This window comes from Zingiber officinale, chromosome 11A (assembly GCF_018446385.1).
Source record: "Zingiber officinale cultivar Zhangliang chromosome 11A, Zo_v1.1, whole genome shotgun sequence".
Classification (NCBI taxonomy): Eukaryota; Viridiplantae; Streptophyta; class Magnoliopsida; order Zingiberales; family Zingiberaceae; genus Zingiber; species Zingiber officinale.
In genome coordinates, this window is record NC_056006.1 from 77,045,378 (window position 1) to 77,117,466 (window position 72,089).

Below are 72,089 nucleotides of genomic sequence, written 5' to 3' on the forward strand. Positions count from 1 at the left end.
CGTAGTGTAATTAGGTATTAGTTTATCTTAACTATATAATTACACTAGTACACTTAGAGTGTATTGAGTAGAACCATCAGAGGTCGTTTCTTGTATACTGACTTTATAAATGAACAAGACCTCAGTTATTATGGAAGTGTGTGCTCTTAATCATAATATACTAACAAGCACATATATTTGATATTTATTTCTTTAATTTATCAATGGGTGAGATTTAGTTCGATAAATCAATAAGCCCGATAAGTTGGGAAATGATAGCACTTATAGTGTGTGTTGTTGATTATAGAAGGAAACTGTGTCCTAGTGATCTAGGTTGATAATGTCCCCAAGAGGAGCTCATAAGGATTGTCATGTTAAACCCTGCAGGTGGACTTAGTCCGACATGACGATAAGGTTGAGTGGTACTACTCTTGGACTAAGATATTAATTAAATGAGTTGTCAGTAACTCACTTAATTAGTGGACATTCGACATCTTAAAAACAGGGAGACTAACACACTCATAATAAGAAGGAGCCCAAAAATGTAATTTGGGATTGGTGCGGTAGTTCAATAATAATTCTTTAGTGGAATGAATTATTATTGATAAAATTAAGTTGTGTGTTCGGGGCGAACACGGGATGCTTAATTTTATCGGGAGACCAAAACCAATTCCTCCTCTCGGTCCCTATCATAGCCTCTTAGTTATAGAGTACTATACCCACCTATACCCACCTTCATACCCATGGTGTAGGGGCCGGCCAAACCTTGGTCCACGGGTGGCCAGCCCTAGCTTGAACCCAAGCTTAGGTGCCCGGCCCTATTAAATTAGAAAAGAATTTTAATTTTAAATTTTTCTTATGTGGAAGATATAATTTATTGGAGAGATTAAAAATTAAAATATCTCTTTTATAAGTTTCTACAAAAGATTAAAGAAAGAGATTAAATCTCTTTCCTTATTTGTAGATTGGTAGGATATTTTATTTTTCTTCTTTGTAAATTATTCACATGTTGAAAAATTAAAATTATAGAAATTTCTTTTTATCAACCATGAAGGGATTTTAAAAGGAAATTTTATTTTTAAAATTTCCGAAGACAAATAAGGAATTTTTAATTGGTTGATTGAAAATTGTCTTATTTGTTCTTCCATGAGGTGGTCGGCCATGACATGGGTAATTAGGAAATTTTATTTAATTTTTATTAATTAATTCATGTCAAGGAAAGTTAAGGAAATTCTATTGTAATTAAATTTCCTTATTTGCCAAAGCTAAGGATTATAAAAGAGGGGATTTTGGGTGTCTTCAAGGTGAACAACCTCTATTATTTTTCTCCCTCTCTGTTGGATTTTTCGAGCCGCGAAAACCTCTTTTTCGCGTCGCGGAAACCCCGAAACTCCCTAGACAACGGATCCATGCAAAGAAAAAAATTTTGAAAAACTACGAGTACGAGTTTACCTAGATCTACACTTAGATCTACATGGAGAAAATCTTATACCTTCGATGCGTGCCCTTCGCGAGTCCCGCTTGTCCGAGGAGATGCCGGATCTCTAGTTGTCAAAGTAGACAACTCTCTAGAAGTATCCACACGAACAAGATGTGTTCTCTAACACACAAGGATGGAGAAGAGAACACCACAAGTGTGCTAGCACTTCTTGATGCTCTCGGATGGGATTGGAAGAAGAAGAAAAGAAAAGAAGAGAACACACTCCTCTAAAATCTCTATGTGACTTTCACTAACCTTTCTTCTTGGATTAGATTCACTCTCCTTTCTTCTCCCTTGCTTGAAACCCACGACCAAGAGAAGAGAAGAAGCAAGAAGAGAGCTTAGGAGGAGGAAGATGACTTGAATGAGAGTTACTCACCAAAAGAAATTTTCTCTTTTTCCATCAAGTGGCCGGCCACTACAAGTGGTGTAACCCCCTTCACATTAATCACAATTAATGTGGAGGCCATTAAAGAGAATAGTTGTAACCTCCATGAGGTGGCACATGTGATGATGTGGCACATCATCATTAGTTCTCCTAATGCCAAGTCACAAATGATGTGACATAAAGTCAAGTCAAACTTGACTCTTCCTCTTCCTCTCAAGTCAAGTCAAACTTGACTTAATCTCTTTCATGGTTTATCTAATCCAATCATTTAATTCAAGTCAATTTAATATAATGAATCTAATTCATTTAATTAAATTGATTCAATGAGTCATAATCTAAATTAGACTCATTGAACACATGAATCAACTTGAGTCCAACTCAATTAGCCCAATTAGGATTACTCTTAATCCAATTTGATTCATCACATGAATCTAATCCTCTTGGTTCATCATATGAACCTAATCTCCATCCACTTGTTCTTTGTGTGTGACCCAATAGGTTCTTGTAACGTTGGCAATGCCCCTAAACTCATTTAGAAGCATAAGTAATGAGCGGTATCTAGCAATACATCATTACTACCCAAGTTACAAGAATGTTGAGATCCAACATCACCTTGTGACTACTAATTGTGACTCCTCACAATATATGACAAGTGTCCTTCTATCGTAGACATCTAGATTGATCAATGTGAGACATAGACCGTGTCATCCTCTGACCAATCTAAATCTTGAACTCCAAGTAGACTCACTCAATCAAATGAGTTCAATATCTCATATTGACTCATTTAGGCATGGTCATGCACTTCGTGGTCTCACTCTATCAAGAATATCGATGTCACTCCCGTCATATAGGAGGGATAGATCCCATCTACATCACTCACATCCCTCCGCATAATTTGTTACATACCCAGTAATCGCCTTTATAGTCCACCAGACGTTTGACGAAATTAAAGTACATAACTCCTTATGTAGGGATCCATGGTGACTTCAGGTCTAAGGACTAGTAGTCATACTAATAGCCACATGAGAAAGTATATAACACTCATATAACGATCCATGATACTTTCTCATGGCGGGTCATTCAGTATACATTCTCCAATGCATACCCATGTGTCAACTTGATATCTCTATATCCATGACTTGTGAGATCAAATCATCGAGTTGACCTACATGCTAGTCTTATTGCATTAACATTGTCCCTGAATATTAATACTCGACTAGGAATGATTAAGAGTAGTGTTCCCTATATCATCTCACTATCGATTCAACCAATTGATTGATATAGGTAAGAACCTTCTACTCAAGGACGTTATTATACTTAGTTTATTTGGCATCAATACAAGTATAATAACCAAAAACCAAATGCCTTTATTTATATAGAATATGATACAACAAGTCCAAAATACAATCATCAAATAATTGGCTCTAGGGCTCTAGCTAACAATCTCCCACTAGCACTAGTGTCAATCAGTGTAGGCTCTAAGCCCCAATAACCTAGTGTGACCATCATGCTTCCTCTGTGCCAAAACCTTGGTCAAGGGATCTGCGATGTTAGCCTCTGCAAATCTTCACATCTTCTCTCTCGATGATCTCTCGAATGAGATGGAAGCGTCGTAGTATGTGTTTGGTCCGCTGGTGTGAGCTTCGCCTGTGCGATAACTCCATTGTTGTCACAATAGAGCTCAATAGGGTGATGCTAAGAACCACCCCAAGTTCGTTGATGAACTTGCGAGATCCAAATCCCGCCTCGATACAATGTACTCGGTTTGTTGTAGAATCTCGTGTCTCAAACTCTTCTAGCTCACGGTACCACCATTAATGCAAAACACGAAGCCCGATCCTGGTCGGTCTGGAAGCTAGCATTACTGTAACCCTTTACAGCTAGCTCATCATCGCCTCCATATATCAAGAAATATTCTTTAGTCCTTCTTAAGTACTTAAGAATATTCTTGACCGTTATCCAGTGACTTTCACCTGGATCTGACTGGTATCTGCTCATCATGCTCAAAGCATACGAGACATCAGGTCGAGTACATAGCATGGCGTACATGATCGACCCTATGGCTGAGGCATAAGGGATCTGATCCATGCGGTCTCTCTCCTCTCTAGAAGAGGGACCTTGAGTCTTCGTAAGACTCACGCCATGTGATATCGGCAGAAATCCCTTCTTTGAGTTTTGCATGGCAAACCGAATGAGTACCTTGTCAATGTATATACTCTGACTTAGGCCAAGCAATCTCTTAGATCTATCTCTATAGATCTGTATCCCTAGAATGCGGGATGCTTCACCTAAGTCCTTCATTGAGAAACAAGTCCCTAGCCAAGTCTTGACAGACTGTAACAAAGGGATGTCTTTCCTAATGAGCAGTATGTCATCCACATACAATATGAGGAAGACAATTTTGTCCCCTACAACCTTCTTGTAGACACAAGGTTCATCTTCGTTCTTGATGAAACCAAACTGTTTGATTGCATCATCGAATCAAAGATTCCAGCTCCGAGAAGCTTGCTTTAGTCCATAAATGGACCTATGCATCTTGCATAGCTGTGGATCTACAAAACCCTCGGGTTGTGTCATGTACACATCCTTGAGTAGGTTTCAATTGAAACGTGGTTTTGACGTCCATCTGCCGGATCTCGTAATCGTGGTAAGTCGCAATAGCAAGCATGATCCGAATGGACTTAAACATCGCCATAATGTTTCATCATAATCAATACCATGAATTTGCTTGAAACCTTTAGCTACCAAGAGACCCTTATAGATAAGTCCATCCATGTCAGTCTTTCTCTTAATGGGTTTTACCCTTCGTGGATCAACCAAAGTCCATACTTGGTTGGTGTACATAGATTCCATCTCGGATCTCATGGCCTCTAGCCATTTCTCGAAATTTGGTCTTATCACAGCTTCCTGATAGGTGGTAGGCTCATCCTCTATGAGCACTGAGTATCTCTCAGGCTGACGACGTACCCTATCGGACCTACGAAGAGGTATGTCTACTTGAACTGGTTGTTGTTCCTCAACTCCTTGTAGAACAACATCATCCACAACACTTTGTGGTTCAACTTCCATCGAGGCTTCATGCTAGGATCCGCATCTTGAACTTCTTCAAGATCGAATGTACTCCCACTAGTCTTTCTAGAAACAAAGTCCCTTTCTAGAAAGACTCCAGTCTTTGCCACACTGGGAATGTAGAAGTAATATCCCTTAGTTTCCTTGGGATATCCTATAAAGTAGCACTTGTCAGATTTGGGTCCTAATTTATCTGAGACTTGACGTCTAACGTAGGCCTCACATCCCCAAATCCTCATGAAAGACACTTGGGCATCTCTCCCAGTCCATATCCTATATGGTGTCTTTATCACAGCCTTGGATGGAACTCGGTTGAGTATAAAAGCTGTCGTGTCTAGAGCATAGCCCCAAAGGTATGTCGGAAGATTTATGTGACTCATCATAGATCGTACCATATCTAATAGGGTACGATTCCTCCTTTCGGATACACCATTCCACTGTGGTGTTCCAGGAGGAGTGAGTTGGGATAGAATCCCACACTCAACTAGATAGTCACGAAACTCATGGCTAAGGTATTCTCCACCTCGATCTGATCAAAGTATCTTAATACTCTTGCCAAGCTGGTTCTGTACTTCATTCTTGAATTCTTTGAACTTTTTAAAGGATTCAGATTTATGTGTCATCAAGTACATATAACCATATCTACTAAAGTCATCAGTAAATGTGATGAAGTATCTATAACCGCCTCTAGCAGCGACATTGAAAGGGCCACATACATCACTATGTATGAGTCCTAACAAATCAGTCGCTCTTTCGCTGTGCCTACTAAAGGGAGTCTTGGTCAACTTTCCTAGTAGTCATGACTCGCACGTCTCATAAGATTCAAAATTAAATGAGTCCAGCAAACCATCCTTGTCATTTATATGACCTAAGCGACAGTGCCAGAGATAGGTTTGGCTCAAGTCATTTGACTTGAACCTCTTGGTATTTATGTTATAGATAGGGCTTTCAAGATCTAGAATGTAGAGTCCGTTCATCAGAGGTGCACTACAATAGAACATATCGTTTAAATAGACGGAACAACATTTGTTCTTTATTGTAAACGAAAATACTTTCTTGTCCAAACAAAAAACTGAAATTATGTTCTTAGTCAAGGCAGGCACATAACAACAATCATCGAATTCTAGTACAAGCCGGTAGAGATAGATAGTAAGTTCCCAAGAATAGCGACCCATGCTCCATTGCCTACCAGGTCTACCTCATCAATACCCACTACTGCTATTTCTATACATTAGTACAAATGTGTGAAGCACATCCGTATCTAATACCCACGATGAAGAAATAGAGAGGTTGACTTCTATAACATGAAGTAGAAATCTTATTTCTCTTCTTAAGATCTTCCAGTATTCTTTGGAGTTCCTCTTCGGCCTTGCTTGTCCTTGATACAGTTGACGAAGATATTCAACCATATCGTAAGCGCCCATCAACTCGTGTTGCTTCTGAAGCTCAGAGTTCATGGTCGTGAGTATTAGACAGGACACATCTAATGCGTCATCTTGATGCTTCTTAAAAGCATCTTTGTCAGCTCGCGGGGCATTGGTAGGAGGAGCCTCCGGAATGGGCTGCTCCAGAACGTACAGTTTACGTTCCTTGTCCTTCTCAAGAACTGAACGTAGGGAGAAGGAGTTCGTATTCGACGTCATGGTTATCTACAATAGAAAAATGTAGAAAATAAATATCATATTCTTTTAAATCATTTAATTAGGCCTTTAACTAAATGATGCTCCCACTGAATTCTATAATTCATGTGGGACAATATTCACATCATACTAACCCTTGAGTTAGCTTTGGCTAATACGCCCAAGATTTAGTATGATCGGTAGGTAACGATTACCAATTACATCTCTATGCAACTCTTGTTTATAGGGTCATTATCTGCAGTTATATTAAAACTTGAGTTAGCTTTGGCTAAAACGCCCAAGAATTAATATAAATGTGATTTATGTCCTATCTTTCCAACCGTTGGAAGAATGCCTATAGTTGTACTCGATCCAACCGAGTTAACTAGTTACTCAATCTAATTGAGTTGTACTCACCCATGCGTTGATAGGCGGGACCAAGATTGTCCATCCGTACCCTACCAAGATAATATGTGTTGCTCTGCTTTGGCAGATTCAACAACACATGTGATCGAGGTAGTGATAGGTATCACGGCACGGTAGGCATTAGAGTTGACGTGATTTAGATCTAATCTAAACGTCGATGTTGTATCATATACTCGATATAGATCTAATCTAATCGATAGGGTGCATCTTATACACGATGTAGATCTAATATAATCGTAAGGGTGCATCTTGTGCACGATTTAGATCTAATCTTAATCATTTGGCACTAATTAATTACTTAATTAAACATGCATCACATACACAAGTAATTAACTAAATTTTGTGATTATGTCATGGCCCTACTATGATCTTCTCAAGCTAATGAGAAGATCGGATGGTCAACGTAAGGTCAACAGCTTCTCAAGCTCCTTCCTTTGACCACCTCGTGTTGCTCGCGCCCTCCTCTTAACTCCGTCTCGAGTGGACCTTCCACCGCTTCAAAATTTACATTACAATTTTGAAACTGGAGTTACATTCGAGTCTAAATCTAATTTACAACCAGAATATAAATAGGGAGGCACGACGCGCAGGTCACGTATCAAATACAGCACACACAAACACATGACGGCACGCAGGCCGTATTATAAATTACAACACAAATCCAATCATATTTGGGTCTTTTTGGGCCATGACTATCACAAAAATAATATATAATTCAAAATTATATATTTTTCATAATTTTCTATAATTTTTCATAATTTTTACAATTTTTTATGAGTAAAATTTTCCGGCGGTCCCGTTTAGTAATTTTCGGGAGCAATCGCGGAACGAATCCCCTTGCGGGGCCAGGGGCAGCGCCCCTACCCGTGATCTAACCATCGCGAGGGTTCCTTTGCGATCTAACAGTGCCTTAGCCCACTGTCCCAAAAAGTTTTGGGGCGAAACTTGGCCGTTTTGGGAAAAACTTCTCGGTAGTCGAAGCCTACAAGTGTCGAAACACTTGTGCTTCGCTTCTACGAGAAAAATACCCATAAAAACTATAAAAATCATAAATTTACAGAATATTACAGAATGTTTATTTTTCATAAAAACCAAAATAAACTCGTATTCGTCTTTGTACGTGGCTCTGATACCACTGTTGGGTTTTTCGGGCCGCGAAAATCGCTTTTTCGCGTCGCGGAAATCCCGAAACTCCCTAGCCAACGGATCCGTGCAAACAAAAAATTTTTGAAAAACTACGAGTACGAGTTTACCTAGATCTACACTTAGATCTACATGGAGAAAATCTTATACCTTCGATATGTGCCCTTCGCGAGTCCCGCTTGTCCAAGGAGATGGCGGATCTCTAGTTGTCAAAGTAGACAACTCTCTAGAAGTATCCACACGAACAAGATGTGTTCTCTAACACACAAGGATGGAGAAGTGAACACCACAAGTGTGCTAGCACTTCTTGATTCTCTCGGATGGGATTGGAAGAAGAAGAAAAGAAAAGAAGAGAACACACTCCTCTAAAATCTCTATGTGACTTTCACTAACCTTTCTTCTTGGATTAGATTCACTCTCCTTTCTTCTCCCTTGCTTGAAACCCACGACCAAGAGAAGAGAAGAAGCAAGAAGAGAGCTTAGGAGGAGGAAGATGACTTGAATGAGAGTTACTCACCAAAAGAAAATTTCTCTTTTTCCATCAAGTGGCCGGCCACTACAAGTGGTGTAACCCCCTTCACATTAATCACAATTAATGTGGAGGCCATTAAAGAGAATAGTTGTAACCTCCATGAAGTGGCACATGTGATGATGTGGCACATCATCATTAGTTCTCCTAATGCCAAGTCACAAATGATGTGACATAAAGTCAAGTCAAACTTAACTCTTCCTCTTCCTCTCAAGTCAAGTCAAACTTGACTTAATCTCTTTCATTGTTGATCTAATCCAACCATTTAATTCAAGCCAATTTAATATAATGAATCTAATTCATTTAATTAAATTGATTCAATGAGTCATAATCTAAATTAGACTCATTGAACACATGAATCAACTTGAGTCCAACTCAATTAGCCCAATTAGGATTACTCTTAATCCAATTTGATTCATCACATGAATCTAATCCTCTTGGTTCATCATATGAACCTAATCTCCATCCACTTGTTCTTTGTGTGTGACCCAATAGGTTCTTGTAACGTTGGCAATGCCCCTAAACTCATTTAGAAGCATAAGTAATGAGCGGTATCTAGCAATACATCATTACTACCCAAGTTACAAGAATGTTGAGATCCAACATCACCTTGTGACTACTAATTGTGACTCCTCACAATATATGACAAGTGTCCTTCTATCGTAGACATCTAGATTGATCAATGTGAGGCATAGACCGTGTCATCCTCTGACCAATCTAAATCTTGAACTCCAAGTAGACTCACTCAATCAAATGAGTTCAATATCTCATATTGACTCATTTGGGCATGGTCATGCACTTCGTGGTCTCACTCTATCAAGAATATCGATGTCACTCCCGTCATATAGGAGGGATAGATCCCATCTACATCACTCACATCCCTCCGCATAATTTGTTACATACCCAGTAATCGCCTTTATAGTCCACCCAGTTACGAGTGACGTTTGACGAAACTAAAGTACATAACTCCTTATGTAGGGATCCATGGTGACTTCAGGTCTAAGGACTAGTAGTCATACTAATAGCCACATGAGAAAGTATATGACACTCATATAACGATCCATGATACTTTCTCATGGTGGGTCATTCAGTATACATTCTCCAATGCATACTCATGTGTCAACTTGATATCTCTATATCCATGACTTGTGAGATCAAGTCATCGAGTTAACCTACATGCTAGTCTTATTGCATTAACATTGTCCCTGAATGTTAATACTCGACTAGGAATGATTAAGAGTAGTGTTCCCTATATCATCTCACTATCGATTCAACCAATCGATTGATATAGGTAAGAACCTTTTACTCAAGGATGTTATTATACTTAGTTTATTTGGCACCAATACAAGTAAGTATAATAACAAAAAACCAAATATCTTTATTTATATAGAATATGATACAACAAGTCCAAAATACAATCATCAAATGATTGGCTCTAGGGCTCTAGCTAACACTTTCTTCCTTGGTGTGGCCGGCTCTTCCTTTTCTCTTGTCTCCATCCTTGTGGCCGAAACTCTCTTCTCTCTTGGAGATCAAGTGGTGGCCGGATCCTAGCTTGGAGAAGAAGGAGAGAAAGCTTGCATCCCTTGGAGCTTGGTTGGTGGAAAAATATTTTCATCCTTTGGAAGTCTTGCTTGGCCAAAACTTGAAGGAAGAAGAAGAAAGTGCTAGGTAGTCCTCGTCTCGGAAGATCGTTGCCCACACAATGTCCGAGATTCGAAGAGAAATATGGTAGAAGATCAAGAGGTCATTATCTACTAAGTAAGGTATAACTAATATTATTTTCCGCATCATGTTAGTTTTATCTCCATGTAAAAATACCAAATACAAGAGGCATGCGATTCTAGTTTTTCGAATTAGTTTTCAAAATTGTGTTCTTTTGTTTTTTTCTTTTCCTTGTGATTTGATTGTTCTTAGAGGTTAACCTAGGGTTACTATGGGAAGGTTAAATATTTAATTTCCTTAAAAGGCTTTGTATAGTCGGTGGTGGTTGCTCCCATATCCAAGAAGGCTATGTGCCTCGCCATGCAGTACTGGAAGCCGATTTTGAAAATAGATATTTAATTGTCTTCTTGACCTAGGTGATTTGGATTGAACGTGTTAAGTTCCGCAGGAGATCCAAGTCTAAACCTAAAAGAACAAATAAACTAAACTTAGGATCAAACGTGTTAAGTTCCGTAGGCGATCCAAGTTTAATTTAAAAGAACACATGGTAGCTAGGAAAAGGTTCAGACCTTTGTACAAAATTTTTTTAGAGTGGAACCATTAGGTTTTCCGAGTAGCAACCAACAATTGGTATCAGAGCTAGGGTTTTGCCTCTGTGTATTTGGTATTAGTTTAATTATGCACATGTCATACATAATTTAGGTAGGTTAATAGTAGGATGTGCTAACTTTGTGGAGTAAGGATCCAACTATTATGGCTTATAGTTATTATGTGTGTGATTGGACCCTTGGACATGTCAAGGGCATTTATTGTGTGTGCATGATTGTATTATAAAATACAGCAGGAGTTGTATTTAGTTTTATTAAGATTTTATTTTTTGATCTAGATACATGTACATTCCTTCGAGGAATATAGGATCGAAAAATGTAAAATTCTATTTATGTCGCGGATCGAATCTTGCAAGGCGTGGAATCTTTTGAGGACCAGAAGCACAGCGGAACAAGGAGCAAGATGGATGCAACAACTAGACCCGGTGGCGGTGAACTAGGGATGACAACACACGGAGGACAACAATAGATAAAAGCCATAATAGTTGAAAATTAGTTTTTCTATTTATTGCTTTTATACTGTGTTGTGTGTGCATGTTAGTATACATGTTTAGTAGGTTAGCATAGTCAAAATTCCTCACTTTAAATAACTAAGTGGGAGAGAGATTTTAAATAAATTCCACGGTCTCCATTACTGGTTTGTAAGTGATGCAAACAAACTTACGCGTTGGCTCTGAGTGCCTTCCTCCATATCGGATGAGTTTGTTTGTGGATCACTAGAACAAACTTCCATTTTGGATGACTATAGGAAGTTAATTAAGAGCGTTTGATCTTCCCCATCGGAAGGGGCACAATCTTATTAATGGACTTAGTGTCAAGTAATGGTATACACTTAGGCACGTCTAATAGTATCCTCTCCATCGGAGTCACTGCTATTATTCGTGTGACCAAAGGAAACCAACTATTAATTTTATTTATCAAAAAGTTAGGTTGACAAGATAATAAAATTAATGGGTTAAACCCTCCTTTTACAAATGTTGAATTTGTATACGTCCACACTATCGTGGCATACAAAATTCACGGTGTTTTGAGGTGTTGGTTAATTTAAAATAGTATTGTTTGAGGAATCAATATTACTCTAAATTTAGAGTTCTGACCAAAAGTTATTTGTGATTCTTAGAATGACTTTCAACCCACTGGCCATCATACTAAAAGAGAACAGACTTACTAGTCCTAACTACATAGATTGGAAAAGGAACCTGGACATTGTTCTAACTGCTGAAAGCTATAAGTTTGTACTAACTGAGCCTTGCCCTGACACACCCAATGGTGAATCTACCCAAGAGGAGATTGAGTATCATAGGAAATAGGTAAAAGCATATGAGATGGCGCGGTGTTACATTTTGGCTTAAATGTCAAATGTATTGCAACATCAGCATCAAGATTTACCAACAGCCTATGACATTATGAACAATCTTAAGGAACTCTTTGGTCACCAGGATCGAGCCTCTAGGCAAGAAGCCATGAGAAGGATAATGACGGCCACCATGCAAGAGGGTACTCCTGTGAGAGATCATATCCTAAAGATGATGGCTTATCTGAATGAAATACAAATCCTTGGAGAATAAATTGATGGGGAAACCCAGATCGATATGATTCTCCAAACGTTACCTAGAAGTTTTGAGCAATTCCGCCTGAATTACAATATGAATAAAAGGGTATATTCATTGGCGAAACTACTGACAGAACTTCAGGCAGCAGAAAGTTTGTTTCGTCACAATTCTCAGATTCACTATGTTGAAAATAGTTCTACTTCTAAACCGAAAGGAAAGAAGAAGAAGAGACAAGTTAGCTCAGCAAAGAAGGTGAATAAATCTCAGAGTACATGACCTAAAGCTGGAGTGAAGAAGCCAAAGGGCAAGTGCTTCATCTGCAAGCAGTCAGGGCATTGGAAGGCGGACTGTCCTCGTAGAAATCAAAACAACAAAGGTATATCTTAGCGGTGTTATCTACCAGCACCTGGTGTGTAGATACAGGAGCCACTGATCATGTCTGCAATTCTTTGCAGGGGTTCCAGGAAACCCGACGACTATATGAAGGAGAGATAACCGTCTACATGGGTAATGCTACTAAGGTGGCGGTTGTTGCAGTGGGAGACGTCTACTTATCTTTTGATAGAAATAGAAAATTGGTTTTAAGAAATTGTCTTTATGTACCCAGTTTTAGAAAGAATTTAATTTCAGTTTCTAAACTGTTTTTGGATGAATATTCTATTTCCTTTAATAACAATGTAGTTATAAAGAGAAATAAAGTGATTATCTGTTCTGGTGCATTAGTTGGCAATTTGTATACTTTAAATCCAATTTCTCCCACAAAGTAAAATATGGAAATTTATAACACATCTTCTAACACTAATAAGAGAAAACAACCTTCGGAAATGAACCAAGCATATCTTTGGCATCTAAGGCTTGGTCATATTAACTTAAGTAGGATTCAAAGGCTTATAGCCGATGGACTCTTGGGTTCATTAGAGTTGAAAAATTTTCCAACTTGTGAATCTTGCTTGGAAGGTAAAATGACCAAGAGGCCTTTTAAGGCCAAGGGGTATAGAGCCAAAGAAGTGTTAGAATTGGTTCATTCTGATTTGTGTGGTCCTATGTCTATCCAGGCGAGAGGTGATTTTGAATATTTTGTCTCTTTTATAGACGATTATTCAAGATATAGATACATTTACCTAATGCGCCGCAAGTCCGAGTGTTTTGATAAGTTCAAAGAATACAAAGCTGATGTGGAGAAACGACTAGGTAAAAGTATCAAGACATTACGATCTGATCGTGGTGGCGAATACCTCTTAGGAGAGTTTAGGAATTACTTATCAGAGGTCAGGATTCAATCCCAACAGAATGGTGTGGCAGAAGGAAGGAATAGGACTCTTATGGAAATGGTTAGATCGATGATGAGTTATTCAGAATTACCAAATTCGTTTTGGGGATACGCTCTGGAAACGGCAACGCACATTCTGAACTTAGTACCTTCTAAATCAGTATCTTCTACTCCCACAGAATTGTGGAATGGGCGAAAACCCAGTCTAAGACATATTCGAATTTGGGGTAGTCCAGCACATGTGCTGAAACCAGATGCTGATAAGTTAGAATCTCATACAGAAGTTCACGTGTTTGTGGGTTATCCCAGAGGAACGAAAGGTGGTTTATTTTATAGTCCTAAAGACCAGAAGGTTATTGTTAGCACCAATGCCCAGTTTTTAGAAGAAGACTATATAATGGATCACAAGCCCAGTTGTTCTAGAAGAACTTAGAGAGGACACGTCTACTTTAGTACCAACAGTACAAGATGAAGTACCACAAGAGATTGCAACACGTGTTACACATGATACACAACCACAGACGGTGCCTCGTCGTAGTGGGAGAGTTGTGAGGGAACTTGAGAGATTCATGTTTTTGGGAGAGTCTTCGGACTTGATCCCGGATAAACATGAACCTGATCCCCGAACATATGACGAAGCACTCCAAGATATAGATGCAGCATCTTGGCAAAAGGCAATGAATTCTGAAATAGAGTCTATGTACTCTAATAAGGTCTGGGAGCTTGTAGAACCACCTGATGGTGTAAAAGCCGTCAGATGCAAGTGGATCTACAAAAGGAAAAGAGGGGTAAACGGGAAGGTAGAAACCTTCAAAGCTAGGCTTGTTGCGAAAGGGTACACTCAGAAAAAGGGAATCGATTATGAGGAGACCTTTTCACCGGTAGTCATGCTTAAGTCTATCTGGATACTCTTATCCATTGCTGCTTATATGGATTATGAGATTTGGCAAATGGATGTCAAAACAGCTTTCCTTAATGGAAGTCTTGAAGAGAACATCCATATGAAGCAACCAGAAGGGTTCATTGAAAAAGGCAAAGAGCATCTAGTGTGTAAGCTCAATCGGTCCATTTATGGACTGAAGCAAGTTTCAAGGTCTTGGAACATTCGGTTTAATGAAGTAATCCAGTCATATGGATTTATTCAGTGTTCGGATGAGTCTTGTGTATACAAGAAGTGTAACAGAAACGTGGTGGTATTTCTTGTACTATACGTAGATGATATTTTGTTAATTGGCAACAATGTCAAGGTATTATCGGGCGTAAGGGTATGGTTGTCCAAACAATTTGATATGAAAGACTTAGGAGATTGTGCACACATTCTTGGGATCAAAGTTATAAGGGATCGCAAGAAAAGAATGTTGTGTCTGTCCCAAGCTTCATATATAGATACAATCCTTGCTCGTTTTAGCATGTAGAATTCCAAGAAAGGTTTCTTACCTTTTAGGCATGGAGTAGCTCTATCTAAAGAGATGTCTCCGAAGACATCAAAGGAGATAGAGGACATGAAAGTAGTTCCTTATGCTTCGGCTGTAGGAAGCTTTATGTATGCAATGTTGTGTACGAGACCTGATATCTTTTTTGTCGTTGGCATGGTTAGCAGATATCAGAGTAACCCTGAACAAGGACATTGGACTGCGGTAAAGCATATATTAAAGTACTTGAGAAGGACTAGAGATTATATGCTAGTTTACCAAGCAGACGATTTGCTCCCTGTGGGTTACACGGATTAAGATTTCCAATCAGATAGGGACAACAGTAAGTCTACATCAGGCTATGTGTTTACTTTAGGAGGTGGAGTCATTGCATGGAGGAGTGTTAAGCAGAAATACATTTTGGACTCAACCATGGAAGCTGAGTATGTAGCAGCCTCTGAGACAGCTAAAGAAGCAGTATGGCTCAGGAACTTTCTAATGGACTTAGAAGTGATTCCTGGTTTGCCCAAAATCATCACAATTTATTGTGATAATAGCAGTGCAGTTGCAAACTCGAAGGAATCACGAGCCCATAAGGCAAGTAAACATATAGAGCGCAAGTACCACCTGATACGAGATATCGTAAAGCGAGGAAAAATTGTCATCGCCAAGATTGCATCAGCAGATAACCTGGCAGATCCTTTCATTAAGGCCCTTCCAGCAAAAGCTTTCGATCGGCATGTGGAGGGAATAGGAATCAGATGTATGGCAGCAGATATGGAAGCTTAGTCATTAGTATAAGTGGGAGATTATTAGAGTGTATACTGAAAGCCTAAGCTTTTGTAAACATTTATTTTGAATAAAGAATCACATTTGATCAAATTATCTACATTTGTTTGTAGTTGTTCAATTAATTTATATTGTAGATAACATAGTATGTGGTGTCATATACAGAAGATAATGTTATCAATACCTTATAAATTATAAGCAGTAGCTCACGACCAAAATGGAAAGGAACAAACCATTGGAAGGTCGTAGTGTAATTAGGTATTAGTTTATCTTAACTATATAATTACACTAGTACACTTAGAGTGTATTGAGTAGGACCATTAGAGGTTGTTTATTTTATACTGACTTTATAAAGGAACAAGATCTCAGTTATTATGGAAGTGTGTGCTCTTAATCCTAATATAATAACAAACACATATATTTGATATTTATTTCTTTAATTTATCAATGGGTGAGATTTAGTTCGATAAATCAATAAGCCCGATAAGTTAGGAAATGATATCACTTATAGTGTGTGTTGTTGATTATAGAAGGAAACTGTGTCCTAGTGATCTAGGTTGATAATGTCCCCAAGAGGAGCTCATAAGGATTGTCATGTTAAACCCTACAGGTGGACTTAGTCCGACATGACGATAAGGTTGAGTGGTACTACTCTTGGACTAAGATATTAATTAAATGAGTTGTCAGTAACTCACTTAATTAGTGGACATTCGACATCTTAAACACAGGGAGACTAACACACTCATAATAAGAAGGAGCCCAAAAATGTAATTTGGGATTGGTGCGGTAGTTCAATAATAGTTCTCTAGTGGAATGAATTATTATTGATAAAATTAAGTTGTGTGTTCGGGGCGAACACGGGATGCTTAATTTTATCGGGAGACCAAAACCAATTCCTCCTCTCGGTCCCTATCATAGCCTCTTAGTTATAGAGTACTATACCCACCTATACCCACCTTCATACCCATGGTGTAGGGGCCGACCAAGCTAGCTTGAGAACCAAGATAGGGCCGGCCTGTCACGCCCCAGAGGAGTCCTTACCGAAAAATTTCGGCAGCATCTCCCCTGTACGGGTGACAATCTGAAACATACATACATACAATATACATCAGCCACATACGGCTGGAATATATCTACACAACCACGCAGTTATAAAAATATATGAATCAGCCCACACGGCTGTACTAAAATCAACACAGCGGAAATCACAAACAACGATCACAAAACATAAAGTAACTAACTGCGATCCGGCTCGGCTTGACACAATAATATCAAACCAAATACAAGAGAATACAAACATATAAACAAGTACAAAACCCAAAATACAAATAACGTAAGAAATACCAAAATCGTAAGGTCGTCATCGAATGTGACGTGGAACTGGCGGACAGGATCTCCAGGCGACTCTATAAATCCTTTACGGTGGTGAGTATAAAGACTCAGCGGGTAATAGACTGATAGTGCATGAGTATAAGTAAAGAACTAGAGATGCAAAGGTATACAGTCTCGTATGGAAATAGCAGATACTACAGTGATATCATAACAAGTGTCCATACCTGAAACCATATCCTAGGCTAGTAAGGGAAGGTAGATATAGCAAAGTCCTGCTACAGTACTGCTCATAACTACATGGTATCATGTGAGGTATATACAGATCAACAGTAAGTAAGCCAGTGTCTAAACAAATATCACAGGTATAAATCTCAACCTATGTAAGCATAACAGCATAAATAAACGACAGCAGCATAATCTTGTAACAGCAACATAGATAAGCAACAACAGCATAAGTAAACAACCAGCAGATATAAATAACAACAGCGTATGTACGGATGGTCACCCCGCCCACCTCTCTGCACCACGACCCCTGTATGGTCGAGAGGCCGGATCGATGACAAACTGTACCACCCAAAGGCCGCCACTACTCTCGAGTGACCGGATGGACAGGTGCATAGTAGCTGAATAGCTACGTCTGCGACGGGGTCCCTGCTGCCGCAACTCCAGCCGCCACTACCCATGAGTGGCCGAGTGTGACACGACAGGACAAGCGGCACGCTCCAGCTACCACTACCCATGAGTGGCCGAGCGTGCGGCCCAGGCCAATGACCGTCTCAACCACAAGGGAGCCAAAGTCGTCGGCTATGCATGCAATGACATGATGAACAGTCATCATATATATATAACAGGAAATCAGGTATGCTACATGAATCCGCATGCTCAATACTAAGCATAAATAAACAGTAATCAAAGTAGGTAAACATGGTATCAGGTGTCCATATATCCAATACCTACTATCTACTGTCTGGTATCTGGTATCCAATACCTAGTACTATAGTATCTGCTAAATATCATGAATAGCAACGAGAGACTGTATAGATACAGAAACGAGTAGCTCAAAGATTGAGTGGAAGTATCAAGAGCAGGAAAAATAAGAGTGGAGTCAAGATAAACATAGTAGCCAACTAAACATATAGCTCATGCACTAAGATCAATGTGATAAAGAGATAAAGCAAGAAGTACCCGCCTTAAAGTGCAGATCGTGTCAAGTAATCCTGTGTCGAGACGCTCGTCCCGAATCCAAGTCCTGCGATCACAGAATATATATTTAGCTAATTACATAGGTAGCAAATAGCTAAATAAACTCCCCAATCTAATTAGGAAAAAACCCTAATCGAAGTAACTTACCTAATTCCTTAATTCAACTCCTTCTAGATCCAAACATAATCCACAATCTATTAATCAATCCAAAACTCACTAATCCAATCTCATCATAAATCCACAACAACCTACATCATCGTCTACAACTAACCAAACCACCACATCTGATAATCCAACCAACAAGCAATCCAACACATGCCAATAATGATCATGTATCCATTTACATAAATCATACACCAAATAACCATCACAAATCAACTTATCACAACCAAATCCCAAATTCAAATCAATTAATTCATTTAACACCATAATCAACCACAAACTCCAACAATCCTCAATCTATATCAACAACTATCAAAGTAAAATCCCCAAAACATATATCCTACATATTTCCTTACCTCCTCTTTTCCAGCTGCTACTGGTGGCACAGCACTGGCAAAGTTAGCTGCTGACTTCGGTGATGTGGTGACTAGCGCCAAGAAATGCTCAATACCAAGCAACATTGCTACCTTCCAAAAGAGAACTCTCCAAATCAATACCATGAAAAGGCTTAATACCTAAATCAAGAGCTAGAGTATAACCAATTACCTTCAAGATCAATCCAGTTCCACAAACTCCTCCCGGATGAACACTGCTGCTGTGATCATGAGTAAAGACAGAAGGTAGGGTGACGCCGGCCATATAGAGCAATGTTGTGTTAACCCAAGCTAGGGCAAATGGATATCCTTGATCCAAAATTCGGTGGTGAGGAGGCAGCTAGGGCTCGGGCGGAGGAAATCAAGAGGATCGGCCACAGATCCATGCTGACGAAGACAAAGAATCGAGACCTGGTGGAGAGGGTTAGGTGACGAACTCGTTGTTGCTTCGTTCGGATTCAACAGCCGATGGTGGACTCAAACGCGAGGAAGGAACAAGACTCCACACCTCGAAGGAAAGGAGGAGGAAGGCTCGGTCGGTGCAGGGTAAGCGACACCGGCGATCGACCGGCGCCGTTGCGGGCTTCGGAGGGCGGCGCGAGGAAGCGAAGGGGAGAAAGGGAATCGACGAGATGGGGAAGAAGAAAGGGCGGCGTGGCTTAGGTCGGGTGAGAAACGGAAGAAAAGGAGAACGAAAAGAACACAAATAATTAAAATATAAACTTAGGTATTTAATTAAACCTTAAGTTTAATTCCTCAATCAACTCCCATTAAAGGGTATTCCAAACAGGCTTTCTCTAAACCCAATAATTGATCCCCTCAAAATACGTCATACGACCTCCGATTAAATCCCAGAAAATTCCTAAAAATTCCTGAAAAATCCAATATGATTATTTGTCCAATAATCTTATCATTTTATTATTATTTGGGCACCGTATTTTACACTGCCAAACTTTGGTCCATGGGTGGCCAGCCCTAGCTTGAACCCAAGCTTAGGTGGCCGGCCCTATTAAATTAGAAAAAAATTTTAATTTTAAATTTTTCTTATGTGGAAGATATAATTTATTGGAGAGATTAAAAATTAAAATATCTCTTTTATAAGTTTCTACAAAAGATTAAAGAAAGAGATTAAATCTCTTTTCTTATTTGTAAATTATTCACATGTTGAAAAATTAAAATTATAGAAATTTCTTTTTATCAACCATGAAGGGATTTTAAAAGAAAATTTTATTTTTTAAAATTTTCGAAGACAAATAAGGAAATTTTAATTGGTTGATTGAAAATTGTCTTATTTGTTCTTCCATGAGGTGGCCGGCCATGACATGGGTAATTAGGAAATTTTATTTAATTTTTATTAATTAATTCACGTCAAGGAAAGTTAAGGAAATTTTATTGTAATTAAATTTCCTTATTTGCCAAAGTTAAGGATTATAAAATAGGGGGTTTTGGGTGCCTTCAAGGTGAACAACCTCCATTATTTTTCTCCCTCTTTTCTTTCTTGGTGTGGCCGGCTCTTCCTTTTCTCTTGTCTCCATCCTTGTGGCCGAAACTCTCTTCTCTCTTGGAGATCAAGTGGTGGTCGGATCCTAGCTTGGAGAAGAAGGAAAGAAAGCTTGCATCCCTTGGAGCTTGGTTGGTGGAAAAAGATCTTCATCCTTTGGAAGTCTTGCTTGGCCGAAACTTGAAGGAAGAAGAAGAAGGTGCTAGGTGGTCCTCGTCTCGGAATATCGTTGTCCACACAACGTCCGAGATTAGAAGAGGAATACGGTAGAAGATCAAGAGATCATTATTTACTAAGTAAGGTATAACTAATATTATTTTCCGCATCATGTTAGTTTTATCTCCATGTAAAAATATCAAATACAAGAGGCATGCGATTCTAGTTTTTCGAATTAGTTTTCGAAATTGTGTTCTTTTATTTTTTTTCTTTTCCTTGTGATTTGATTGTTCTTAGAGGTTAACCTAGGGTTACTATAGGAAGGTTAAATATTTAATTTCCTTAAAAGGGTTTGTCTAGTCAGTGGTGGTTGCTCTCATATCCAAGAAGGTTATGTACCTCGCCATGCAGTACTGGAAGCCGATTTTGGAAATAGATATTTAATTGTCTTCGTGACCTAGGTGATTTGGATCGAACGTATTAAGTTCCGCAGGAGATCCAAGTCTAAACCTAAAAGAACAAATAAATTAAACTTAGGATCAAACGTGTTAAGTTCCGCAGGCAATCCAAGTTTAATTTAAAAGAACACATGGTAGCTAGGAAAAGGTTCAGACCTTTGTATAAAATTTTTATATAGTAGAACCGTTAGATTTTTCGAATAACAACTAACCCATCATTCGTAGAGAAATCCATCCCGACCTTCATGAGAGGTCGACTCTAAGGCAGAGGAGTCGACTGCCAATGAAGAGTGCCAAATCTTAAGAGGAAAAGTCGGGGCAAGTGCAGATTTTTTAAATTGAGTTCCTTGGGTCCAATCGAGGTCGAACTACGTTTTTCTTGGGTTCGACTGGCCCACCTCTACTTTAACTGTCAGCGGAGTATGACTATTGACTTTACGAGACACATGGAAGCCGTATATTTCCGCCACATTAGTTACTAGTTACTGATGATTGGCCAGAGGTTACAAGTTGCAAGAAACTCTTGAGTTTCCTAGGTCGTTCATTGTTTTTCATACAGATCAACAATTTGATTGGACTGGGGAAACAAGTCTCATATATTCAGTAAAGGAATTCAGGCAGCAAATTAATATCAAATGTTTTCTTTCAGTGTCTTAACAATAACATGAAGCTAAATGGAACGTACATTAGGACTGAGTCTACTTCATTTTGTTTAGACATGTTTGTTCAATGCTTCAAAGTTCAAGCAGATCAGAAATTGTTAGATTTCTATAAGATATTGACCTTTTTAAGGCAGCATCGAGTTCTTATTTCGTGGGAGAAATAAAAAGTCTAATCAATCTGAGAAAATTTTCCAAAAAGTGAAAGAAAATGAGAAGAAAAAAAGGTCGGAAAGAAATCATTTCATGGGAGGAGTTAAAGGGTATTATTAGGAGTTTAACATTGGTCATTTCTGAGCTGGATAGGGAGTAGTTTGATATAGATGAAGAGATTTTGTGATTAAGATAAAAAAAAATTGTTCAATAAAAATTAATATCAAATTTTCTGTGTTCATAATAGCAATAAATCTGAGATTCTTTAATTTTTCAAAATAATAAAGTCAAATTCCCTTAATAATAATATTATTATATAAAGAATAATAATTTCCTTTTAATCCTCAAGAGAAAAAATGCATTCTTCATACCGTTCTCCATACCCACATAAATAAAATATAAATTATTTTACATATTTATCATTTAAAATTTTAATTTACAAATATAGCATCGTAAATTTTAGAATTTTACATGTAATAAACAATACTGCCTTTTGTCTTCTAATTTGATTTATTATGGACAAAACGTCCCTATTTTTTTTTTATAAAATTTACTTTAAGGTCCACGTCATTAAAAATTGCAGACAGAGTCACTAGAATATTCTCTTTGACTTCTATTTTACATTCACTCACCTTAATAAAGACATAACTTTTATTTTATACTAAAATGGTGTAAAATTATATTTCAGTTGTTTTAATATACGATCTTAGTTTAACTTATAATTGACAAAATATAATTTTATTAAATTTAATAATATAAATATAATTATTGGTTATCTTCGTATGAACTTGTGATAAAAAACATGGTTAGAAGAAAGAAAAAAGAATGCAGCATTGGAGTGGTTCAATGCATCAAGTTGGGCAAGATATCAAATCCTGCCTCGTGCTGATGCCAAGTTGATTTTGTTTTCCTTTTTCAATTGTTGTGATTTACTTGGGATATGGAGAACATTGAATGTGGAAATGAGATGCAATGCACTTACCAGCATTTGATCAACATTCTCTCAAGTTGCATTACTGAATTGAAAAGGTAGCTTGGAAAGAAGAAAAAATGGTCTGTCATATGGCACATTTTTTATTCCAATAGAGCAAAAGAAGCTACAATGAAACAAGGACAAAACTAAACAACAATAATAATTACTAAATTTTATCTCATTAAATAGGATCGATTATATAGATTCTTTCTACGTCATTAGACTTCATCCCTTACTATATCATCATCTATATTTAAATAAATTTTATCTTATTTTATTATTATTAATTAAGTCTTTTTTTTTGTCTTTTTATTTCTTATTTGATGTGTGTATTTGTTACAATTTCATATCGTTTAATTGAGACGTTTATTGATTGTTTAAGTATATATTCATACCATCTTAATCGTATCTCTTGAAATTTTTTTCCCAATAGATACAACTTTGACTTTCTCTCTGATACTTTCATTTTTTATTCTGTCCATCCTCGTATGTCCATACATCTATCTTAACATTCTTATCTCTGCAACTTCATATTTTACTCATGTGCTCGAGTCATATCTCAACATTCAACGTCATATAACATAGTAGATCAATCGTCGTTTTGTAGAATTTCTCTTTAAATTTTAAAAGTACTTTATGATCACATAAAACATCCGATGTTAATCTCTATTTCAATAATTTTGTTTGTATTTTATATGAGACATCTCTTTCAATCTCTCCATCATTTTATAAAAATGATCTTAAATACTTAAAATTCTCAGTTCCAGATAATTTATTATCCCTTATCTTAACAATTGTCTTATTATATCTAATATTACTAAACTTAAGTTTCATATATTCTGTTTTTATTCTATTAAGCCTAAAGACTTTCACTTCTAGTATTTCGCACCAAAATTCTAATTTAGCATTTACTCATTCATGTGTCTCATCTATCAAAATAATATCATTTGTAAACAACATGCACTATGATACTAGTCTTGAATATGTTTAGTGAGTTCGTCCATGATTAATGTAAAAAGATAGAGACTTAAAGTTGATTCTTGATATAACCCTATTTTTATTGGAAATACTTCAGTTAATCCGCTTAAAGTATTCACTCTGGTCGTTACATTCTCATATATATATCTACTTAGTTCAATATATGTTACGATAATACCTCTCTTTTCTAGAATTCTCCATATAATTTCTCTTGCGACTCTATTATAAGTTTTTTCTAAGACAATTAATATCATGTGTAGATCTAGCTTTTGCTCCCGATAGTTTTCAATTAATTGCTTGAGAAGATGTATATCTTCTATTGTCGACCTTCTAAGCATAAACCTAAATTGATTTTCGATTACCATGATCTCCTTCCTTAATCCTTTTTCTATTACTCTTTCTTAAAGTTTCATGGTATGACTCATTAATTTAATACCCCTATAGTTTGTATAATTTTATACGTCTCTTTTGTTCTTATATAAGGGAACTAAAGTACTTACCTTTCATTGTCAGACATTTTTTTTCGTTTTCAATATCTTATTAAATAATTTTATATGTCATTTAATATTTTGTTTCCCTAGGCACTTTCATACCTCTATTGAAATATCATCTGGTCCAACTACTTTTCCATTTTTCATCCCATTTAAAACTTATTCTACTTCTGAAGTTTGAATTCTACAATAAAAATTTATATTTCTATATTCATTTGACTTATTTAAATTATCTAAATTAAGTTGATCATCTAAACCTTTATTAAAAACTTGATGAAAATATATCTTCCATCACTCTTTTATTTCTCCATCATTTACTAGTGCCCTATTGTATTTATCTTTAATACATCTTATTTAGATAAGATCTCTTGTCTTTCTCTCTCACTTTAGTTATTCTATAAATGTCTATTTCCCCTTCTTTTGAATCCAATTTTCGATGTAATCATTCAAAAATTTTATTTTTTACTTCATTCACTGCATTCTTAGTCTCTTTCTTGACTATTGTATATATTTTTAAATTTTCTCGTTCTTACAAATATATAATTCCTTATAAACTACTCATCTTACTTTCACTTTCTCCTATACTTTGTTATTCCACTACCAATATTTCTTACTTGTTGGTGCATTCCCCTTTGACTCACCAAGTACACTCTTGACTACTATTTTCAACTTTGATACTATCTTATCTCATGTTATATTAAAGTCATTGTATATTTCACTTAATGCTTATGCTCCTATCTTCTCCTTAAATACATCTTTTAACTTCTACCACTTAATTTTAGGATTCATTTATATTTTTCTTTTATTGATATTATTATTGAACCGTATATCCAACACTACTAACCTATATTGAGTAGTTAAGTTTTCTCTAGAGATGACCTTGTAATCTTTATTAATCTTTCTATCCCTCTTCCTAATTCCAAAATGTTAATTCTTCTCTTAATTATCATATCCACTACTTCCATTGCTAAACTAATAAAGATTTTTATATTCCATGTTTAAAATCTTAGACTATTAATTTTCTTATAATATTTATTCTTATCTAACGTATGTGTGAGAACTCTTGCCTATTTAATATTATACTCAAGTTCTCATGGAGATGTAGCGGTTCTTGTCAATATGTTACAGTCAAACCTTGTAACGTAGACTCTTACATATTTAACATTACATCATAATTCTAGAGATATAGTAGTCCTTACCAAAACGTTACAATCGAAACACTACAAAACGTTTCTTCCGGAGAACAACCTAACACTAGAACAATAATTTAATGAATGGATTCATTAAATATTTGTTATAGTTTAATGCTGACTGACAGTCTAACATACCCCTCCTCTTTTATTCGAACTTGAGACCAGCCATGACGAGATAATTCGTCATGCGTGGGCAAAATTAGAAGGACAAAAATGACAAAGAAAATCAAAGTAAAATTAGGAATGACAATCTTAAAGTAGACTCACAAACACTATCTCTATTCAATATATGGCCTCTATAAACAATTTAGGAGGACAAGGAAGAACTAGATCCCTCCTCGAAGAATGGAAACAAATTTTTCTGGCTGCAAGCAATTATATTATAAAACCAGGCGTGTGCCAAGTTGGCCAACCTGTTCTTTATTTAACTTTTTGTTGAGCGAATCATGGATTAAATTAGTTTAACTTCTCCACATGACTGCCTCGGTGTTGGTGGTACGCAGCTGTCTTTCTTCTGAGATGAAGAAATCCAGAGTCCATCCACCACTTCTTTCACTCATCTAAGTTTCTGCGAGAACAAGTTCCAAGGCTTAAGGAGAAGCAAAGCGATACGTTATCTAACAAAATAATATCAGATAATAACTTGAAATTTCAGCTTTGGATCCAATAGGAATGCACAACAAGAGACTGTATTGACACAGTTTGGTCTTATTGTTTTCTCATTCTTTTATTTGTGATCTCTTAATTGAGCTTATTATTTGTTTAAGATAATCAAAAATGGCTGCTGTTTTTGTTTCTAGTTTCAAAGACTTTACAGGATAATTTTCCAACATGTTTATAGTAAATAAAATGTCTGGAATCAAAAGACTCCATACCTTGAACTTGTCCATTCTCTTTGCATGTTGAGACCTTGGATCATTTAATTCGTATCAAAAAGTCATTTGTTTAGCCACTTCCTTTGCCTTCAACTTTTCATTTTCTTTGCAATCCACTTAGGCAAATTGTACAGAATTACGACTTCTCAACTTGTAAGGAAGGGGATTGAGATTCCTAAATAGAAAATAACAATATAACAGGGAGGTAAGAAAGTGACATATCTAGAGCCTGTTGCATGCCAAAGCTTTCTATTTGAACACGAGTTCTGCAATCAAAATCAGTTGTCTTCTGGCCCCATTTAGACCCATAGATTGAGCAAAAGAATATTGGAAATTCATCCCCAAAAAAAGGATTTCAAATTACCAGTAAAAAGCTCATAGAGACCGATGGTGAATTTTTCACAGAAGAGAATCATTGCTTTTAAGAATATGCCCGCTCATTGTTTTTATTTAAATTACAAAATAAGTACAAAAGGACTGGATCAGTGAACCGAGGAGATACGGAATAGTTTCTGGAAAATCTTCTGCATTGAAAAGAGTAGTTGGTGCAAAAGCACACATCCAAATGCTCGGGACAAATCTATGAAGAATGGGTATTAGAGTGAAGGTCCCATTTGCATCTAAGTTTTGTACGATGCATTAGTCTCCTCCTAAGAAGTATAGCTGCATCATAAAACCCTAAGGCAAAAAATTTCCTTCTGTATTTTTGTTTTTTTTACTATTTCCTTGTCTTCTACTTTCTGAAGCCCAAGACAAGATGAAGAAGCTAATTTGACTGGTGGTAGGATCTGGAAAGGGACAGGGAAGGTGCAAGGGCATATGACCAAGGGAGACGAACCTTAAACATCACTCCTATATTGTTTCCACAAGGGAAAAAAAAATAATCATTAGCATGACCCACCACTGCTCGAGGTGCATGGGAATCCCTGTTGTGAAAAATGGGATGCAGTGTACCTGCACCCATATATTGAGACACATGATACTTGAAATCTTCTCGCCAAACACACCTAATAAAGGCAGCGCCAGAAGCCAAGATAATTCCTTGGGTCACTTCTCTCATCTTCTCCCAACCATTTTTCAGCAATCCTCTTCTCTATTGTTTTATCTCCTTGTGCTATTCTTTCACCTGTCTCAAATCTTCAGCAAAAAGAGTGAGGCAGGCAATTATCTAATCTTATTCCCCATTAGAATTCTAGATATAGGATTATAAAAGAACTCCCTTCCGGGTTTGGGAAGAGATAACAAGGTATTGCTCCAATTATTACTAGCACAGCTCTATAGCTCTTTTTATGGGATATATGTAAGGCTATCTTCAAAATCAATAAGTTTTAGATTACACAGATCTTTTTCATAGTCTATATTTGAGTTTTCTAGAACTCCATTCACAGATTATGTTATTGCTTTATTTTCTGTATGAAGTTATGTTGACTTTTTATAGATGTAGATCGATTTAAAACAAGAGAGGAAGGGAAAAAAAGAATATAATAGCGTAATAAACTTAGTATAAAAGATTAAGAAATTTTGGTGATTCTCATTATTTTTAAAGTAAGGAATTGTTCTAACCATCTTTTTTTTCCTTTTTTTTTTTTTTTTTTTGATTGCATAGAAAGTCCTCTTCAGAGATTCAAATCAAAGTTTTATGCCATAGTTAGAAAAGTCCTATGCCCAGACAAACAAGTTGTGAATCTATGACCATATTGAGAGAGCTAACCTCACTTTGCTGGCTATTGTTAACAGGCATCTTGTGGTTCAAACATCTTGCGCTTGGTGTGGTTAGTGCTCTCTTTCAGCATAAGCAGCTCACGTCACAGGTTTCTCGCGAGGACACTAATCATGGCAGCCTTCTTTCAGATCTCAGATTCTGGGAAGCATGGATTCCTTCAAAGCTCCTGATCTTGGCTCCAGATTATTAAATAAAACTTGCAATCACAGTAAATGCATTGAGTTTTTTAATTATCAGTCGAGTACCATTAACTCATTTTGTGATAGAAACTCACGGCTAGGAAGATCAAATGGGAAGCAGCATGAGAGGAACCAGAATGGCAACCAGTTCAGGCACGAGGCTTTCGAAAACCCAACCACAAGAGCCCGACCTCAAATCTGATCCATCCACCTATTTCAACATGGAATCCTTTCTGCTACTCCTCTTCCTCACTGCATCACTGTTGATACTTCCTCTCATACTACCTCCCTTGCCTCCTCCCCCTTCCATGTTGCTTCTGGTTCCCATTGGTCTTCTCCTTGTACTTTTGATTCTAGCTTTTATGCCTACAGATGTACGTAACATTGCGCCCTCTTACCTATAAATATGGTGTATAAGCTCTCACTTTCCACACGAAGAGTTCAGCATATCTCTTCCTTTATTTTTTTGAATGATACCAAAAAACAAAAATGCTCCCAACAAGCAAATCGATATGCTTAAGCTGAGACCCTTGCAATAGTTTCTTTGGAGGATGAATAAATGATTCTGTAAGTCATAACTTTTGCAACAAGAAGAAAAATAGCTCCAGCTGTGAATCACGAGGCTCCTGGAAAAATGAACAGACTGCAAATATGCAGTTTTGTCAGAGAATATCTTAAATGTCATGGACTAAAACTCGTAAATAACCAGGAAGGTTTTGTTTTGTCAACAAAAGAGAGATTGCCTTTTCATATGTTAGTTGTTTATTCTTCTGCATCATGTAATTATAGATATTGAAAAGAAAAGAATCAATCTCCAAAAGTGCAATTTATTGGAAGAAACCCCCACAGTTGGAGCAGGAAAAAGTTTGGTAAAACATATTTTGTCCAGGTTAGTTGTTTATCATGAATGCAAGAAAAAAGAAGTGTCCTTGAGGAATGGATTATAGGAAGAGGTTAGTATCAATGTAAGAACTGAGAGGAAAGGATCGATGAGTTTAGTTGTAAATCTATTCATATATTCCCATGGGCGCCAGCAGATACACACACACACGACAACCTCACATAACAACTCTATCACAGTATACTAGATTTTTCAGTAGCCTGCATAGCGAGTTGTTTTTCTTTCCTCAAACTCAATTCTGAGCTAGAATGCAACTACAAATTTGGAACAAGTCATACTATTATACGAATAGCATTGATGGGCAAAGATATTCTTAATATAATTCACGTACCTAATTCATATTTGTTTTATTGTGCATCACACAGGTTATGCCAATATTTTCCTAACTGCATTGGTTATTTGAGAGCATGATCATCCTTACCTACCAATTCCATTATGTTCGTTTGGTCTTTTAGTGAACGTTCAAGCATGAATAAAAAAAAGGTGGCAGAGTTTCTCTAGAAGCTAGTAAAATATACAAGTACTAAGTGGACAAAGACTACAATGAACTCCTAAAAGAAGGTTGATTATGTCGACTGTTTTTATCAATGAATTATAGATTCAAATGCATGTGTTTAATGCCATCAACATCCCAATCCATGCCTTTATCCTCACTTCAGAATAGCATTGTTTGATAGGTCTATATTCCTAGCGACACAAATTATTCAATTGATAAATGCTGGATGGCTGCATATGCTAGCTGCATGATACTGACGTCCATAATCTAATTACATGACATCCTAATTTAGTTTCACAATAGTTGTGAACTGACAAAGAAAATTTATGACTATCAGAGTGAATGCCATTAATTTGGGAATGTGTTTTTTAGGTTAATTCAAAATTCAAGACCACATTCATTAGTCATCAACTCATAATTTTTCATATGATGCTAAATTTAGCATGTCACCACCCATCCAAGTAGCAATGGTAGGCAACAGCCCCCACAGAAGTGGTGCAGTGATAAAGCATTCAAAGGAACAATAAGAGGATCAGGATTTGAATTCCAAATGATACGAATATCCTAAAGGTCGATTTCTGAATATGTAAAAGTTGTGTTTTGAATATACCCGGCTTCAGATTTACCAGGTAGGCAAACCAAAAAAGGAGACCATGTAGATTAATTGGTTCTCAAATAGGAAGTGTTCTTTGCGGACAGATGTTAGTCAATGACATACACCTGAAGCCAAACTGCTGTGATAGGTGTTGCCTCACGGACCTTTAGATTTCAGTGACAAACTTGTTTCAATGGGGTGATGGGGTTGCATGAAATGTTCGATAGATATGGGATACATGTTAACATGCGAAACAACAACATTGTATGCTCTTCACTAAGAAAGATAACTCTAAGGAGAGAGGACACACAATCAGTCTATGCAGAATGTACCATAAGGAGTAAAACAGACCAAAGCAGAAAACATATAGAGGAACCATAGGCAATGGGATCCTAAGATGAATTGTGTACCAGAACAAGTTTTCTTGGATAACTGTCCAATATCTGAATTTCCTTGATAACTTGGTGCCTTCTGAATTTCTAGTGAAACCGTCATCTCTTACAATTAGAAAAATTATTTTTGAGTAGCCTTACTAAACATTCGTCTCTATTTGTCAAAAAAAGGAAACAACATGTACTCCTTTGGACTTCTCATTTCCTATAACTATCATCAAAAGAAAATTAACCATAAACTTTATGCATCTCAGGGCACTACAAGGTCAAGACATGGCCTATGGGATTAAGAAAACTAGATCATCTAACCGTGAAGGTTGTTGATATTCCTAACACAGACAGGGTCATGTGTGAATTGACGGATGCACAATTACTAACTCTTGTAATAGAAGATTGAACTCAACCTCATCAACATCTTCAGGTGCCTTTTTTCTACTAGCCATAAGCACAAGCACATGATCTGTGCATGAGTGATATTTATAGTATTTATGAGGTGATTGAAAACCTTTTCCGACTACACCAATCAAACAAGGAAATGATTACTCACATATGTCATTTGTAGGTTATCGCTCAAATCTGATATCGACGACCTGCTACAGCGAATTTCATCATGTCAAACAGATGCTCGAGTTATGCAAGGTGGCCTTAAAGCACCTTGCTATTATTTTCCTCCATATTGTGTACCTTGAACTGTTGCAGGCATATCCATTCCCTTGTTACGGTTGAATAGTTCTGCACTTGTAGTTCAAACCTAGTCAAATCAGTCTTGTGGGGGTGGTAAATGCAACTTTTAGAACAAGAGAGGACAGTTAATTGATTTGATGTTGCCTGGTTAATGTTTTCTTCTAAATTGTCTTTTCCTTGAAGACATTCATCTCGCATGATGCCAAACAAAAGCCTGAAAATTTCTCTAATAGAAGGTAGACGATGGTGATATCAAGATATAGCCTCCAAAAATCAAGCAAGAAGATGGAAATATAAATAGAATATAGAGGAAGGAGATGCGTCGCACGGCTAGGATAACAAAATGGTCATGGATAGCAAATCTAAGTTCAAGAAAGGTAGAAGTCAATAACTTTGAAGTCTAAGAACATAAAAACGTGAGAGAGACATGTTGAAGAAGCAAATCTAGCCAAAAGGCTTCTGACAATGGCATTCTCTTCGTCTCATTCATAATCATAGTGGTAAGATCAAGATATGACCTCAAGAATTAGGCACGAAGAAGGGAAAGGAGATCTAATGGGGTGTAGCAGAAGTTCATGGTGGCAGGACCAGGATAACAATTGGTATTGAATTTGCCGACTTCCACTAGTAACTTGATTACAAATAACTAAATCCATCTTCTAGAAAGAGAAGTGATCATGTCCGAAAGTCGATGAGATGGAAAGTTGGGGATGTGGTGCTCCCGCTGACCGCCTGTAGAATCCGCTCGGACCTACAACACAAATTACGTCAGTGCCAAGCTAGGGAAGGGGTCCCCGACGTTGGCCCTCCGACGCTCAAGTCAATTACCGACGATGAAGTAGAGGGCAGAGCAAACAAGAATGAGCAGTAGCAAGAACAATGTCTATCGTGTATTGCGTACCTCCACCGATGCTTGGACCCCCCCCCCCCCCCCTCTTCCCCTTTATATAGAGCTCCTATAGCACGCGTGCACGCTCCACAAGGCGAGCACGCTTCCCAAAATTTTCCATGAAAAGACTTGTCACTAAAGTGTGACACAATACCTTAACAAGCCGAGCATATCTCTGAGATGACAGTGGAAGCTTCCGTCGTACGATCTTCTGGTGGTTCATGCCCGGTGTCAGCGGCACAAACTCCCAAAGAGATGTCGATGGATACCAGAGTATGCTACTAGGTCGAGCGGGTTGGCCGCTCGACCGGAACTTCGTTGTTCCTCTATACCGCCCGCTCGGCCAAAACTCCACTATGTCTGTCTTACGTCCGTTCGACCGGAACGCCCCTATGCCTGTGTCGCGTTCGATCGGCCGTAACTCCTCTGTGCTTGTGTCACATCCACTTGGCTGAAGTTCCGCTCTGCCAGTGTCGAGTCCTGCTGCCTGGCCGAGCGGGGTAGCCGCTCGATCCAGCTTCTGCACATCGTCACCTCCGTCCGTCGTCCAATACTCCATTGAGCGTCGGTCATTTAACACCTCCCCGTGTCAAAGGCGGGATCAGATCGGGACCTTTTCCCCCCGGTCGGGCATGCTCGCCCGACCGGCCGATGCTATCTAAGCGTTGACCGCCTTGACTTTGACCTCCACCGTGGCCGCTATCCTTCGCGGGGTGGGGCCCCTCCTTATCACTGCATCGAAAGTCGATGAGATGAAAGCTAGAGACGCGACGCTCCCGCTTACTACTTGTAGAATCCGCTCGGACTTGCAACACAAATTACACCAGTACCGAGCCAACGAAGGGGTCCCAACGTTAGCCCTCCGACTCTCAAGTCAGTCACCGGCAATGAAGTAGAGGGCGGAGCAAATAAGAATGAACAGTAGCGAGAACAGTGTCTATCATGTATTGCGTACCTCCGTCAATACTTGGACCCCCCCCCTTTATATAGAGCTCCTGTAGCACGCATGCACGCTCCCCAAGGCGAGCACGCTTTCCAAAGTTTTCCCTGAAAAGACTTGTCAATAAAGTGTCCTGACACCGTACCTTAATAGACCGAGCATATCTCTGAGATGATAGTAGAAGCTTCTGTCGTACAATCTTCTGGTGGTCCATGCCCGGTGTCAGCGGCACTAACTCCCAAAGGGATGTCGATGGATACCAAAGTATGCTGCTAGGCCGAGCGGGTTGGCCGTTCGGCCGGAACTTCGTTGTTCCTCTATACCGCCCGCTAGGCCGAAACTCTACTATGTCTGTGTTACGTCCGTTCGGCCGGAACACCCCTATGTCTGTGTCGCGTCCGATCGGTCGTAACTCCTCTGTGCTTGTGTCACGTCCGCTCAGCTAAAGTTCCGCTCTGCCAGTGTCGAGTCCTGCTGCCTGGCTGAGCGGGGTAACAGCTCGACGCAACTTCTACACATCGTCACCTCCGTCCGTCGTCCAATACTCCATTGAGCGTTGGTCATTTGACACCTCCCCGTGTCGAAGGCGGGATCAGATCGAGACCTTCTCCCCCCGGTCGGGCATGCTCGCCCAACTGATCAATGCTATCTGAGCGTTGACTGCCTTGACTTTGACCTCCCCCATGGTCATTATCCACCGCGGGGTGGGGCCCCTCCTTATCACCGTATTAAGAAGTAAATAGCGTTAAAGTCTAAGAAACTTACAGTGAGGGGATTTTTTTTTTCAAGAAGAAAATTTAGCTAAAAAGCTCCTAACATTCTGTTCTACTCATTCATGATTATAGAGGAAGGTAATATCAAGATATGGCTTGTAAAAACTAAACAAGAAGAAGAGACAAGGGTATCTAAATGGGATATAGTAGAAGACAATGTGTGGGCCCAATTGACCATATGATTTTAAAAAACCAAATTTAGCTTCTAGAAAGGGGGAAAAAAGTAACAACGTTGAAGAAAAAAAATCCTTGGTAGGAGTTTTCAAGAAGTAAATGTAGCCAAGACCAGCTTCCAGGACATAGCTAAATCTAGCAAAAGAAAGTTATTTGGCACAATGAATATCAGTAATGAAAAATTATACAATGACCAATACATTAAGCAACTTATAACTTCTGTATTTATCTGTTTCAGAGATTTTGATGGCAACATAACACATGGTCATTCTTACCTTGCAAAGTTAAACAGGTAAATTATATAAGACGTAAAAGGAAAGTATGTTAGCAGTTGAATTATAGCTGATGCAGTAGCTTACACAGTATGTAGAAACAGAAAATTAAACAGCACGATTTTGATTCAGGAAGACTAAACTTCCTTCTAATGACCATTGTAAACTTCAAATTTCAAACTTCAATCCTTTCCAGTCTAATGCAACCTTTCCCTTCTCTCTAAGGCACTGAAAATAATTTTTTTTTTTTGTCTCTGACCATACACCAGGGTTCTAGTAGGTCAAACGTGAAAAGATTATAAATACTCCATGAAGTGCATGATGCTCATCTAGAATAGGAATAACTCCAATTATATTAAGTATAGAAGCTACGCAGGTCTCTCGCCATATTTCTCATTGTCTGGAGTAACGAAGTACAAAAATTGCAACGAAAAGATTGAAAGAAAAGAGAGCAAGAGAGATGAGGAATGAGGAGAGCGCGCAGGAACTCATACCGGGTCTACCGAATGACGTGGCCTTGGACTGCCTCGCCCGAGTTCCGCACCGATTTCACCCGGGTCTCCGACTCGTCTCTCGTGGCTGGCGAAATCTGCTCACCGCTCCCTGCTTCCACCAGCACCGGGAGCGAATCGAGGCGACGGAGGACCTGATCTTCCTCGTCCAAGCCCTCCTCGGAAAGAACTCTGGAGGCGGCGGTGAGAAGGGCGACGGCGCCACTGTAAGCAGTCCGGAGGCTTACGGCCTTAGCATTTACAATGCGACGGATGGATCGTGGCACCGGTTGGCTACTCCGAAACCGATTCCGCTGTTTGCGCAAGTCGCTGCGGTCGACGGCAAACTGGTGGTGATGGGTGGCTGGGACCCGGTAACCCTGGATCCGGTGACGGAGGTTCGGGTGCTGGATCTTAAGAGAGGCGAGTGGCGGATAGGAGCGTCCATGGTTGTGGCACGGAGCTTCTTCGCGTGCGCGGCGGTGGCTGGGAAAGTGTACGTCGCCGGGGGGCACGATGCCTGGAAGAACGCGCTTCAGGGGGCGGAGGCGTACGACGTCGAAGAGGATCGGTGGTTGGATCTGCCGGCCATGGGGGAGAAGCGGGACGAGTGCAAGGGGGTGGCGGCAGGGGGCCGGTTTTGGGCAGTGAGCGGGTACGGCACGGAGGGCCAGGGAAGGTTCGTGGGAGCGGCCGAGTGGTACGACGCGGACGCGGGGAAATGGAAGAGGGAAGAGGGAATGTGGGAATGGGAGGAGGGAGTCTGCGTGGGCCTAGCCGGGGGGCGGATGTGGAGCGTGGAGTGCGGCGGCGGGAGGGAGAATATGGTGAGGGAGTACAAGGGAAACGGGAAAGGATGGAGAGAGGTAGCGCCGCTCCCGGCGCGGACGAGGGTGAGACCTTCCGCGGCGGCGATCGACGGCGGAGAGAGGGTGTTCCTCGTGGCGGAGGTGGAGGCTGAGGCTGAGGGGATGGAGCCCAATCGAGGCTGGATTTTGGAGGTGGCCTCCGCCACGTGGACCCGGCTTGAAATTCCATCTCGCTTCAACCGGTTCACCTTTTCAACCGCTGCGGTCCGGCTTTAGTTGACAAGAGGTTCCGTAGTTTCTTAATTGATTTCTTAAGTATTTTTTTTCTTAATTAAATTAGACTTGTTATGTTTCTGGTCGGTGTGTATTTGAGAAAGGTACATGCGGCAATAATGAAGTTTCTTCTGCGTATGGAACAAAGCGTTAACAACTTAATATGCATTGCTAAACTAAACTCATTCTGAAAGAGAACGGATTGACTCACAATGAAAGTGTAATTGCAAGATGCAAAATGTTTCAAGTTGAATCTTTGAGCAATCTTGTGAGACTATTCGTGTCTTCAGTGTCATTTTCCAAGCAACTGAGGCTAAGGATTCTACTACTGCTCTATATCAGAAGAACACAGGCAATCTTGTGAGATTCACCATTTTTTATAAGAAAGCATATTTGCCATTATGGTCTATATCAGAACACAAAGGTAATCAATCAGGAATAATAAACTCTTAAGCCACAAGAGGCAAACACTACTACATGATCTTTGATTGCTAGAATATAAAGCTGATGAAAGTTATTTGATCAAATGTGCCAGGTCTGGATCATCCATGTCCAGATCTAGCCATCCATATAGCCTCATGTACTCGATGTAATGCTCTGGTGGCTTTATGGCACGGAGCTTTCTCGGGGCAAAGTCGTGTAATCTTCGGACATCGTGAGCCAGCCATCTCGCAAAGACCCGGTCTATTGGAGGCATCGCTTTCACCAAAATCTCATCCCTGGTATTCTCCTGTCTTGCAGGCTTATTTCCCATGGTGCAAGTTTGGCTTTACTGGATCAGAGGAAAATAAGAACATAAATAACAAAAACAATCAGAAGAATGAGATACTCGAGTGAATAAACTTGAAAGCTAGCTAGATAAAACAGATAGAATAAATAATAGTCGTTAGATGCAAAATAGCCATGTATTAAAATCAGTTCAAAGAATTAGTAGTCTTTTTGGTTTCAAAAACTAAGAAATAGAAGTTGACTGATCAACTAAAATGCAATTCTTGGTGGTTTGGATAATTGGAATTTATTTACATTGAGCATAGATGTGGTTTCAACTATAGTAGTTGTTTGTTTAATTAGAAAATTAGCAGCTTATTATTTCTTCCATGAGTTTATTCTTCCAGTGATATCATTTTTCATTTAGTTGTTTGTTTAACTAGAAAATTAGCAGATTTATTAATTCTTCTATGAATTCATTCTGCCACAGATATATTCTTCTCCATCATATAACTAAACAAAGTTTTGCATTTCAAGTTAAGGAAGAACGCGATAAAGTAACTGATCCAACTGCACAGTTTGGAGGTAAATAATTATCCATTAGTTTTATATAAATGACTTGGGTGAACAATTGATTTCCCATATTAAGCATCTAGAGTCCAATGAGGTACGTTGTAAGCTTTGATCGTGAATAACTTCTACAGTTAGTGTTTTTCACTCTTCTACTTGGTCGGGCAACAACTATCAGCACTCAACCTGATAAATATCATACAAGCATCAAGTAGCTCAATTGATAAAAGACAAATTTTCTTCCAAATTTCGCAGTTCTTGCATTTGGTATTTAACCTCCTGAAAACTAACAACCTATTTACTCCGACAATATACAGTTTCAATATTAATTATACAGCCAACATCGAACAAATCTCTAGAAAATTCGCCAGACCTAAACAACTACAACTAGTGAAATCCCTAGAAAATCTCATTTGGGTAGATGACTAAACAAGTAATGGCATTTCTTAATTATCATCTCTAAATCGCGTATCATCCTTTCAATCTGTATCGCACCGTGGAGAGCATTCTCCCACTTCTGATCAAAAAACGAAATAAAACCAGAATTTTGATTTTGAGATCAAAACGGGAGAATGAATCCCAGTGAACATCAAATCGCCGAAGGATATGCAAATTTTAGGAGGATTAAACAAACAATACTGGGTTGTGAATCAACGCACCTGCCCCTGTTGGCTACTATCTGCCACTTTCCGATCTTATCCCACAGTCTCGAAACAGTTCGTCATATTATCTAGACAAGGCCAGAAGGGCGTGAACAAAAGAGGATTCGGTGCTCCACCTGAGCACGCTAATCATCTACCCGTTCAGACTCTTCTCGGAAACTAAATATTTAACCAACGCATTCTTTTCGTGTACTGAAGGATCACTAGACGCACTCTGCCTTTTGAGGCTGTGGATTCGTTTCATAGGCCGTGGGCCACAGGCTGTTCTATTCAATCGACAACTGTCTAGCTTGGTACAGTTTCAGTTGGGCCGGCCTATATCACATCCGTTTCAGATTATTATTTTTATTGTTTTCTCTAAATTTAAGAAACTTGAACTTTTGATAATATTTACTTATAAGTTATAAATTAAACTTTATGTTTTTTATACTAATTCTCAGGTGAACGATTAGATCTTATAAAATGATCACCGAGTAAATTTAAAAAGTATAAACAGAACTGATAAGTGGTCCAATATCATGAGTGATTCAAGCACACATTTAATATATTTCACGTGAAAATCGAATCATTATTACATAAATATTCAAAGATTTTTTAACTACTTTATTTAAAATTTAAGATAAAATTTTTAAATAGGGTATCTGATGATGTGAATGTTCTAAATTAAATTTGAATCATATATAAAATGTTGTATAGTTTAAAATACATTTGTCTGCCTAATCGTTTAAATTATATCTGCTAATTAAAAATATGTTCTCAATGGTGAACCGTTGTTCCCTTTCTCCTTCACTATAAATCCACGTTAGGTGGTCCGACATTCCCTTTTTATATATGATATGGTGAAAAAATTCAGCACTACGTAATATAGTCAAATCAAAAGTTGAGTTGGAAGTCAAAATAAAACTTGATTCAAGTCAAAATGAATCGAATCAAACCGATCGAGTTCAAGTCGAGTCAAACTGAGCTCAAATTAGTTTAGACAGAATTCAGGTTAGATCAAACCAAGCTTCGACTCAATCAAGCCAAAAAGAAGATCTCACATCAATTCAGCCCAAATCGCATCCGAAGGTGATCTGATAAAATTGGTACTAAACTCAACGGTTATTGAAACATTGATCACCTAGAGATGTGATAGTTAAAACACCGATCAATAGAATGATGTCTCTTGGTAACAAAAGGAAGAGGTGCACCTTTCAGAAACTAGGGTCATCCTTTCACTTTCTATTTAAAGATAATCGGTGCAAACAAATAATTTCATAACTTCTATTCTTTTATTTTTCTCCATTTATTTTCTCCATCTTTATCTGTAGTCTAACTTGAGTAATGTTCTTTTTTTTTTTCTTTTGACACTGATGATAAATTTAAGATTTATTAATATTTTTTTCTAATTATTTTTTATAGAAAAAATATGAATTATTTCTCTTTAGTCTCACATCCTATAATAGGTAGAAAATATATATTTCTCGGCCTTTTCCTAAGATGTATAATTTTTTTTTTAACTTAAATAATATATCCTAAATTTTAAACTTTACACCCTAAATTTAAACCTTAAATCCTAACCCTAAATAACACTAGCTGTATGAGTAGTCTGGAGCATCTAGTTTTAATTTTTCAAAAAAAAAATCTTTAATGTTAATATTATACCATAAAATTTAAACCCTAAGTTCAAAAAAAAAAAAAAAACGCTAAATGCTAACGGGTCCTCGCGGATGAGTGTGCTTCACTTTATGCATATATATATACCCAGGCCGTGTTTTTTTGAGCTTCACAACACTTCATTCACCCCTCGGCCGCCATGAATGGATTCACCAAGCTTGGTTTTCCATTGATCTTCATACTATTAATGTTCTCCCTCCTCGGCCTCGCCGCCAAGTTCCTCTACCACCGCCGTTGCCGCTGCTCTCGCTTCCCCGCTGATCCCGAGCGCACTTCCCCCTTCAGCGACGGGCCCGCCCCTGGGGCGCTTCTCATTCGAGCGCTCTGCTTCAAGTTCAAGCACCGATCCCGCATCGAGCCCGCTTCCGCCGTCCACTCGTCGCGGACGACGGCGCCGCTATCGCCGACGGAAGAGGACTTAGAGGAGTGCGACCTCGCTCGGTGGCACGCCATCTACCTGGGGCCCTCGAGGGCGCTCTATACCATCAAGGAAGAAGAGACCGAGGAGGAAGCCGATCACGACGCAGATGAGACGCCATTCGCAACGCCCTGCGCGTCGTTCCGATTCAACTCCGAAGCGCCGTCTCTACGGCCTGAACCGTCGGAGGTGATAGACGACGCCGGAGAGCTTGCGCCAGCGAACTCACAAGCGTTGCGTGGGGATAAACGAACGGTCGTCAGTGGGGAGATTCATGACAAGTTATTACTATTTCCTAGCTCAATATTTAGTTTGTTATCTTCTCATTCCACTAGACGAAGCTCTTAGTTTCATTTTTGATTGCTATTGTAAATTAACTGAAGGTTTTGCTGCTTCAGAGGCGTGCCGTAAGTAAATAATGAGAGTGAGCCACGGGAGTCGTTACGTGTGTAGTAAATACTCTGTTTCCAAGTATTGAATGCCTTTCCATTTATATGGAATCTTGGTGGGAAGAACTGATTGTCCAATTCGCGCACCAATTGCTCTGATTAATATGCACTTGAAAACAGATAAGAATAGCAGAACTACTTACATTGATTTAGAAGGCGCATGGGAAGGAAGCTAGAGAAACAAAATCTTTGATACCTCTGAAAAGTGGGCAGCACTCTCATCTCTATCAAGCCAGCTTTATGGCTACTGTGCCATTATCAGATCGTTGTTGTCACTTTTGCTTTCCAGGTTTCTTATGGGTTTGTCTGCTTTTACAGCTTGGCTTTATTTTGCATGAGTTCCCTCCACCATCTCAGACTTCAGCTTGATTCCAAAGTGGTATTCTATCCGCACAAAAAAGCAGCAGCCTCTGCTTTGCAGTCAATCTACTGAAGTTAAATTATCTTTAAAGTATCACAAAATCACAAATGCATGCTTTGCCAAGTCAATAAGAACTACAAAAATTAACATCTTTTATCTTCCAAGGCGTTCGGTTGCAAGATAGAATCTGCCCTATAATTCCTGTATCTTATTAACATTCAAATAAATAAAATCCGAGGGGGTTGCAGCTGGAGAATGGGTGGTGAGACATCAATCAAACCTAATAATAACTCTCTTGGTTTCATAATAGGCTGTCCCTAATATTTATTTTTGACCTACCATCCATAAAGATAAATCTAACCAATGGCCTTCTAGCATGCCAAAGCATAAGATTTGTAGGAAATTTTCTTGACAAAGGCATGTCAATCTAAAGTGGTGTATCAAACATCAAATATGCAATTCTTTGACATGTAGGAAATAGGAAACTCTGCTTTAATCATGCATCCTCATTGTATTTGTGTAGAATAGGGTCTGATTAACGTACCAATATTACACAGACGAACACAACTCAATCACTTATTCAATTTTTCAAGTTATATTATCTTCTCCAGCAATCTACTGATTAACTATGAAAAAGAATGGACCATGAAATTGTTTCAATTGCTTGGGTCCTTGCCAAAACCCATCAGGACATGAGTGATCAGCATAGAAGCTCTGCGTGTCACTTCTGATAGTCTCCCTGTTAAAGCTAGACTGGCTGTTTCCCTGTTTTTCAGAGGCTTCCTGTCCCACCTGCGCAGTATTAATGTGGAACAGTTTGAATCACCTTATTTGTCGGAATTTCTCAAAATATAAATTTATGAATGCTGATATGACCATCTGGCATATCAGGCATAAAATAATGAGAGAGCGTGGACTAACCAGTCTTCATGGCGAACAACTTTCCCTTCTTCAACTTTCAGCCTGATAAGCGATACTAGGTCGATAGCCTTCCCGAAGATTTTGTAGTGTTGCTTGTTATCAATCAAAATCTGAAAATAAACAAACAAAAAAAAAAGCCATTGCTATTGAGATAGTGATACGTATAAACATGTGGGTACATTAATAAGTTGGTATTGAGTCATTATGGCATGTTGGTGGTGCCAACGTGGGTATGACAACATGGATTTTCCATTAAGAGAAAGGCATAGTTTAAAAGCAGAATAAAACCACAAACCTCTACTTTTCCAGGTCCGGTTGAATTTTCTTCTACCGTATATTCAACAATCTTGGACTCACTGAATAACTGCGAGGCAAAGTTGTCTGTTTCAAATGAAAAATGACTACAGATGACAGGTTAACTTCTTGATAGCTAACAACTTCTGAACTCTCCGACATTAATTAACCATGTGAAACAAAGAAACAAATGTACTAAAACAAACAATATGTGCAGCATGAATACTTAATGCACATCCAAGCAGAATTTATGGATAATGAGTTCATTAACTTGGAAAATAACAAATTGAAGATCGTAAACTAACATAAAGTTCACATAGCTGGCAGTACTATAACAGCAGTTATAGCATTTATAATCTACTTGCCGACATTGAATAATTTGGAGACCCTGCTCCTTATTATTTCATAGTCTACTTTTATGTTCTGATGTTCAGTATTAGTCAACTACAATGTACTGAGATGTTCGGTTGCAAAGTTTCTACTTGAACATAATGATTACAATAATTAACCTGCATGTATCACTTGAAAAACTCCTGTCATGAGCATAGAACGATTACTGATTATCACAAAAAATGCAATTGCAATGGAAAAAAGAATAGTCAACATTGTCCAAACACCATTACAAATGGGATTGCCTAAGGAAACATTTCCATGCCACCAGCTAATACTGTTACGAGGAGAAATCAATTGTGACGGAAAATATTTGTTGCAGTTGTGTAATTACCAAAAAACTATTGTAACTTCTACTACTACAATGAACCAACACCATTGCAATGTTGCAGGACTTCTGCGATGGGTTGTGCCACTGCAACTAGCTTTTGAATTTTAAAAAAGAACATTCATTAAGTCAAAAAAAATCTTATATACAATTGAAAGGGAATACAAAACGTGATATATAAATTTTAAGAGATACAAAACCCTCATTTTGTCAAACATTTCAATCCACATTTGATAAATCAAACTCAACTAAATATATCCAGACATGCCACACAACTCAACTAAGAATATCAACATCCTTAAGGTAAGAAAGAACAATATTCAACAACAACAACAGGCTTAATTTCAAACAAAAAGGAAACAAGAAACTGAATTTCAGAATACCCATACATAAAACATGTAGGATAAGAAAAAGAAGACTTAAAATGCTACACGTGGAATGACAATGTAAAATGTAGAAGTTGGATAAGATTGAGCGACAAAAAGCTGAACAAACATAGAATGACCGTAAGGCAAAGGTGGTGGTATCCAATCAAGAACAGTGCCATAGTTAGAAATTTTTTTGACTGGGCCATTAAATTTGAAGGTAACAGTTTTAAAAATAAACTAGAAAACATCAGAATAAAATATAAACATGGGCATGAGATATAATAATATTCATAATTATTTAATCAGATATAAATAAATTAGATAAAATATAAATATATAATTGTCTAAAACAAAAGCTTTCATATTTTGGAATTATTGTAAAAATACTTTATTATCCATACTATCAAATATAGTTTGCCAAGACAACTAATTAACCAAATAATCATGAGTTGATCTTACAATTGATTGCAAGAAGACTAATGAAATTGCAATGGTGGATAAAGATGTTAGTTCCTCCCTTGTGATTAAGGTTAATTACAAGTTTTAATATTTTTCAAAGCATTATGTTGTTGCGTTGTATTTGATATACTATTTAAGTGGGAAGCCTTCTCGTGGTAATTTTGTGATCCGAAATTGAATGGATTAGACTGGATGGCAGGTAGCCATAATAGAAGAGATTGAACTCCAAGGTAGATATGTCAAAAATCAAGAAGTTTAGATGATGGATATTACTGTTCCAATGTGGAGTAAGAGTTGAGTTGGAAACTGAACATTGTCATTGAGCTTGGATGGAGACAAAAAGACATTTGACTCATGTATTTTGCTTGCGATGTTGTACTTTTGTGTTTGTTTCCCGTAAATCAATCTTATTAAGATGAAATTGAGTTTCTATGTAGAGTTGATATTTAGAAAAATTTTAGAATGCTGTTTAGAGACCTACAGGGTCTTGGTAGCTTCGAGTTTGTGTCTCAAAGCTGTAGGGAGGAATACAAGTTAGTAGGCTCACTTAGACAAGGCCTTGGGACTGTTGGGTCCTTTTTGGTCGATCAAGCAGTAACCTTTGGTTGACCCAAGTGGTTGGTCCATCAAAAAGTTTGCTTGGGTTGATCAACTCAAAATCCACATATTCCAATAGCCACATTTTATTACTTTGGTCTACAAAACAGGTTGTTTGGTTGAGAAGGCAATGAGGAAGAAAGGAGGGTAGGAGTAAGGTAGGAAGATGGAGAGAGAGGGAGGGAGGGAGGGAGGAGGAAGGGGGGTAGCAGGAGGGAAGAGAAGACGGAGAAAGAAAGGCATGGAGGTGGAGAAGTTACGGTAGCAATGGCCAGAGAAAAGAGGAGAAAATAGGGGATTGTTCATGGAAGAGGAGAAAACAGGAGGGCAGGGAGATGGAAGCAACAGTCGAAGGGAGGAGAAGATGGTGGAAAACAGAGAGGAGAATCAGGAGATAGACAACAACTGGAAAAGGGAGAAATGCACATTAGAGCTATTGTAAAATTAACCTTAGGCTCTACTTCATCTTTTAAAAATATGACCCTTCCCGTCTAGATATATTTCAAACGATTCTTATCACAATTTAAGATCTGATAAAAATTTCAAATTTACTAAGCTAAACATCAAGCATGAGGCGGGATTAAAGGAAAAGTATATTTCAACGCAATATGATAGCTTAAAAGAGATACTAGCGCAGGATTGACGTATAACTACAGCAGGAAAACTTAATTTGTAACTCTGAACCTTGGGCAGAGAATAGAACGCCGATTTGATCTGCTTCACTCTGCAAATAACATTTTTTTGAAAAAAAAAAATTCAAAACTCCAAACTCAACGGATGGAAAATCGCATGAAAAAGAGCAAAAAAGAAAACATCGCAACAACTTAGCCTCACCCATGAGCGCACATCAGCGGATCCTCGAATATCGCATTCGGAGAGTAGATTTCAAAGTCCCGCGCCGTCGCACTCGATCCGTATCTGATCTCGAAATAAAGTAAAAAAAAAACTAAAATAATAAGGAAAGAGGAAGCTTATCAACTAGAAAAATGAATTCGGAAAAAATCCTAACAATTTGAGGAGATGGGGGATGATAAGGTCAGCGATTCCGTCGCCGTCAACGCGACCCCCAGTAACGCCGCGATATTTGAAGTCCTGGAAGCCCTTCGCTCGCTGCTCCTTTTCCATGGACGAGTACTTAGCCTTACTCTGAATCGAGGATGGCAGGAAATGACTAAGAACCCTAATTCTAAGGGGAAGGAGAGGACTTAGCGGCATTGGTAGAAAAGAAAAAGGAGCGGGAAGCTTGGAAACGACAATGGGCAGCATGATTACTAGCGAGACACCAGTATATATCGTTACACATTGTATACACGGATGCTTATTGATTGAAAGATATTTCGCAAGTAGGTCCCACGGGCTCCGTCGAAAGATTGACTTTGGCGGGTTGACAAAAGTGCAGTTAGTGTCTGAGTCGGAAGAAGGTGCCGTTAACATCGTGACACGTGGCGACAGAATGGCGGTTCGCTGGACCTTTGGCGTCCAAACGCTCCACGTGCCTGATACACAACAAATGTATCAGAAAGATGGAATAGTCTATTTTCAAAAATTCAACAACTGCGATAATTGACGTAGCGGATAATTCATATAGGACGCTCAAAACTAAGGTTACATATCTATCTCTGTACACTCATGTATGAATTCCCAATCTTTTGAACGGCTATGATCGGATCTAATCTAAGTCTGGTAAATTTCTACCGTACTCTTTAATCTCACTGTACCATAAAATCTCAGATTCAAGGTTTTCCTAATCATGCCCAATTTATTTTTAAAAATTAAATGTGCATGTCAATTCATAATTAGATTTTTCAATAAGAGAGAGTGAATTTAATAATTTTTAAAAAATAATACAACATAAAATTAAATTATTTAACTCTAAAATCCTAAAAATACTTGGTAAAATATAAATTAAAATTTTTAAAAAAAATCCAAATATAGTGTAGGTCGATTTTCATAATTCAATTTAAATTTCAAATTTAATGAGTTAAAAAAAAATTTAAATTCAACAATTTCAACCTTAGTCATTAGTTCTAGTTGAAATAATGATCTATTGATCCCCAATCTTATCTATTACTCAAAGTCAAATGATCATTTGTAACTCGTTTTCTCGTAATATTTAGCATTTCTACGTATGAGACCTCCATTTCGATATAAATAATGATCATAACTAGCAACCTAATAAAATAAAATTTATACTTTATAACTCTACTTCAATTAGTGAAACATAAAAGAATTAAGAAAGGAATAACTTACTTCTCTTATTATTGTTATTGTGGTGGTTGGAAAAAAGAGAAAAAGAGTTGCTTGTAAAGGACTACTTATTGAAAAAATAAAAGAATGACCGTTGCTTTTGAGAAAAAACATAGAAGAGAAGATAGTGAGGAAGAAGTTGTTGGACAAATAATCTGTTGTTGAAGATATACGGGGTATTAGCTGAATTTAAATACTTGAATTAAATTAGAGCTGAGCGATCGAGCAGACTGGCCGAGAGAGAGACCGGCCAAGTCGAGCAGACAAGCAGGGCGAGAGGCAGGCCGAGCGAAGCAGACAGGCCAGCCGAGGTAGACAAGCCGGTCGAGAAGAGGAGAGGGCAGCAACTGATGAGGGTTGCTTTTGTTGATAGAAGAGGACAGCAACTGATGTTGCGTTTCTTACTTGCTGGAGAAGAGAAAGGAGAAGAAGAAAAGAGGACTCTTGTGCTCAAGAGCACGAGAAGAGGAGAGGAAAAAACTGCAGGTTTACTTCCGTTGGACAAGAGAAGGAAAATAAAGAAATGGAGAAGAGGAAGGAAAAATAACAGAGAAGGGTGAGCAAAGGCATGATGGTGGTGTATCGTATGGCGAGGGCTGCTGAATGCGTAGGGAGAAAAAAAGAGAAGGTTCCTTCAAAAATAACCTAATTCGTTTTAAAACAATTGAATTCATGTAAACATTAAACTTGGTTCGGTCATAATTTGACCAAATCAACTCTAAATCAATCTTAGTTTGAACCAATGTAATTCTTATCTCTGCATTTGATCTTGTTTGAAATCGATGGAGATGGAATGTTGGATACATGGCTCGCATGTTGACCAATTGAAGACTCCTTGCTGTCAAAAGATAACTTTGAAGCACTTCTACGCATCAAAAAAAGTATTAGTGACCTAGCCAGGGAAGGGGTCCCAGCGTAGACCTTCCAACGCAAAAGTCAGTCATTGGTAGAAGGTGATGAACAGTAGTACGAATGAATAGTAAAAATTACGTAGTCTCACGTAATGTGAGCATACCTGCGCCTGCAGATGGAGATCCCTTTTTATAGTGTTAGTATTCATCTATGCATGAATCTCAACTCGTTTCTAGAAAAGGGCATACCATAAAAATACTTTAACACTTTTTCTAAAATGGATCCGCAATATCTATGTTTGACAAAGAGGAAGCTTTTGATGTACAACTTACATATAGAATATTCGCTATCCTTCGTGATACAAAACGCTAAAAAGGAATATGAGGTCGTTGGACTAGGGGGCCTACAACCCGCTTACCTGGCAAGCCAACAGAGCTTTTCCCATGACCCGGTAGGCAGACACTTGTTTGATTGAACATATAGAATGTTGTTGGGGACTCGTCCCTTACTTGGCCTATCAGTTTTAACTAAAGAGTTCAATCAGATCCGACGTTCATTCTATCTGATTGGATTGTAGTTCCGATCGATTGAACTACTCGACCGAGCTATTCAGTTGTACTATCTTAAAGAAATCTTGGCCTTGGAGAGTGATGACTCTTCTTGAGTTATTCGTCCATATTGAGAGGCTTGGTATCCAACCGGCCCGATGGTCCGGTCGGATAACCTTTTGGCCCAATGGTCTGATCCGCTCATTGGGTCGATTAGATAACCTATTGGCTACAACGATTGACTGCGCTGGCCTCAAGGGTTGACCCTTCCTTGACTTTGATCACGATGTTAGTCGGTCTCTTGGACTTTGACCTGGCACCTCAATTGTTGTATCAATGTTTATCTGTTGGATTTAGGTTAACCCAATCCAATTTTAATATAGTACTCTCACTTCGTGTTCTATGATTTAATTTATCCATTTATTATTATATTTTTTATTTTTTAAAATTTAATATTTTACATTTCATGTCATAGTATTTTCTCATAAAAGTAGTACCAATGGATAGCTTAGGTCAAGGGCTCTCAAAATATGTAGTCAATTTTAATTTCCCGATGATGAGTAATTATGTATAGTCTATTTTTTCTATGAGTCAATCGATACTCCTTTATAAATATTTCTCAATTTATTTTAATAATTGATAGAAAATTTATATAAAATCAACTTTATGAATATTTCTCAATTTATTCTAATTGATGCGACGATAAAGGGAGCCAACTAAGTGTGGGTCAAAGGCGAGAACAGCAGTAAACGTAAAGGTCAAAGTCAGGGCAGTCAAAGTAAGAAAATCGCCGGCTGACCAAAGTCGGCCGAGTGGATGGCAACGTACCGAGCGGACATGAAGGATCCCAATCGGCATGGAGGCTCATCTGAGCTGATTGCTCATTCAACCGGGATGACCATATAGAGGACATCAGATGCTCACAACTGTTACCAAATGAAGGATAGTCCGACCGGATCGTCCAACCTGGTGAGGAACGCCCTACTGAGCCGAGTGACCCTGGAGAAGAACAACCTTAAGCGATTGGACGGGAAATCCTGACCGAATGGCCCCCCACTCAACCCAACAGTGGGACAGCTCATTATATCCTTCTGGGAGGCAATGTCGCTAACAACAGGGCATGATCAACAAGTAAATCGTACAACAAAAGCTTCTATTGTCATGTCAGGGATTTGCACACCCCATAAAGCAATGATGTCAGAAATACTTTTCTGACATGTCTTTTCATAGGACATTTGGAAAAATGTGCACATTGCTTGAGAAGCACACACGTCTGCTACTAAAGCACTATATAAAGGGAGGTCTATACACCAGTAGAGGTATGTGTTATTTGTGCTTGAGCCCTCATTGTTGTTACATTTCTCCGCCGTCTTTCTACTATTCCGATAACTGACTTGAGCGTCAGAGGGATAACGTCAGGATCCCTTCTCTGCCCCAGCACTGACATTCCTTTGTTGCAGAATGGAGCGGAGTCTTCACATGGTCTACCGAGAAGCCACATTCCTAGCCAACATCTTCACTGTTTTCGGACAGGATCATATTAGTGTCATCTATGGAAACATAACCTGTATCTGAGATGTGGAGATGGAAAATACTGGGTGACTTACGATTGTTGGTGCAATATCCCTTAGGTCAAGGTTGTAACGACCCGACTCCTGGGTACTAAGCTGTGAGCCGGATCGCTACCTTAACTACTGAAGCTACTGTGCTGTACTGAGCGGAAACTGGGTAAAATAAAACATTACCAAACTATGGTAGTTGCCTCTATTAACACTATGAGAGGGATTTTATATTTAACTACCTTCTAGATATTCATAGCTATGCTGGGGGGGGGGGGGTGAACTAGAACTTTGGATCGGTCCGTGGAACGATCCACTAACACGCACAGGAACGTTGGCTGGATCCATCTGGATCGGTCGGCTGACTGATCCAGGAGAATAAATGGCACTGGATCGGTCTGCTGACCGATCCAGGCTCTGATAGTCTGAAACGAAATCAAAATTTCTGATTTCCAGCACTGATTCGTGCCCATAATCACATACATAAGCTCTAGATACATGAAAAACACTCTAGCATGTAAGTACTAACATTCTAAACATGATAAACTAAACAAGACATAGTTTACTAAGCTATAACAACTAGTAACAAGACTAAGTCATAAAACTAGACATGTTAAGTACTAAAACTGAGATAAAAGCATATAGATCCCAAGGATCTTTATTCCTTATTCCAGACCCCTTGCACACACACATCATCGTAGCATCGCCCTCCAGCCTCGCTAGTCCACTTTTCTTTTACCGGTATCTGCAGTATAAGAAAAGTAGCATCTGTAAGCTAAGAAGCTTAGTAAGAAACCATCTACCTCACAAAAACATGCAACGATGCGATAATGTTTTTAAAACATGCTGTTTGAAAACTGAACTGAGCATGGCAACATGGCATGGCATACAAACATGTACTGAACTAATCATGACATACAAACAAGCTGAGCATAGCATACTGTATCTGAAACTAAGCAGGAATATTGAACTGGTCATGAACTCAAATCAGGAAATTAACTGAAACTGAAACTAAGTTAGTGTTTCCATCACTGATTACATATTTGGAAAACTATATATAATAATAGATGAAAATACTAAATATGCTGCTGGGCCCTGGCAACTGTACTTACTGTGCGCGCATCCCTACGAGACCCGGGATTGCAAGTTCCGAATCCAGCAGGACTGTGGGAGTCCAGCCATGGATATCTGATCCAAGTACAGTGTCAACTGAATAAAAGTAAAATACTGAATACTGTTTTATTTTATTTTGCTGTTCTAGGTTATCTAAACCTAGAGCTAGGTTATCTGAACCTAGAGGCTACTGTGGGAGCCCACCCAATGGATATCTGATCCATATAGCTGTAATAACTGGTAATAAGCTGAATAAAATGTTTTAATACATTTTACATGCTGTTAGGACGCCTACTGGTGCATCCTTCTGAACTGGGCATTCTACCGAATACTTGGTGTGCACTAAAAGCACACCCTAAAACTGAAAACTGTAGAACTACTGAACTAACGCCAAAGCTAACAAGCGAGAGCAATTATACCGCAGGTGAGGGGTTTCTTACCTCAATCGCAAGGTTTTCTTACGATTCTATCCGCTAGGTTTTCCGGAAAACTGCTCCGTTCGACGAACCGCTTACGTCCTCGCGTTCCTCTCGCGGAGATGGCTTGGTGTGCCGTGCGTGAGGAAGAGGAGAAGAAGAGAGGTGCGGCGGTTTTAGGTTTCGGGTGAGGAAAAACTACGATGAGAAATAATCTAAAACTTCTCACTTAAATCCTTATTTATATTTACTAATTAATTCATCCAAAAATCAATTATAAATATAATTGATTCCCTCTTCTTTCAGCATGGCTCTTGTTACTAGCATTATCCCTTACACCATAGGTCTCGGGTTCGATTCCCGCCTAAGCTATTTTGCGGTTCTAATTATTTTTGCTACTTCCGCTACTCGGAAAAATTTCGGAAAAATATCTAAAAATTCCAGAAAAATCATAGAATAATTCTAATGCAAGTTTGAGAATTTTCTGGCCCCCATACCTTATAAAAGTTCGTCCCGAACTTAAAACAGTCAATTGGGTAAGTGCCTGCATCGGTTGCCTTTCACTAATGCGATTGATTGACTTTGACTAATGGTACTTCATAGTTTCTTTGCTCTGCTTCTATTATCTGAATAGACCGATGTCATCATTGAGATCGAGATCATCACGGACTGCACATCGGGGCTCAATCACCAGGTGCGGCGGGAATATGCTTCTTGACATGGAGACATGAAATACTGTGGACAAGTGACATCTCCGAGGTAGCTCTAGCTCATATGCTACCTTGCCCACTCTCTTCGTGATAAGGTATGGTCCCACATATCGGAGCCAACTTGCCCTTCTTCCCAAACGCATGACTCCTTCATGGGAGCTACCCCGAGGAAAACCGTATCTCCCAATCGAAAACTCTAGGGGTGCGTCGCTGAGCAATAGCTCTTCGAGCTCTGCCTGTCTCTATCCTCTGCGAATCTGCTCATGTGTGGTATTACTAGATCCATGCTCAAGCTCTAGTTCCTTCATTCACCACTCTCATACCGTGATTGGTGATCTCACCTCCGCCCATAGAGTGCCTCATAAGGTGCCATGCCGATAGTGGCACGATAACTGTTGTTGTATGCAAATTCTGCTAGACTTGGATATTTGCACCAACTTCCTTGAAATCTATGGCACAAGCCGGAGCATATCTTCGAGTACCCGATTTACTCGCTCCGTCTGACCATCTGTCGAGGATGGAAGGCTGTCTGAATTTTAACCGGGTGCCCATAGTTCTGCATCACACTTCCAAGTGTGATGTAAATCTGTCTCTGCCATTCGATATAATGGTTCGTGGGACTCCATGCACCGACAACCTCCTTGAGATACAAGCGAGCTAGGCCGCCCATGGAATAGGATATTCGATAGCTAAGAAGTGGGGCTGATTTAGTCAACCGCGACTATTACCCGGATGACATCAAAACCATTCGTGGTTCGGGTAATCCCACTATGAAGTCCATAGAGATATCCTCCCACTTCCATTCGAATGGATCGCAGCGAACTCCTCCAGGTCCGATGTTCGCCTTAACCCTCCGAGTTAGATAGATGTTGACGATCTGGCGATATCTCGCTTCATCCGTGCCACCAAAATCGTTTCTTTAGATCCCGATACATTTTGGTGGAACCAGATGCATCGCATAGGAGTCGTGAGCCTCGCCTAGAATTGATCTGTTCGTAGTTCCTCCGATCTAGAACACAAAGTTTGTCACCACAATACACTACCTGGCGGACACTCAGACTCAATCTCCGCTCGATTACGCTAACCCTTTGCTTGATTTTGGGATTTGCCCTGTGCCGTCTCGATATCATCAAGCGTAGATGCTAAGGCGCGACTATAAGCTCGAGACTAAAAGGTAACATCTCCTTCCCTGGGGTGGTGACATAGTCCTAAAGATAATAAGGTATAGCATGGACTTGAAAAGCTGAGCCTCGCCTTATTAGCTTCCCTGGATGGTAGAGGATATCTATGTCATAATCCTTGACTCTCTAACCATGTCGACTTTATCCGGTAATTTCACAGGTAAAATCTTTGGAATTTGATGATCTTGATCGTATACTCGCTCTCGAGCTGTACAAATAATGTCTCCAAAAGGCGAACACCCGACCCAAGCTCAAGGTCGTGAGTAGGATAGTTCCTCTCATAATCCTTGAGTTGTCTGAGGCATAGCGATCACCTTGATCACTTGCCTGCTGCATGACGCATCGCTCCTAATCCCAATTTAGAGGCGCCAGATGTGGTTTTCGGTATAGCTAAAATAGAGCACCGGTCAATCTCCGTTTTAGTTATTAGGTGTTTCTCTCCTCGTCCGAAATTTCTTGTTCTTCGGTGAGAGTCAGTGGGGAGGTTATCTGGAGAAGTCCTCTACAATTTCCGTAGCTAATCTCGAAAGCTTCGATTTCACTAGCATTCGGGTCTCTTCCGATTATACTTCTATCTTGGATTTACCATAACACCATCCTTGGAGATGATGTGACCGAGAAAGGCTACTGGTCCAGCCAAAATTCACATTTCGTGAATTTCGTATCGATTCTGATGAAGGATCTAAAGCGTCTTGAGATGCTCGCATGGTCCTCCTGAGTGCTGAATAGATAAGAATGTCATCGATGAACACGATGACAAACTTGTCTAAGTATTCTCTGAATACTCTGCTCATGAGGTCCATGAAAGTATCTGGAACCGAAAGGCATGACTACGAACTCATAATGTCCGTACTGAAAGTCGTTTTAGGTATATCACCTTTCTTGACTCTAACTCGGTGATATCACGATTCAATTTTAGAGAACATGGCTCCTTTAGGTGATCAAACAGTCATCTATCCGGGAGAGGGTACTGTTTAATTGTGACCGGTTCAAGGCACGGTAGTGCATAAAGTGCTTCCATCCTTCTTCTTCACGAACAATACAGGTGCTCTCCATGGTGAGTGACTAGGCGTGAAACCCTTGTCAAGAAGCTCCTATAGTTGTCCCATGCGATACAGTGCCTTGGAAATTGGATTTGTGCGGGAATGAGCTCTATCTCAAATTCAATCTCCGTGCTAAGCTTCGGTAGCTCTTTAGGAAAAGCTCTGGTAGTCACAAACGACTCGAACCTCGATAGCTGTTGGTGTCCTGGCCGGTGTTGACTACATTTGCTAAAAATCCCATGCATCCTGAATCCAATAGTTGCTGTGCTTTCAATGCTGAGAGAAACTTTCTTACTTTTCTCTTTGGTTTTCCTATGTACTCAAACTGTACTCCTTCTTCAGGTTGGAATATGACCTTTTGTTTACGGCACTCTATAGAAGCGCCATATCTGATCAGAAAATCCATTCCAAAGATGACATCGTAGTCAGTCATTTCTAGCACTAGCTATAATGACTGGCACTGCTCTGAGCCAGTGTGTAGATGCCATAATGTCTCCCGAGGGTAGTGTTGTCGAAACCGACTATTGAGTAACTCGGAGGTGTTGCTAATTTCTCGGCAAACGCCCTGGATACATAAGAGTGGGTTGCCCCAGTATCGAATAAGACAGTTGCATTATGTCTGTAAAATACTGATCGACCTGTGACAACTGCCGAGGCATTTGCTACGTCCTCTCCGGTCGGTGAGAAAATTCTATCGGCTGAGGTTGAGGAAGGCTGTACTTGTTCGGGCATTGCTTAGCCATGTGCCCTTCCTGTCCACATTCAAAACAACCTCGCGTACCCTTGCGGCAAACTCCTGGATGATGTTTCCCACAAATAGCACACTTGGGATGTCTGGAATGTTTTCCTGCTGGCCTTCCCCTTCCAGTTGGAGCTATGTCCATGTTGTTTCTGCTGAGTACCGAGCCAGCTTGTCCCTTGGCCTCTGTGGAAACCTGCTTCTGCTGGATAGTGCTCGGTGATCAAAGCACTACTCACTAGCTCCTCGTGGTTTGTGGCCTATGAACACCACATTCATTGCGATCTCTAGTCCGAGCATCTTCAGCATCAACCGTACTCGTTCTTTCTCTGTCTTGACTAGTTACGGACACGACTGAATTTCTTCACGGCTACGATAGGTTGCCCGACGTAAACTCATAGTGTCGGTTCGTGACTTGCATGTGAAAGAATTCCTCGAAGAATTCTTTCTCGAAGTTGGCCCATGTCATCGGGTTTACTAGCCACTTGATTTAATCCGCCCCACCACGCGTCTCATTAAGCGAAGGAGGCACACTTCACCTTTCGTGCTCGGCCTAGAAGCTCCATACTTTCAGGTTTTAAACCACTGAGCATCCCATGGTTATTGGTGCACGAGAAGTTCTCGGGCTTAATTCTCTACCGGATAAGGTAAGCTTCTCTCTTAGCCCCCGCTACTGGGGCTCTGGAGTCGTGAGGTTCGGTCTGGAGTGACTGGGGAATAGTCTGTTGGTTAGCCTTTAAGGAGGCTATCTCCTGCTGCTGTTCAGCGGGCTCAGCCGCTGATGCTTTCTTAGCTGGACGTCCTTGTACCATTTTCTAAATAGCAGAGAATACATATATATATAACTAGGCTATCATGTTATAGTTAACTACTGGTAACATGTTAAATACTATTACTGTAAACATGAATTAATTAACTACCAACATGAGAGCAAACATGAAAGCACATATAACTGATATGAAAGCTGAAAACAAAACCGAGTGAGAGATGTTCTTACTTGGAAGCTGTAGGCACAGTACTAAGCTGTGAGCCGGATCGCTACCTTAACTACTGAAGCTACTGTGCTGTACTGAGCGGAAACTGGGTAAAATAAAACATTACCAAACTATGGTAGTTGCCTCTATTAACACTATGAGAGGGATTTTATATTTAACTACCTTCTAGATATTCATAGCTATGCTGGGGGGTGAACTAGAACTTTGGATCGGTCCGTGGAACGATCCACTAACACGCACAGGAACGTTGGCTGGATCGGTCTGCCGACCGATCCAGCTGCTCACTGCTCGGTCGGCTGACCGATCAGTGGCTCACTGATCGCGCACGGAACGCTGGCTGGAACACTGGATCGGTCTGCTGACCGATCCAGGCTCTGATAGTCTGAAACGAAATCAGAATTTCTGATTTCCAGCACTTATTCGTGCCCATAATCACATACATAAGCTCTAGATACATGAAAAACACTCTAGCATGTAAGTACTAACATTCTAAACATGATAAACTAAACAAGACATAGTTTACTAAGCTATAACAACTTATAACAAGACTAAGTCATAAAACTAGACATGTTAAGTACTAAAACTGAGATAAAAGCATATAGATCCCAAGGATCTTTATTCCAGACCCCTTGCACACACACATCATCATAGCTTCTTTTACCGGTATCTGCAGTATAAGAAAAGTAGCATCTGTAAGCTAAGAAGCTTAGTAAGAAACCATCTACCTCACAAAAACATGCAACGATGCGATTATGTTTTTAAAACATGCTGTTTGAAAACTGAACTGAGCATGGCAACATGGCATGGCATACAAACATGTATTGAACTGTTCATGGCATACAAACAAGCTGAGCATAGCATACTATATCTGAAACTAAGCATGAATACTGAACTGGTCATGAACTCAAATCATGAAACTTAACTAAGATAATTGAAACTAAGTTAGTGTTTCCATCACCGATTACATATTTGGAAAACTATATATAATAATAGATGAAAATACTACCGGGATTGCAAGTTCCGAATCCAGTGGGGTTACTAGGTTATCTGAACCTAGGGATGTGGGAGTCCATGGATATCGATCCAAGCAAGAATAAAAGTAAAATCTGAATCTTTATTTTATTTTAGTTCTAGGTTATCTAAACCTAGAGCTAGGTTATCTGAACCTAGAGGCTCTGTGGGAGCCCACCCAATGGATATCTGATCCATATAGCTGTAATAACTGGTAATAAGCTGAATAAAATTTTACATGCTGTTAGGACGCCTATTGGTGCATCCTTCTGAACTGGGCATTCTACCGAATACTTGGTGTGCACTACAAGCACACCCTAAAACTGAAAACTGTAGAACTACTGAACTAACGCCAAAACTAACAAGCGAGAGCAATTATACTGCAGGTGAGGGGTTTCTTACCTCAATCGCAAGGTTTTCTTACGATTCTATCCGCTAGGTTTTCCGGAAAACTGCTCCGTTCGACGAACCGCTTACGTCCTCGCGAAGAACCTTTTTCGTGTTGGAGTCGTCGCTGGAAGATGTTCCCTTGCCCCTTGGCTTGGTGTGCCGTGCGTGAGGAAGAGGAGAAGAAGAGAGGTGCGGCGGTTTTAGGTTTCGGGTGAGGAAAAACTACGGTGAGAAATAATCTAAAACTTCTCACTTAAATCCTTATTTATATTTACTAATTAATTCATCCAAAAATCAATTATAAATATAATTGATTCCCTCTTCTTTCAGCACGGCCCTGCTGGGTTCAACTGGTTACCAGCATTACGCCTAAGCTATTTTGCGGTTCTAATTATTTTTGCTACTTCCGCTACTCGGAAAAATTCCGGAAAAATATCTAAAAATTCCAGAAAAATCATAGAATAATTCTAATGCAAGTTTGAGAATTTTCGGGCGTTACAAAGGTTGACCTGGGTAACCAAGCTGAGTCTTGGTTTGGGTTTAGATGTTTGACAATAAGATATTGATTGAAGAAGAGTCAAGTAGGTCAAGGTTGACTGGATACTTGACTGGGAAGTCCTAACTGGGATGTTAGGCAAAATGAAAGTCCTGGTGAGTGAAGCCAGGCAGAAGGAAGTCCTAGTGAGTGAAGCCAGGCAAGAGAAAATCCAGATGGATCAAGGATGATCGGACATCTGGTGTTGGGAAGTCCAAGTAGGTCAAAGGATTGACTGGATACTTGGCATGAAAGAAAAGTCCAAGTAGGTCAAAGGGATTGACCGGATACTTGGCACAGAGAAAAGTCCAAGTGGGTCAAAGGGATTGACCGGACACTTGGTAAGGGAGTCCTAGCAGGTCAAGGGAGTGACTAGATGCTAGGCATGACATACCAACAGGTCAAGGTTGACCGGATGTTGGTTTGGGAGGTTTGGGACTTGGTTTTGGACAAAAATCAAGTCGGATCGACGATGGATCGATCGAGCTCGGATCGATGGATCGATCCGCACCAGCTCCGGATCGATCCGTGGATCGATCCAGAGGTCCCAATCGATCGATGGATCGATTGGGCACTCTGGATCGATCCGTGATCGATCCAACGCGCTCTGGATCGATCCGTGGATCGATCCAAAGCCTCCCGATCGATTGGGAACATTGAATCGATCGGGATCCGACCGCTGACATTGTTTATAGCCGTTGCGAGCGTATTGCTTCTCCGATTCACCCCAGAGCTCTCGCCAACTCCTCCACAACGCTCACTCATCACCAGTTCTTGAAGGATCTTGGAAGCCCTCCAAGTCAAGAGGCGGATCAAAGCCAAGAAGAGAAGCTAGGGTTAGGGTTTTGTACTCATTGTAAGCTTGTATTTCTTGTATCCTTTCTCTCTTCTTGTATTGAGTCTTGTAGGGCTTCTCCGCCTTGGTAGTTACCATAAAGGAGAGTTTTATTTAGTGGAGGGTGTGTGTTGGTGTGGATCCTTGGATTAGTCACCTCTTGTGAGGTGGATACCAAGTAAAACCAACCGTGTTAGCGTTGTGTGTTTGTTTTTACTTTTCCGCTGCACATCTTTGAAGGAACACACCGAGCACGCGACGAGCTATTCACCCCCTCTAGCTACTTTTGGTCCTAACAAGTGGTATCAGAGCAAGGTTGCTCTTCACCGGAAGAAAGGGGCAAACATATCAAGAAAAGCTAGAGGGTGAAGAAGTTGGAGCAAATTCTTCAAGTTCAAGATTCTATCAAGCTCAACTTCAAGATGCAATTCCAAGATGGACTTGGATTTGACACAAGGGTGGCTCCACCATATTCATCTACAAGCTTCGATTCTTGGAAATCAAGAATCGAAAATTTTCTTATGATGGAGATAGAGCAATGGTTTGCTCTCATGGAAGGTTTTGAAGCTCCCACAAATTCCAAGGGCAAAGTACTCAAAAGGAGCAAGTGGAGCAAAGACCAAATCCAAAGATGTGAGGCCAATGACAAAGTGACCAAGCTTTTGGTCAATTTATTGCCAAGCAACATCTTGGAACAAATTGGAGAGTTTGAAGATGCCAAGGAGCTTTGGAGCAAATTGGCAAGAATTCATGAGATCCCCTCCACTGTATCAAATCAAGGAGAATCCAAAGAGGGTGACTCATTGGATCAAGACCAAGAGGAGGATTCCGAGGTTGAGAGATGCTCAACCTCCGAAGAAGAGGAGATCCCAGAAGCTTCATCCTCAAGGGAATGCAACGAAGGGAACAAGGAGGGAGCATACTCCTTGTTTCATATTCAAGATGATGAAGCCTCCACCTCTAGGATTGAGGGGGAGCAATCCTTAGTGACGCCGGATCAAGAAGAAGGAGAAGCTTCTACATCCGGGTCAAGTGAAGAAGAAGAAGATGGTGCCACCTCTGAAATTCAAGAAATATCAAATGGAGGAGCAAGTGTCATCCCTATACAAGAAGGTATAAATGTTTCAATTAAAAATAAAAATCATATAATATGTTTTGAGTGTAGGGAAAGTGGGCACTACAAGAGCAAGTGTCCCAACTTGGCCAAGAAAAAGGGTCAAGTGACACAAAAGGGCAAGGAGAAGCCCAAGGAGACCACCCCCGGGACAAACAAGAGCAAGGAGCACATTGTGTGCTTCTTGTGTCAACAAAAAGGGCATTACCGAAGTCAATGCCCCAAGGGGAAGAAGATGGTCAAGGCTCAAGGAGGCACTAGTCAAGGGGGAGCCTCCAAGGTAAAGAAGAAGGTAACATTCATTGAGTCTATTCCCTTGCAAAATGGTAAAAAGCATGCTAGGTCAAATTTTTATCATCTTAATGCGATTTACCATAAGAATAGGAAGCATGATAGTGTTAAAGAAAAACATATAGCTTTTCATGCTAAAACTACTACACCTAAGGCTAGGATTGTAGGTAAAAATCTAGGCGAAAACTCTAAGGATTTTAGATACAAGCCTAGAAACAAAAATGCTCATGGGTCAAATACTAAGGACTTAGTGATGGAAAATCAAGTCTTGAGGTCAAGACTTGATAAAATTGAAAAGACCCTAAAAAGGATGGAAAATATCCTATTAGGGCAAAATGAGCATAACCTAGGTCTAGGGGTACAAAAGCCATCCAATGGCCATAGAGGTTTGGGATACAAGCCAAAGGCTAAGAAGGATGTGCCCTCTTACCATAAAGTTCCATATAGTTATGGAACAAACCCTAAGTCTAGTGGTCAAGCCAAAAATACTAGGGAAGTCATCCCTAAGAGTATTTTTGCAACAAATGTGACTAAGACTTCTAAGAAGTCTAAGAAAGTCACAAACAAGGTCACAAGGGAGGTTATCCCTAGAGTTGACCTAGAAAATGTGACCAAGGCTTCTAAGAAGCCCAACAAGGTCACTAGGAAGGTATCTAGAGAAGTTATTCCTAGTGAGTACCTAGAGCATCCAAGGAGCACCAATAGGTGTTGGGTTCCTAGGAGCATCTTCTCTACCCCATAGATGGGTTAGAGAGTGTCAACTCCGATTAGAAGGGTAGTTAACCCAACTTTGAGGAAATTGACACTCAAGGAGCATTTTCAAGATTTTAGTTAACCTTTGAAAATGAAATAGACCTATTGACTACTCCTTGAAAGAGTAAAATGTGCCTAATGGTGGAAGAATTGATTTTAATATTAAATGGCACATATTGGGAAATTCATAAGAACTATCAAGTTGGGATTTTGGTATGTTCTTAGGCAATTTAAGGCAATCCAGGCCTTAAAATTTAAAAGTGCTACTCTTGAGGAAAAATGGAATATGCCAACATTTGAGGACATGTTTACTTTCAATTGGCATACATTAAATCAAGGAAATTAGAAATGTCAATTTAGGTTTTGGCATTCTCTTGAAGCACTTTAGGGCAATCTAGGTTTAAGTTGTAAGTTTAGCTAAGATTTTAAGGATACTTAGATAGCTAATCTAGGTATATTTTATTTATGCTAAATCTTGCCATGATTGTTTTGCCCATCATATGCCATGACATCATGTCTATTTTTTGCATTCATGTTTTATTATGAAAAATCCAAAAATACCATGTCATGACATTCATACATCATGTAGTAATAGGATATTTTCTTTTGAAAATTATTTTCTTTTGATGTATGCCATAACATAATCATGCATTAAGTTTAATTCCTTGTAATTAAGGACAAATGGCATTTAACGACACTTATTGACAAGTGACATCCTAGGTGGATGTCTAATATTTCTAAAATGCCTAGATAAATATGCATGATCCCTAGATTAGGGCAAAAACCAAAATCTACATCTCACAAAGACTATAAGGTGACTTGTATGTGTTTTAGTGCATATTATATACTAGTGAGATGTTAGGATGATGAACAAAGCTCAAGATGTTGATTTAGTGCATTCTTTTGAGTTTTAGGTTCATCAAAACACATAGTTATGTGTTTTCCCATCATTGGGAAAGCTAATGTACAAGTCATGTGCATTATGCCTAAGGAACATGATGGGATATTGGTTTTGAAAATGTTTTTAAAATGTTTTTGGAAAACCTTGGTGAAGGCTATCTTTTGGATAGTAATCACCATTGAATAGTTAGACACAAACTTGAAGAAAAACACTAAAGTTTTTGCAAGTTTTCAAGTTTGTGTCAATCTTTGAAAATATGATGTATTTTCATAGAAAGCTATTTTTCCATGATTAAGTATGCCCTAAATAATGTCTACACGAAATTTCATAATTTTTGGATTTTTGTAGAATTTTCTAGGGGTTTCTGGAGTTGACTGAAATGGAATTTCAGCAACTATCAGAGTCTCGATCGATCCATGGATCGATTGAGTTCTGAATCGATCCATGGATCGATTCAAACGGCAATTCCCGGCTCGCTGGATCGATCAGCCGATCGATCCAGGGAGTCTGAATCGATCAGTGGATCGATTCAGAAAGGTTCAATCGATTGGAACCCAACTCCAATCGATCCAAGTTGCTGGTTTTGGCTGGGAAGGCCTGATTTCAGCATCTTTGAACCTATTTTAGTCTAGGTAACCATTCTAAACCCCTTAAATACATTTGTATACATACAAAGGGTGTTTTCATGTTGAAAACAATGATGGATTGGTTAACGAAGACTAAGTAGAAGTTTAGGTTGAGGTTGTTTCAAATTTTGAATATTTGAACCTCAAAACTTCAAAATTTGGGTTTCCTAATGTTTTAAGGATTCCAAGTCATTGTTGGTGCAATGACAGAAGTTACCACCATGTCTTTAGGGGGAGGGACTCTTTAAAGACATGAAAATTATTTTTCATGAACCTTGGAAGGTGGTTAACCTTCTGTTGTGAACTTGCTCAAGGTTGAGCATTTAAACTTGAAATGGGGAGTGGATATCCTCATTATTTCAAGTGGACACTCAAGTGGTAGATAATGCTCAATGTTGGGTAGTTGTCTACATTGAGGGAGAAGTTAAGGATAAATGAAGGGTATGGGACCTTCATTATCGTGTTGATCACAACGAGTGATGTTGTGAACAACGATGAGCAACTCTTCAGGGGGAGAGTCTTCAACAAATAGATTTGTTGAAGTGTGCCCAGAATTGGAGCATAGGTTGATGTGTGTCCAACGATGGGTTGATGTGTGTCAATAGGGGGAGAATGTATGGTTAAGCTTAGTCCTTCATTACCTATGGGAAGGTCATAGGGGGAGAATGAAAGGACTCATGAAAGGGAGTAAGTTAGGCTTTCAGTACCTAGAGGGAGTTTTCCCTCTTAGGGGGAGAATGAAGAGCTTAATTTATGCTTTCATTACCTAGTGGCATAAAGAAGGAGGCTATGGGATTAGCCTAACTTACATATGGGATTGTAAGTGTTATTGTGGTATTGTCAAACATCAAAAAGGGGGAGATTGTTGGTGCAATATCCCTCAGGTCAAGGTTGACCTGGGTAACCAAGCTGAGTCTTGGTTTGGGTTTAGATGTTTGACAATAAGATATTGATTGAAGAAGAGTCAAGTAGGTCAAGGTTGGATACTTGAGGGAAGTCCTAACCGGGATGTTAGGCAAAATGAAAGTCCCGGTGAGTGAAGGTAAGAAAAGTCCCGTGAGTGAAGCAAGGAAAGTCGTGAGTGAAGTGGAAGTCCTAGTAAGTGAAGCTAGGCGGATGGAAATCCTGAGGAGGCGGTGAAAGTCCTAGTGAGTGAAGCTAGGCGGATGGAAAACCCTAGTGAGTGAAGCTAGGTGAAAGCCCGGTGAGTGAAGCAGGAAAATCCAGATGGATCAAGGATGATCGGACATCCGGTGTTGGGAAGGGATTGACTGGATACTTGGCATGAAAGAAAAGTCCAAGTAGGTCAAAGGATTGACCGGATACTTGGCAGAAGAAAAGTCCAAGTGGGTCGAAGGGTTGACCGGACACTTGGTAAGGGAGTCCTAGCAGTCAAGGGAGTGACTAGATGCTAGGCATGACATACCAACAGTCAAGGTTGACCGGATGTTGGTTTGGAAGGTTTGGGACTTGGTTTTGGACAAAATCAAGTCGGATCGACGATGGATCGATCCAGCTCGATCGATGGATCGATCCGCACTATCAATGAGAGCTTCGGATCGATCCGTGGATCGATCAGAGGTCCCAATCGATCGATGGATCGATCCACGGATCGATTGGAATGGCCGGATCGATCCGTGGATCGATCCAGCGCTTATCGGGCGCTCTGGATCGATCCGTGATCGATCCAAAGCCTCCCGATCGATTGGGAACATTCAATCGATCGGGATCCGACCTGACATTGTTTATACTGCAGCGTCGATGGGCTGCGGTATTGCTTCTCGATTCACCTCGAGCTCTCGCCAACTCCTCCACAAAGCTCTCATCGCCAGTTCTTGAAGGATCTTGGAAGCCCTCCAAGTCAAGAGGCGGATCAAAGCCAAGAAGAGAAGCTAGGGTTAGGGTTTTGTACTCATTGTAAGCTTGTAAGCTTGTATTTCTTGTATCCTTTCCCTCTCTTCTTGTATTGAGTCTTGTAGGGCTTCTCCGCCCTTGGTAGTTACCATAAAGGAGAGTTTTATTTAGTGGAGGGTGTGTGTGTTGGTGTGGATCCTTGGTTTAGTCACCTCTTGTGAGGTGGATACCAAGTAAAACCAACCGTGTTAGCGTTGTGTGTTTGTTTCTGTATTTTCCGCTGCACATCTTTGAAGGAACAAGCAACGCCGAGCACCGAGCGAACGCGACGAGCTATTCACCCCCCCCCCCTCTAGCTACTTTTGGTCCTAACAACGATTGTGACACTAACGAAAGAGGAGTTGGACATGCTGATACAAGTCTTGGTGGCCAAGATGGTGGAATAGCAACAGTAGGCGATGGTCGAGCGTCAAGCAAATAAACGCACAACATTAGCAGCGAGACAGTAGGTCGGCTATAGAGATCGAGTGGAAAATATATCTATTCGGGAGCAAAACAAGAAGTCGATCAGTACATATAGAGATGCACCAAATGCGTTGATCCCCTTTCATAGGGCATTGTTCCACACTCCTTCAGAGGAACAAGGCCGAGCGAATAGAGAGCAAGGATCCTCCTCGGATGACGTGCCTATTCGAGATGGACGGAAGGGAAAGGCACCAAGGATCGATGATTTTCCTGAACGCATCAACCGAAAATTGTCTTAGGGGATTCTGGATGACCCACTACCCCAACATTACACGCTATTGACGATTGGGAAATATAATAGGGCAACCAACCAAGAGGACCATCTGATCAGGTTTGACAACACGACTACTCTCTATTAGTACAATGATTGAGTAAAGTACCGAGTTTTCCTCACCACCCTTTCTGGATCAGTGCAAAGGTGGTTTAGACACCTACCGATCGGATCAATCTATAGCTTCAAGGATTTTCGAGCAGCGTTTCTACATCATTTTACAAATAGCTGCTGTTACCAGAAGATGAACATTAACTTGTTCACTGTGAAGCAAGGGCCTATGGAGGCATTGAGAGCCTACATCAAAAGGTTCAATCAAGTGGTCATGGATATTTCATCAGTCACCCCCGAGATATTGGTGAGCATCTTCTCGTAGGGGCTTATCGAAGGCGAATTCTTTTACTCACTCATTTGAAAATCACTAAAAAACTTCAATCACCGACTCAGACGTGCAATCGAATACATCAACATGGAGGAGACCCAAGCGGCATGAAGGAAAGAAGTGTCCGCTGAACATACTACTCTCTCTGAATGACAGTCGACCAATAACAATCAACCACCAAAGGGTCCCTGATCGAGAGTAACACAGGCGCACTAGGAGCCCTGATCCCATGCAGTACAGTATATGGTTACGAAAGGCAGGTCGTGGACACCATCGTTCTACTCTTATCATCACTCGGTGACGCATAATACATCGAATTGCTACGACCTGAGGCTAGTTTCAAGCCAACCGGTTCCTCCAGGATACCATCATCGTTCACCCTCTCCCGATCGGCATCATCGACGTCGATCGAACGGGCAAAGAGAAGAAGAGAGACCGACGGCCCAACAACATCAACATCAACCTCAACGAAGAGGAAATGTAAGTCCCGCCCAAACTTCGGTTGAGCGGGCTCGACCTTCACCTCAGGAGGAAAACCGAAGCAATACAACTCAGGGTGAAATTGGAATTATCGTCAGAGCACCAACTGACGGTGATTCCAACAGAGCAAGGAAGTTGCACGCCCGACAACTGGAGATACATATTGTAGGATGCAGTAAATGTTGGTTGGTCCTAGGAAGATCGTATCGGTTCCACTGTACAAAAATTTTGTACAAGTGTCGAACATTTCCTAACAACCTATTGTGTTCTTTAGAAATTAAATCTGGAATCGCAAATGGAACTTAACATTATTGATTCCAAATTTAACTTATATGTTCTTAGTGGTTTAGACTTGAATCGCAAACGATACTTAACATTATAGATCCAAATCCACCTAGGTTACAAATTTAATTAAATATTTATTTCAAAAATTGGCTCCCATGTCAAACATGGCGAGGCACTTGACTTTCTTGGGTATGGAAACATCCACCACTGCCTTGACAAAGCCTCTTAACGAAATTCAATATTTAATTTCCTTATATAACCTTAGGTTTAACCAAAAGGAACAATTGAATCACAAGATCGACAAATAAAATAAAAGAAACACAACTTCGAATTACAGATTCGAAAATCTAGAATCTCTAGCCTCTTGTGTTTGGTATTTCAAAATTCATACAAAGAAAAAATAGTATGATGCGGAAAAGAATTACTAGTTATACCTTTCTTTGTAAGAAACAACCTCTTGATCTTCTATCGTATTCCTCTTCTTATCTCGGATGTTGTGTGGGCAACGATCTACCGAGACGAGAACCACTCAAGCCCTTCTTCTTCCTTCTTCCAAGTTTTGGCCAAGCAACTTTCTCCAAGAAAAACAAGTCTTGACCACTAACCAAGCTCCAAGGAAAACTAGGAAACAAAATCCTCCTTTCTCTTCTTCTTCTCCAAGCTAGATTCGACCACCAAAACAAGCTCCTTGAGATTAATGAGGTTCAACCACAAAAGAGAAAGAAAAGGAGGAGAAGATGCTAGGGCTGGCCACCACCAAGTAGGAAAAGAGAGAGGAAAATAGAAGAGAGTTCACCTTGTGAAGACACCCCTCCTTCTCTTTTATAATCCTTGGTCTTGGCAAATAAGGAAAGTTTTAATAAAAACTTCTTTATTTGATTTGCCATGAAAAGGAAAATTTAATTGATAAAAAATAATTTTATTTTCTTTTATTAAAGTGGTCGACCACCTCTAATTCTCCAAGCAAGGAAAGTTTTAATCATAAGAATTAAAACTTCCTAATTTGTTTCCGGAAATTTTTAAAATAAAAATTTCTCTATTAGTTTTTCCCTTCATGGTTGGTTATAAAAGAAAATTTTATAAATTAAAATGTCTCTATTAAAATATGTGGATGATTTCCAAAAAGGAAAGTTATCTTTAAAATTAAAATCTTCCTCTCAATCTACAAATAAGGAAAGATATCAAATCTTTTCTTAATCTTTTGTAAAAACTATAATAGGAAAAATTTAATTTTAAAACTCTGCATGGTTTCATAAAAGGAAAGTTTTATCAGAAATTAAAATCTTCTTTTTAATCTACAAATAAGGAAAGATATCAAATCTTTTCTTAATCTTTTGTAAAAACTATAAAAGGAAAGATTTAATTTCAAAACTCTCTTTTAAAATCATGAAGATGGTTTCATAAAAGGAAAGTTTTATCAAAAATTAAAATCTTCCTTTTAACTACAAATAAGGAAAGATATCAAACCTTTCACTTAATCTTTTGTAGAAATCTATAAAAGGAAAGATTTAAATTTTAAACTCTCTTTTAAAACCATGGTATCCACATAAGAAAGATTTAAAAAATAAAATCCTTTTTAATTTAATGTGGCTGGCCACACCAAGCTTGGATTCAAGCTAGGGTCGGCCACACAACTTGGCTCATCCTATTTGCTTGGTCAGCCCAAGCTTGGGTTCCAAGCTTGCTTGGCCGACTACCTTAGGATGGGTATAAAAGTGAGTATAGGTGGATAAAATACTTTATTAATAAGAGGCTATGATAGGGACCGAGAGGAGGAATTGGTTTTAGTCTCCCGATGAAATTAAGCTTCCTGTGTTCGCCCCGAACACCCAACTTAATTTCATCAATAATACTTCATTCCACTAAAGAATTATTATTGAACTACCACACCAATCCCAAATTACATTTTGGGCTCCTTCTTATCATGAGCGTGTTAATCTCCCTGTGTTTAAGATGTCGGATGCCCACTAATTAATTGAGTTACTGACAACTCACTTTGATTAATATCTTAGTTCAAGAGTAGTACCACTCAATCTTATTGTCATGTCGGACTAAGTCCACCTGTAGGGTTTAACATGACAATCCTTATGAGCTCCTCTTGGGGACATTATCAATCTAGATTACTATGACATAGTTTCCTTCTATAATCAACAATACACACTATAAGTAATATCATTTCCCAACTTATCGGGCCTTTTGATTTATCGAGCTAAATCTCACCCTTTGATAAGTCAAAAAAATAAATACTAAATATATGTGTTTGTTATTATATTAGGATTAAGAGCACACACTTCCATAATAACTAAGGTCTTGTTCTTTTATTAAGTCAGTATAAAAAGAACTTACTTTAAATGATCATGCTCAATACACTTAGAGTGTACTAGTGTAATTTATCAGTCAAGATAAACTAATACCTAATTACACTATGACTATTCCAATGGTTTGTTCCTTTCCATCTCAGTCGTGAGCTACTGTTTATAATTTATAAGGAATTGATAACATGATCTTCTGTGTATGACATCACACACCATGTTATCTACAATATAAATTAATCGAACAACTACACTTAACTTATAAATATAGATATTTGACCAATATGATTCTTAAATATTTATACAAAAAGTTAGGCTTTTAGTATACATTCCAACAGTAAGAAGAATGCTGAGGGACTAGAGATCAATTTTGGCCCTCGGGACCTAGAGGGAGTAGAGATCCCTCACGACGACGCCTTGATCATCCGAGCGGTAATAGCTAATTATACTATTCATTGAACTTTCATGGATACAAGTAGCTCGGTGAATATCATTTTCAAGAAGACATTCGATCAGTTGTAAATCGATCGAAGCGACTTATAGCCCATGATGACCCCGTTGTATGGGTTCACGAGCAATGAAGTATTACCGATCGTCCATGCTTGGCTAGCCATATCCCTCAGATATGAGTCTCTGAAGAGGACCAGGACCATAAACTTCATCGTGGTAGATGCGCCATTCGCCTATAATGTAATATTGGGTCGACCGACCTTGAACGAGTTCTGAGCCGTAGTATCCACCTTTTGTCAAAAGATCAAATTCTCGGTGGATAATGTGGTGGCGAAGTCAGAGATGATCAATTAGTCGCTCGACGGTGCTACGTCGAGATGGTTAAATATGAGGCAAGGGCTGCTTGGAAGACTCAACTTTTGGAGGTGAACACAATCATGGAGGAACCGTCTGCACTGATCTATGAAGAAAAAGAGGAGGTTTAGATCCATCTCAGCCGATTGGAAGCCTCAACATTTATCGCCACCTACCTGACAGACGAGAGGAAGGCAGAGTTGGTCACCTGCCTTAGGCAAAACCATGATGTGTTTGCTTGATCAACTCACGAGCTCCCGAGCATCTCATCGAGCGTGGCTCAGCACGAGCTTCATGTAGGTCCCTTGGTGGCCGGCTAGAGGGGGAGGGTGAATAGCCTGAAATAAAAATAAAATCTTTCTTGTCCTTTCAAGCTAAATTAAGAAACACTTGCATAAAAAGAAACTTAATTGAAGAAAGAAAGAGGTAGATTGCTTACTTGGTTACAACCTAGGTGGTTGTTAATCCAAGGTAAGTAAAGCTCACTAAAAGTCTCCTGCAGACGGAGAAACCTCTTACAATAGTTGAAGTACTCAATTACAAAGCTAAATAGAAAGAGAATTGATTACAAGTGTTGTTATTTAGCTTCTAGGATCAGAGCTATATTTATAGCCTTGATCGGGGTATCTGGAAGGGTTCCAGGCGCCTGGATGTGGATATAATTTTATCCTCGTCACAACAGATCATGCCATGTCGCGATTTGATAGAATTTTTTACCACCACCTAATGGTTACTGATCCTGTCTGAACGCCGAATCGATGGACACTGGGCACGTGACATTCTCTGAACTGGTGACGTGAATCTCTGATCGACCGTATAGATCTCCGGCGAACCTGCAAAGAAGTCGGGTCGGGAAGGGGCTCCCGGCGACGACCCTCCGATGCTCAAGTTAGGCAAGAGGAAAATGAAGAAGTGACTCCAAATATGAGAGACTGCGTACCTCTGGCGAAGTCTGAGGGCTCTTATATAGAGCTGTGAGGAGGCTTATGCACACATACCGAAGCGTACACGTGTCCTCTTTCCATACCTCAGTATGGGCTTACCAGAGGAGCATGCCTGACACCATACTGCTACAGTCTGAGCATCTCTCTGATGGGACGGTAGAACCTTCCGTCGTAAGATTCTGCGTATGGCTTGGTCGTCAAACATGCCTATTGTCAGAAGATGTTTCCCAATGTCCCCTTGTCCTTTTGTCTCTTCTCTTCCTGCGCTGAGTGTCCAGCCGCTCGGTGGCACATCGCGTCCGACCGGACATAGGCACCGGTCTGACCGGGAGGATTCCCGGTTGCGTGCTCGGCTGGGAATGTTCCTTCACAACATTGATGCTCATAAGCGTCGGAAACCCGACTCCCCGTCGGGCTATCTTTGATTCTGTTCTGACCCGTTCGGCCGGTTGACCCCACCCTTATCCGATCGGCCGAACCTCATACTGCCCTTGACTTTTGACCTCTACGTGTCATTTGTTGGTGCGGGTAGCACTAACGGTCTAACCCAGGTTTTGATGAATGACAAATAGGTTAAGTTAGTTGTGTTGTTGTCTGACACTTTGATCAAGTGTGCAGGAAAAGTCCAGCTAGGTCGACGACCGGATCCAAGCGGGTCGACGAGCTAACCGGACGCTTGGCGAGAAGTCTAGCTAGGTCGACGGGACCGGATAGCTGGCGAGAAGTCCAAGCGGTCGACGCCACCAGACCCGGACGTCTGCAAGTGAGGTAAGTCACCGAGGGAGTTGTGAGGACGTGTTCCAAGGGACATTAGGCGTCGATCCGGCTTAGATCCATTTCGGATGTCTGTTGAGATCGTGACTAGATTCCGGTCTCGGAAAGACGGAATCTAAGTCATACTCTCTTTATCTATCTGTTGAACTTTACAATTTGTTTTTCAGGATATATATTTGCCTCGGACTAACCTTGTTTTGCGGGAAAAGGAGTCTCTGGAACAAGGTGGTCCGGGCACCCGGAAGGCGAATTTTATCCAGACACCTCGTCGCTACGTGGAGTATCTTGATTTGAGCAGATTCGTCACACTCCAGGCGCCCGGAAGGGATCCAGGCGCCCAGACAGGAGCTTCAGAATCAACTTTGACTGAGAACTCTTCTGCTGATCTTGCTGCTCGACGTTCAAGTGCGACGCCAACAACGCTCCGACAAAAGTGCTCTTCCGGTTTTTGTTTAATTTTCTTTTTGTCGGTATTGCTTTATTATTACTAGCATCTCCTGTACTTTTTCTGTAATCATATTTCGACTTGCTAGTGATTGCCCAACGAAAGTGGTCAAGGACCACGGGCCTTCGAGTAGGAGTCGTCACAGGCTCCGAACGAAGTAAAAATATTTGTGTCTACTTTATCTTTTTTCGCTGCGCTTAAACTCTTGTTTTGCGAATCGATATTCACCCCCCCCCCTCTATCGAATCTAACGGTCCTACAAGAGGTATCAGAGCAGGTACCGCTCTGATTTGGTGCAACCACCAATCAGACAGGGGTGAATTTTTTTTAATTAATTTTAAAACTGGTGTTTCAATAACTTAATATTTAACTAATCAATTTAAATTAGTGCAACACGAATCTAGTTTTTTTTTATCTTTTTCTTCCCGCACTACTAATCCAAGACCAAGTCTTGGGATATTTTTTTTATTTATTTGTGCACGGAATGTCCCAACAAGAAGGATTCAACACAGTCGACCTCCACTCTTCAACGGGACGATTTTCCTGGAAGAAGCGCATGGAGGTCTACCTCAAGACAGACTTCGGTGGATGAGCATTACGAAACCTTACAAAATTCCAGTGGACAACGCCGGGAAGAGTGGACAGCAGATCTCAAGAAAAAGCATCAACAGAAAACAAAGCGATCAACACCCTACGGACTAACAAGAGAAGAGCTAAGCGAGTCGGTCCACACAAAACGCTAAAGAATTGTGGGACAAACTGATCGAGGAACAAGCGACCCTAAGGTAACAAAACGAGACCTGCTTTTAAATAAAATTTTTAATATAAAAATGCAGGAAGGAGAAACAGCGAATTAACTCCACGCGAGGATCAAGGACATCCTCAACGGGCTCCATGCGATAGGCCACCAGATGGAGAACAGAGACTTGATAAGGTACACATTA

At 39.6% G+C, this 72,089-nt stretch overlaps 4 protein-coding genes and 1 long non-coding RNA gene across 8 annotated transcripts; 3 read left to right on the forward strand and 2 right to left on the reverse strand.

Moving 5' to 3' along the window:
• Positions 1 to 27,235: 27,235 nt before the first annotated feature.
• LOC122032434 lies at positions 27,236 to 31,431 on the forward strand. Of its 4 annotated transcripts, XR_006126078.1 has the most exons (4): positions 27,413 to 27,684; positions 28,176 to 29,802; positions 30,979 to 31,217; positions 31,287 to 31,427. It is a non-coding gene; the product is annotated as an uncharacterized LOC122032434 (long non-coding RNA). The 4 variants fall into 4 exon arrangements; XR_006126077.1 differs by having other exon boundaries at positions 27,412 to 27,684; positions 28,176 to 31,145; positions 31,287 to 31,431; XR_006126076.1 differs by having other exon boundaries at positions 27,412 to 27,684; positions 28,176 to 31,217.
• Positions 31,432 to 34,789: 3,358 nt separating this feature from the next.
• LOC122031863 (F-box/kelch-repeat protein At2g44130-like) lies at positions 34,790 to 36,216 on the forward strand. The gene has a single exon (XM_042591057.1). It carries the CDS (start codon positions 34,917 to 34,919, stop codon positions 36,030 to 36,032), a length of 1,116 nt encoding a protein of 371 aa, XP_042446991.1. The 5' UTR covers positions 34,790 to 34,916; the 3' UTR covers positions 36,033 to 36,216.
• Positions 36,217 to 36,438: 222 nt separating this feature from the next.
• Positions 36,439 to 38,123, reverse strand: LOC122031865. Its single transcript, XM_042591059.1, has 2 exons — positions 37,967 to 38,123; positions 36,439 to 36,801 (listed from the first exon to the last, which is right to left on the reverse strand). Exon 2 carries the CDS (start codon positions 36,781 to 36,783, stop codon positions 36,544 to 36,546), a length of 240 nt encoding a protein of 79 aa, XP_042446993.1. The 5' UTR covers positions 36,784 to 36,801; positions 37,967 to 38,123; the 3' UTR covers positions 36,439 to 36,543.
• A 1,641-nt stretch (positions 38,124 to 39,764) lies between these two features.
• On the forward strand, positions 39,765 to 40,454 carry LOC122031481. Its single transcript, XM_042590593.1, has 2 exons — positions 39,765 to 40,324; positions 40,427 to 40,454. The coding sequence occupies exons 1-2, from the start codon at positions 39,765 to 39,767 to the stop codon at positions 40,452 to 40,454; spliced, it is 588 nt and encodes a 195-aa protein (XP_042446527.1).
• An 877-nt stretch (positions 40,455 to 41,331) lies between these two features.
• LOC122031864 lies at positions 41,332 to 45,487 on the reverse strand. Its single transcript, XM_042591058.1, has 6 exons — positions 45,220 to 45,487; positions 45,045 to 45,128; positions 44,895 to 44,934; positions 42,070 to 42,138; positions 41,775 to 41,884; positions 41,332 to 41,645 (listed from the first exon to the last, which is right to left on the reverse strand). Exons 1-6 carry the CDS (start codon positions 45,474 to 45,476, stop codon positions 41,510 to 41,512), a joined length of 696 nt encoding a protein of 231 aa, XP_042446992.1. The 5' UTR covers positions 45,477 to 45,487; the 3' UTR covers positions 41,332 to 41,509.
• Between the last annotated feature and the right edge of the window lie 26,602 nt (positions 45,488 to 72,089).

What these genes read in the sequence shown, in the direction of transcription:
- LOC122031863 (XM_042591057.1), top strand. Translation starts at nt 34,917, where the DNA reads ATGAGGAATGAGGAGAGCGCGCAGGAACTCATACCGGGTCTACCGAAT.
- LOC122031864 (XM_042591058.1), bottom strand. Translation starts at nt 45,476, where the DNA reads ATGCTGCCCATTGTCGTTTCCAAGCTTCCCGCTCCTTTTTCTTTTCTA. An exon ending in ATCCCCCATCTCCTCAAATT is followed by an intron (nt 45,129 to 45,219) that starts GTTAGGATTTTT and finishes TTTCGAGATCAG; the next exon opens with ATACGGATCGAGTGCGACGG. An exon ending in CCGGACCTGGAAAAGTAGAG is followed by an intron (nt 41,885 to 42,069) that starts GTTTGTGGTTTT and finishes GTTTATTTTCAG; the next exon opens with ATTTTGATTGATAACAAGCA.
- LOC122031481 (XM_042590593.1), top strand. Translation starts at nt 39,765, where the DNA reads ATGAATGGATTCACCAAGCTTGGTTTTCCATTGATCTTCATACTATTA. An exon ending in AGTGGGGAGATTCATGACAA is followed by an intron (nt 40,325 to 40,426) that starts GTTATTACTATT and finishes AATTAACTGAAG; the next exon opens with GTTTTGCTGCTTCAGAGGCG.
- LOC122031865 (XM_042591059.1), bottom strand. Translation starts at nt 36,783, where the DNA reads ATGGGAAATAAGCCTGCAAGACAGGAGAATACCAGGGATGAGATTTTG.